Source organism: Rissa tridactyla, chromosome 5, assembly GCF_028500815.1.
Source record: "Rissa tridactyla isolate bRisTri1 chromosome 5, bRisTri1.patW.cur.20221130, whole genome shotgun sequence".
Taxonomy (NCBI): Eukaryota; Metazoa; Chordata; class Aves; order Charadriiformes; family Laridae; genus Rissa; species Rissa tridactyla.
This window is the reverse complement of record NC_071470.1, coordinates 55912847-55983997: the sequence shown is the minus strand read 5'-3', so window position 1 is coordinate 55983997 and position 71151 is coordinate 55912847. Positions and strand designations below refer to the sequence as shown.

Genomic DNA, 71151 nt, shown 5'->3' with positions numbered 1-71151 from the left:
CAGAACAAGACTAATGTACCATTTAACCTGCAAGTTTACATGAGACTTAAATGATAGGCAGTAAGAAGTCTTTCCGAAGAGATACACAGCTCTAAAACTTGTAGTGTGAATTGAATGGTACATGAAGACATTCATATTTTCGAGGTAAACATATTATTGGTGTTCTCAGTACCGTGCTTTTAAAGATGCAAAATCAATATCTATTTTAGGCGACTATTTATTCACTCATACTAGTGCTTTTACAATAACACAGACATTTAAAGAATCGTAAGATAACACCTGCAATTTGTCTAGAAGTACTAAAAGAAAATAATGTATTGTTAAACAAAATGATCAGTGTCTGAGGTCTTTGACAACTGTAAAAACAACACCCTTTCACAGGCAGCACTATTAAATAATTTTTAATTTGCAGTAATAGTGGGGTTCAGGTTCTCTAACAATCCTGTGAAAACATCCACAAAAATGTTGAGAGAACATTTATTTTGTGGCAATACTAATTCTAGGTGACAGACAGTGTTCTCAAGGCTTTTTTTTTTGTTGTTGACAAAGACAACAATAATACTTCCTCATAAATAGCTGTATAATGACTACAATCTGCAAAATCCAAAGTCATTAAAAAAATCTACATTCAGAGAACACAGTCCTCGCTCTTTCTGAAAGACAGTTTCCTTATTATGACTTTTTCCATTTTGATTGAGCCAGATGCCAACAAATTTCTTTTGGGGTCTATTCTTTAAAAACTGAGAGCAAATTATTAGCAGAAGCCAGCAGCAAAATAACAGCAGCGTGCAGTTTGCTGTAACAAACTTGAGAAATAATTACCAGACCCCTTATGCGTCTTTACTTTCTCCATGTTTTTGCTAGTGAAGAGCAGGATCATCATTTCCATGCAGATGCTGGGGCACAGCTCCTTACTCATATCGGGACTTGGTTCAGCACAGGTGTGATGGGGAATGTAGATTCAGCCCATCTTAATATGCCAGCTGGTGATCCCTGGAACTGCAGAAGACTGGCACAGCCTCTGGATTAATCTCGAGTAGCATCATTTTGCCCTCAGGACATCAAAAACTGCTGACCTCTCGTAAGGCTGACCCACGTCTTGTGATCAAGGCCAAGAAACAAACATCCGTCTCAAATTAATATTCTTCAGTGTCACAACCCCATTAGAATTGGCATAAACAAAAGCAAGAAGCGGTACTTTTCCCTTCCCACCCCCTGGCTTCCTCCTGGGATGGCTGTGGCCATAAAAGAAAGATCATTAAAGAGGACTTGTGTATTGATGATTGAGTGTACGTTACAGTAATCAGATAATGGCTATATCAGCTTTCATTAGAGGTCTCAAGAAACCCATCTTTCCTATGCATGATAAACTAATTTCTTCTAAATACTTTGACCGTATTGATGATTAAAGCCTTAATGTTCACTTTATCTATAAGGGCAATTGTTTATTGGTCAGTTTATTACTTTGTGGAACAGCAAACCTGAATATTAAATGGGCTTGAGAGGTGTTAAAGAAAACTCTGCATACCCTAAAGTGTTTGTATAGCTGTTTGGTTGGTTTTTGGTTTGTTTTTTTTAATATACTTATGTACAGTCTGAGTATAAAAGAAATAACCCTATTACTTGATCTCAATTATCAGCTAAAATGTCTTGGGCCATTAAGTACCAAGAGTAATAAAATAATAACATTAATTAACAATGGGCATTTCTGTCATCCCGCTTAGGATAACGCTTTGCAACTTGGAATCAAGCAGATCCAGCAGAGCAGGGATGACAGGCAGAATTTCAACACCGAAGGTATATTGGTCCTTGTTCAATTGCTTGATAATATCTCCTGGTCTGCCTATAGCATGTTTTAACAAGATCTCTCTACTCAGGGCCTTGTTTCTTCTGTTCTGCAGATGCAGCGTAAAGCAGGTGTGCGTTTGCTCAAGGGGGCTAAAGTTACACCCAGAAAGGGTTGAAGCACTAACTGAAACGTAATCGTCATTCCGAGCACGTAGTAAGGTGTGCAGGGAATCGGCTGGCACGCCAGCGAGCGAGCGAGAGGTGAGAGGGCTTTCTCTGGGGGCTCATCTAGGCGGCACAGCACTGGCTGCCGTAATAACAACTCTCTCGCTGGCAGGAGAGAGCAGCTTAAAATATTTGTTTGACTGCACATTTGGACGGGACCCCACACACGAGAGAAAGGATAGCTGTCTTGTTGAAACAAGAAAGTTTGCTTATGTCCCTGATGGTGCCTTCTGTGTTTTGTTCTGCCCTGATTTTCCTGTTAAATCCTCACGATACGGTTTAACCATATTTCTTCCGCTGCTCTTACCAGCTTTTTTTTTTTTGATTGCTTTTCAGTGTGTTTGTTCTTGTCCTTCCCAAGTCCAGTAGCTCACATTTTGTCGCCGTTCTTTGGATGTAATGTATTCTTCTGACCACCCATTGGCGTCTGGGGCGTCTCTTCCCTTTCCCAACATCCTCTTTCTTGAACGTCTGGGGCCATAGTTGTAAGTAGGTGAATATTGAAAAGCATTCAGGGAGCAGGGGTGACAGTCATAAACTGATGGAAGCTGGTATTACCTAAACCTCAGCAGTTACCTTTTCTGTGAGACCATACCTGCTGCATGTCCCACCTTACAAAGGAAGTGCTTAGTTGCAGTCGTCTAGATGACAGACACTGTGCTGTCAGCATCGCATCCAGCTACTTGTAGCATCTTTTAAACCACCTAATGTGTGGAGCAGCTAGCTGGCCTCCACGTACCTGTTTGTCTGTGGATACCTCTGAAATCAGAGAAAGAAACAAGTTCTGGGGACGTCGATAGAGGATGAGCAGTACTCCTCTGGGATCATCCGTCAGTCCTACACTGGTGCAGCATGTGGAGTCCCGTTTTTATGCCTTCTGACAGTAAAGCCGAGGGCTGATTAACATGACCTCAGGGGACAGTAAGGGAAATGACCACCCGCTGCCTGCTGGTGCTTATTGCAAGTCAGAATGATGGCCTGTAGAAGGATACGAGTGCTTCTGGCACTGAGACCATCTTTGAGTCATGATTGATTGTCATTCCTCCCAATGAAGCCTTAACCATAAATAATAGTATTGTGTGAAATCAAGTATTTGAAAAACAGAAGCTTATTTCAGACGAGCCTGAATCTTTAACAGTGAAAACATGACAACAGATGAGGGACACAGAGCATTTACAAAACTGGATAGTGAAATATACATGTGCCTTTTGTCAGAGTGTGAGAACTGAGATAACAGAATCTCTTGTCTATTTCAGTGAGAAGGTGGACAAAGCTATGCAACATCACAACTACAGAGAAAAGACTTTTCTATGGAGAAAAAACCTCACTCAAATTCCCTTCCTGTAGAAATCACCTGAAAGAGATACTATTTTTTCTTTTGTTGTTTTATGAGGTAGTAAAAAAGTCGGGTTTACTTACTATTTTGGTTTAAGATGCCTGGAATAGCTTGATGTAGCTATCCTGGGTGTCCCAGGGCCAAAGTCAGGGCTCAGTCTATAGTGGTATGAATGAGCTTGATTTTTCACTAGTATAAGCTTCCAGAGGTGCTTGATCACAGTGATGTGTACATGATGTGAAATGAAAATCTGGCTCAAGATGACTGTCATTCATCTGAAGCTGGTGTTAGACTGACAAAACACTACTTTCTAATGAAATCCTTACTCTCCGTGATTCATTAAATGTGAAAATGGAACTCCCTCATCAAAAACTTAAGTACAGAGGTAAAGCAAAACCTGTCACTGCCAAGACGAGTACAAAAACTCAGAAAGCAGCTAAGCTGAGGGGGTAGAAAACTCCAGAATCTTTGCAAAGGTCACAAACTGAAGTGCTCAAAAGCTAGGAGATGCCTGGGCTGAGAGTTTATTCACGCAATCTTTACTTCACCAGCTTGATATATGTGCCTGATCAGGCTCTTAATTGCCTGATCGCATACTAGTCTTCCTGCGGGATTGTTTCCTCATTTAATCCGTGGTCCCTTTTCAGGGTAAGTCTTTCCTTCCTTCACAAAGTTACCTCAACTCCACACATCCATGTTCGAAAATTTCTACAGGTTCTCTCTGTGGCACCTGTGTACTTCTCAAACATCAATGAGTCTGTCTCCACACTCTGGAAGTGGGATCATCCTTGTTTTGATAACTTGATAAAAGAGATCACTAAATTTGAATGCTCTGTGGCACATGCCTACCTTTTGCTATTGTCAGATCACTTAGCAATTCCAGTGCAGGGAATGTGTTTAAAGAGGGAATCTTTTTCGAAGATCATCCAAAAAGAGACACTTCAGAGAATTTTTCCCTGCTGCGCTTCTAACAGTTCTCTTGTGTGAACTAAGATTTTTTTTTCTTATATCTCAGAAATTTGCGCAATTTGGTTGAATGAGGTATGTTCACCATGACCAACTGTCAAACTTCTGCTTCTAAGTGCAAAGGCATTAGAGCTCCCTGGAAAAGTAGTTCTTAAATAGCTATTATTTTAGCACAGAAAATGTGTTTGTTAAGAGTGAAGTCTGGAAACCAGCTGAATGGTTTTAGAGACCACATACCTCTCAAACAGGGAACTTTTAGTCCAAAGAGGTGAAACTTGACAAACCGAGAAGTATCTGATAATAGGGCCTGAAAGAAAAGAAAAACTGTCAGGCATCCTGAACTAGCAGCAGTGATACAAGCCTTTCTTACAGTTTTTTTTGGGGACATGCAAGCCCTGAAAGGACAAATACACTTTCTGAGTAGCTGCCCCAGAGGAGCATTTGTGCGATGTCATTTGACAAAAACAGAATACAACCCCCTTAGCACCGAGGAGCCCTAAAGCTGATTAGGTGAACAAGCCCATGCTTGCTGCGTACTGGCCGGGGAGTGCTTATTCTAAACCCCCTTGTTAGCTGCCGGCATGACGTTTCTGGCATGTTGTTTAGATTCATACACAGGGTAAAAGCCACTCCAGCCCCCACCCCAATAAAGGGCAGTTTTTCAAGAACCAGAAAGAAATCAAAGTGTGGCACCGACACGTGGGCCATCATTCGTGGAGGAGAGACATCTGGAGATACTGAGGTAGTCTAAACAAACCCAGGCATTTTTAGTAGCCAGCTCTTTGGACACAGGTTTCAGAGCTCTCGGTTTGTGTGCCATGAGGATCCCAACATCGAGGGTAAGGGGATCACTGTGGGTTGTCTTTTTCCTGGGCACCGCGGTTTCTCAGCTGGCAGCGTCCCATCGAAGGCAGCGCTGCGACATTGACTTGCATCAGCGATGGATCGAGCCCTCTGGGAGTCAGCATAATTGGAAATCAGCAACCTGGACTCCTGCCTAGGAAGCAGCAGGAAAGCGGCTGTACTTGAAGCAGCATCAAACCAGATTCAAAGTAATGGGAATATTTAAGCCGTGACAACTTTTAAAAAAATCACTCTGCTACGTTATTTTAGTAAATATTTGTAGGTGTCTGTAATAGGGGGGTAATCACTGCATTTCCTTTAAACAAAAGCAACGAGAGCAGTTTTCACTAATACTGTATTAAGCAAGCCATTCTAATGCATGGCTTTAACCTTGTTTTTGCTGGCAGATTATGTGTTACAGCAGTTCTCGGATGTCTTTTCTTGCAGCATGCAAAAACTAGTTCCTGCCTGGTCTTTTCCATTACCGATGGAAGAACTCTGCAGTAGCTGGCCAGCTGCGAGGCGTCCCTCTTTGGCGGGGAGTTGGAGTGGGCTGCATGTGTGGAAAGCGGCAGGGACAGGCATGAAGGAGGTGTTCAGGAGGTGCCTGGCCACAGCCATGAGAAGGAGCAATGGTACAGGTGTGCCAGCAGAGAGGTGGGCATCTACAGAGGAAGGAAGGAAGGAGGGTGCTGCTGGGAGTCACAGCGATGAACCGTAGCTCAGAGGGGCTGGGCTCGGTATCACGGCAATGCAAACAGACAGCTTTCGGGTTAGATTAGGGCCCAGGTCCCAGAGACTCCATTGAATAATTTGTGGCTCAAAGGATGATACAGAGTTATGAGGAGTTCCGGGCAACTGGGTGCAGGTGTAGTGTTACTGTTGTGGACGGTGTACAAGACATTGCTATACATTTCTACATGTTTCTTGCACCAGTGAAATAAAAAAGAAATTGGCTTCGGAACTCTGAGAAAGCTCATGCATCTCTTCTTCAGTTTACCCCCTGTGCCAGAAGGGGAGGACAGTACATTCAGAGTGCTCACAAGACACTAGAAGAAAGGCCGTGCCAGAAATGTATCTCTTCTCAAGGGTGGAAAACGGCTGAGCCACCACTTCCCACTTCCATTTCCGTCAAGGGGTGAGGCGCAGAGCTAGGGGCAGGTGAAAGAATGTGATCCTGAATGAAAACCCGCCACTTCCAGTGCAAGGTGGGTGATCTCCCACTGAGAAAGCGAGGGGAGCAGAGGCAGCTGCTTTTCCAGCCCCCATCTGCAGCTCTTCTGTAGCAGAGGCCCGTGCCCCGCAGGTGGCCTGCTCAGGACGCGTGCTGGGAGCACCCAGGGGAGAGACAGAGTCACAGTGCCTGCGGTCAGGGACAGTTTAGAGCTCCTGGCCCCAGCGGGAAGGAACCCAAACGCAGCAGCTGAGCGCGAGTCCAGCCCTGATGGTGGATCTGTAGGCTTTAGAAGCCCTAGGAAAACAGTACACAAAAGGAAAGAGTAATAATATTAGAAAAAAAAGACCCAGTTAGCAGTCTGTAATGAACTACTCCGTTCCCCAAGGGCTTGCTTCACCTCCTTTTTCTAATTCTGGTGCAATGCTTATAATACTGATGGATCAGGGTAGGTTTACCATGGCCGCTTTGCAGATAGATGCTGGAGCCAGTCAGAGAAAGAACAAGAACAGAAAGTAAATTTCAGCTTGTTTCTTTTTTTTTTTTGCAACTTTCTTTCAGAACAATGTTAATATTTACAAAGGCAGGGCAGTTCCCCTGTTCACAATGTTGCAACATACTGCTCTCGCTGCATTCCTGCTAAAAATGAAATAGGAAGGGTTTCTGGATGAAAAACAGAGCCTGTGATTTTTAACTTTCCGTCCCTTCCATCAAAGCACAGATTATGGTGAAAAGGACAATCTGGAATTGCTTTCTTAAGACGTGTCCTGAGAACATTGTAGCTGGAAGGTTGGCCACTTCACCGACAAATAACTGTACATTTTCCACCCTTCCAGTCCTCCTCGGCTCCCAGGCTTGGGCCAGACTGCAGGATAAAACGGATTTGTATCTGAAAACAAAAAAACCCTCTACTGAGCAAAAGGTTTCGGAGGAAACCGATCTGAATTGGATTCCACACTTCTTCCCCAACACCAGGAAAGTGTACAAGTTTCCAGGCTGGAGCAGAAAGGTTATATATAGCACTGCAATTTAATTCACATGACAATTAAAAAATACATGAAACGGTCTTCCTTATGCATGAGAAAAGATTATCAGAGTTTTCCCCTTTTCCTCTTTTAGGTTATTAAAAATGTAAGTCCTTCAAGAGTAATAAATTAACTCGGAAAGGATTGCTTAAGTGAGACCCAGGTTGTGATTAAAGGAAGTTTGGAGTTCAGGAGAAGTCTGTGTTTGAAAAACGTCCTCAGTGTTTGGAGTATCGCATATGGCTTTTGACAACTAATTTGGGAGAAGAGTGGTAGGGAATGAACCTCAACAGGAAAAGCGCTTGTTTTTTGTCACTTTGTGACATTGCTGAAACATCGTTTCCCCTCATTTGTATTTCTCCCCATAAGTTCGTATTAAAATGTATCAAAACAGAGAAGACTTTGAAAAAGGCAGCACAACTGTCATAAGGGATGATGCTAGCTAGTCAGGAGATTATGCTTTATTATGTAAATACATGTTTGGGGGTATTTTAAAATGCATATCATGTGCTTAGAGGCAGATTATTAGTTTGATAAACTGTACCGGTTCCAAATAAAGCATACCAATCCATAGGGTAAATGCTAGTGGTGTGACTTCTCGGAGGTCTGCGAGCTACGCGATCGACTGTAACTGTCCCTCTTCTGTGCCAGTCAGTCTCACTTGTTGGAGTATTAACCACGAGGCTGCTGGTCCTCGCCAAATCCCGCTGCCAAAATCCACCTCTTCTCTCTGCTCCCAGAAAAATGGTCCTGCGACACTTTCCTGTGGGTAATTCCCTAGTGTTGAGCACCCTGAGCTTGAATTCAGATCGGAGCGGAAGGAAATAAAACTTCAGTCTGTGAATAAAGCCTTCAATTACCTACACATAAAGCCAATGAAATGGTACGACTTTCCCTTCTTTTTCTGTAATTTATAAATGGCTAAAATGATTTCTCTGGCAGAGACATCCATTTCTTAACTGCTTCGTGCCCGCGCTGGCTGTACCAGGCTGCTGCACCGTCTCTGTGAGTGCCAGCGCTCGCTCTGGAGGCACCGAGAGGAGCTGGATGAAGAACTTGTGATGCATAATTTATTCAGCCAATATAGGCCCTTTTTTTGTGCTTGTGGGAACTCCGGCGGAAGGCAGGTGGGTTTGGTTGTGGTTTTTTTTTTTTTTTTTACACTTAGTTGTTGAAATTCTTGAAGGAACCGCTGTGTGTTTGCGTGCAGCATCTGTATGTCAGCGGCTTGTCGGGAGTTTCGACTGTTGGCAGCGGAGGTGCGGGGTACGCATGGCCTGCGAGGACAGGTGCCCATGCGCCTCCTGGCCTCTGCCACAAGTGGCCCGGCAGGCCAACGTTCGGAAAGTGCTTCCAGTCGTTACCGAGACACTTCCGTAACATCCTAAATTTCTCCTAAATATGCCTGAAATCTGAAATAATGGGGGTAGTAGCAGCCATTAGGGGTATGCAAGCGCACTTGAAAATGTCACTGTCGCCTGGCCGCGTGCTTAACTTGCCCCCTGACCTCCTGCTCCGAGCCCACCGCCCGCCCGGGCGAGGCGGGGGGACCCCCGCAAACTTCCCGGGGCACAAACTTTCCCCGGCAGTTCCCCAGCGGTGACAGGGCGGGGAGGGTGACAGGGCGAAGCGGGCGGCGGGGCGCATCCTCCCTCCCTCCCTTTTTCCCTTCCCTCCCCTCTGCGGCGCGGTGCAGCGCGGCCCCGCCCCCGCCGGCAGCCCCGCACCGGGGCGGCCGCCGGCCGCAGCGCCCCGCCGAGCCGCGGGAAGGGAAGGGAAAAGAAAAGATGGGAAGGGAAAAGAAGGGGAGGGAAGGGGAGGGAAGAAGGGAGGGGAGGGCGGCCCCCCGCGGTCCGTGCGCGCCGCTCGGCGGCGGCGGGTGTCCGCATCCCTGCGTCCTCCCCGAGCGCTCCCTCACCTCGCCTCGGCGGCGATCGCCCCGCCGCCACCGCCGCCGCCGCCTCCCGCCCGCCCCCGCCCCCGCACTGCCACACGCGCGCACACACACACACACACGCACACACACGCACGCACTGCCGGCGCGGTGTGCGAGGGCGGGCGGCGAGCCGGCGGCGGAGACCACCGCGCGCACACACACACACACACACACACCACACACACTCCCTCCGTGCCCGCTCCTTCCTCGCCCCCCGCCGCCTCCCCTGCTTCCCCCCCCCCCCCCCCTCCTCCTCCTCCTTTCTCTGCAACGAGCGAGAGAGAGGGAGAGGGGGGAAAAAAAGCCACTTACAGGTATTTGTTTAGTGGATCGGCGGCTTCATTTATCCCCCCCCCCCTCGCCCCCCCCTCCCCAACGCCCCTCGCAGTTTGTTTACAAGTATCAAAGTTGTAATTGAGGAGCTGCCAAGGCACATCTGGATATTTTTCTTCTTCTTCTTCTTCTTCTTCTTCTTCTTTGTGTTAGGGACTGATGTGCAACTAATTAAAGGCAGACAGGCTGGTAGTGTCTGCACGCTCAAGCCCCCCCAGATAAAGAGCCTGGTAAGTGACTGGTTTGCTTTTTTATCCCTCTCCTTTCCCTCCTTTTCCGTCGTGGTTTTTATTTTTTTTTTTTTTAAGGGGAGGTGGGTTTCCTTTTTTTTTAATTTTATTTTGTGGTTTTGTCGGTGTAGGGTTTTGTTTTCTTTGGTTTGGGGCTTTTTTTGGTGGGTTTTTTTTTTTTTTTTTTGTTCTTGTCCTCTGGGATCGTAAAAGTAGATTAATGCTAGACTTGGGCAATAAAAGGCGCCGCTATATTAATTTATTAATTAATCTGCACCCGCCCCTCCTCCTGAATGTTAAATATGACCTTTGATCTCTCTGTCTTTGGCAGAGCAGACATGCAATATTGAACATGTACGGTCACATTTGGCTTAAGCAGGGACAGGATCGCGAAGCCCGGCTAGCAATTTCTATTTATTTATTTCATTCGTGGAAATGAGGGCGATAGTTAGGAGGGGGGAGGGGGGCAGAGAAATCAATAACTGCGTCTCGGGTACCCTTTTCATGCTCCGGAGATGCATCGATTAAACAATAATGACCCGGTTGGTGGGCACCATCATTTTCTCGCTCCTGGTGGCAATAAACCCCGAGAGGGGGCTGCGGGCAGAGAAAAGGTAGCCAGAGAGGGAAGCTTTTGTAGAGAGAAGCCACTTTAATGCTGGGGGGAATAGGGCAAGAAAATGCGTATGTTCCTTGACTTCTGGCATAAACGGCTGAACGCTAACGTTTTATCCCTCACCAGATGCGTGGCTTTCCTACACACGGCTGGCAAAACTAGTTTTATCGGGTAGTTGTTATCGGGGACATGCGGCTAGGTTTTCCTTTCTGGAAACGGGAGAGGTTTGGGGTTTGTGTTTGGTTGGTGGTTTGTTTTTTTTTTTTTTTTTTTTTTTTCCTCTCTCTATATGCAAATCCTTCGCATCCCTCCACAAGACGACGCTTAGCCTAGAGCTTTCCGGGGCAGCCTTTGTATTGCCACCAGACCTCTGAAGGCAGCGAGAGTCTGGGTTTTTCCCTGACGTGGAAACACAGCGGTGGCTCCTGCGGGCTCGGGGTCTTTTTTTCCGATGGAAAGTCGCCCGCCAGTCCCTAATGCAGCCGGGAGTGAGGTTTCTTCTGTAGATTTACGCTCCCTTCATCTGGATTTGTTTACATAAAGCCCGCTTTTTAGTGCACGACGTCGGGAAAAGCCGAAGTTTCTTGCACTCGGTAGGTTGGGCTGCAAACGGTTCATTAATCTAATTATGATCGTAATTACCGTAATTGATAACCATTTTGAACTAAACATACCGGAGTCTGGAAACTAGACGTAGCCCCACGACTGTCTCCCAAGTGAACGTTTCTGGCCGATAGCCCTACATCAGAAAAGATGCTGGAAATATCTAAACTATTCAGGTAGAGCATCTGGAAAACAAAGAGGCAGTGTTCATAAACTGAGGGCTTTTTAACTTATGCTTATGTTTTGCTTTAGTTCGCGCAGGCTGCCATAATGCACCTTCCTCATTGCCATGAACTAAAATACCCCCCTTCACCTCCCGGTGCGGGGGGGTGGTGGGGTGGGTGTCCGGTGAGAAATAAACCGAGCACCACGTCCTTACCCCCCCTCCTAAACTTTGCTAACCTTGCAGCAGAAAGCCATCTTCCCCCGCCGAGGGCCAGTTCCGCAGGTACAGGGACGTGCCCTCCCGGTCTTGTCTCTCCCCTGCCCCGCGGCGCCCGACGAGGGGCTGTCCCCGCCTCGGTGTGTGTGTGTGTGTGTGTCCCCAGCCCTCCCCGCGCAGCCCCCGGCGGTGGCGGGGAATCCTCCCGAGAGGCTGGGATAAATGCTTCGTCTTTAGTACAGCTGCAGGCGCCGGGATCACAAGCTGTGAAATTGCCTGCCTTAAGTATTTTATTGTATTATTATTATCATTTTTTTAAAACCTAGCCCCGCTTTCCCCCGCGGCCCGCAGGCAGCCCCCCCCTCCCCCCTGCACCCCCTCCCGCGACGGGGGGGCCCGGTGCCACCGCCACCAGCGCCCGGCGGAGCCAGCTGTGCCGGCAGGCAGCTAATGACCGCCGGGCGCAGAAGGACACCGTGGCAGCTGGCGGCTCCCTCCCCCCGCCTCTCTCTCTTTTTTTTTTTAGTATTTTATTCCTTTTATTTGTTATTTTTCCCCCGGCTTTTCATTTTCCCCGGTGGAGATGGTAGGTGGGCAGCTCCCGCTCCCCGTGCCGTTTTTGTCGTGTCCCCCCCGCCGCCGGCTTGTCCCGGGACCGGGCTCGCTCTGCCCGGGCCGCCCCCCTCTCCAAGCCCTCTGCCCGCGGGTACGGCGCCGTGTGCCCCCCTCCCCCGTGTCCCCGACCCCCGTGTCCGCCCGGGGTGGCCGTCGGCGGCCGTTATCGCCCCCCGCACCCCCTCGGAAATGACTTTCTGTGTTTCAGCTGCGGCGGCTCCCGTGAGGATGCAGGAGGAGCGGCTGCCCGGCCAGGCACGGACCGCGGGAATGCGCCCGGAGGAGGAGGAGGAGGAGAAGGATTAACCGACCCCCCCCCGCCCCGTCCCTCTCCCCCCGTCCCCCCACCACCCCCCCCCGCCCTAGCCCTCCCCCCCCACCCCCCCGGCCACCATGAACACCAACGTGTGCGTGGAGAGCGGCCCCAACCCCGAGGCGCCGGGGCTGCCCAAGGACAGCCACCTGCCCGAGGGGGCCCTCAACAGCCTTGTGGATTACAACTCGGAGATGGAGAGGTACCGCTCCTTCGCCACCTTCTACAAGACCAACGGCGGCGCCTTCCCCCAGGCGGCCAAGATCGCCCGCATCACCACCCCCATCTTCCCCAGCGCCGCCGCCGCCGCCGCCGCCCGCATCGGCATGTCCCCCTGGAACTGCGACACCGCCACGGCCGCCGCCGCCACCGCCATGCTCTGGGGCAGCGGCGGCGGCGGCGGCGGCGGCGCGGCGGGCGGTGCGAGGAAGCCCTCCTCCGCCGCCGCCGCCGCCGCCGCCTCCGCCTCCGCGGCCGCCGCCGCCGCCGCCTCCTCGCTGCACGCCGGCAGGGGCGGCATGCACCACCGGAGCGACTCGCAGCGGCTGGGCAAGCCCGGCTGCCCGCCGGCCGAGCAGCCCGCCCTGCCCATGGCGAACGGCAACTTCCTCTCCACCCTGGCCCCCGAGCACTGCCGGCCGCTGGCCGGCGAGTGCATGAACAAGCTCAAGTGCGGCGCCGCCGAAGCCGAGATCATGAACCTCCCCGAGCGCGTCGGCACCTTCTCGGCCATCCCGGCCTTGGGCGGCCTCTCCCTGCCCCCCGGGGTCATCGTCATGACGGCCCTGCACTCCCCCGCCGCCGCCTCGGCCGCCGTCACAGACAGCGCCTTCCAGATCGCCAACCTGGCGGACTGCCCGCAGAGCCACGCCTCGGCCTCGCCCGCCTCCGCCCTGGGCGCCGCCGCCGGCGCGGGGGGCGGTGGAGGCGGCGGCGGCGGCGGGGGGGGCCGGAGGCGGCGGAGGCGGCGGCGGCAGCGGGGCCGGGTCCGGGGCGGGCAACCCCGCCAAGAAGAAGCGGAAACGGTGCGGGGTGTGCGTGCCCTGCAAGCGGCTCATCAACTGTGGAGTCTGCAGCAGTTGCAGGAACCGCAAAACGGGACACCAGATCTGCAAATTTAGGAAATGTGAAGAGCTTAAGAAAAAACCGGGCACTTCGCTAGAGGTCAGAGGAGATGATTTCTTTTTCCCCAGCCTCCCGCCGTCCCTCCTCAACCCCCTGCCCCCCCCCCCTCCAGTGCTTCTTGTCTAGCTTCAAGATGCAGCACCCCTTTTCCGAGGCCTCCTTCAGGCTCTGAGGCTGACACCCCCCTCCCCACCCCCGCACCCCCCCACCACACGCACCCGCGGCGCTGCCCCGCCGCCCGAGCCCCCCCTTCTCCGCCCCGCAGGGAAGAGAAACGCCGCCCCCCGCGGCGCCCCGCCGAGCTCGGCCCCCGCCGAGGAGGGACGGAGGGCCGCCCCCGCCGGCCCCCCGCCCCGGGCCGGCCGGCCGGGGGCTGCCGGCCCCCTCCCCGCCTGCTTGTGGCCGTTCCGAGACCGCTGCTCGCCTGGTTGACCTGCCGTGCTGTTTGCTATAAGACTGATGGCTGTCTCTGGTTTCTTTTTTTTTTTTTTTTTTCCTTTTTTTTTAAATGGCGATCATGAGGATTTCGGGGCGGTTTGTAGGGACGGGGAGGTGGGAAAGGGAAAGTTTGGGCTGAACGCCGGGCTCCCGCCGTCGGAAGTTCAGGGGAAAAGTAATGGCGAGTTCAACTCCAGGGTGACGGGTGGCAGTTTGTCCCGGACAGATAGACAGGCAACTGGCTGTAGAGCCCGGCAGTGGGTGAAACGTGCCCAGGTTACCTCTTTGGCAATATCTTTTACGAAATAACCCGCTCGTGGTGTATAAAACACGATGGAAAAATAGCACAGGTATGACCGAACTGATGTCTGACTGACCTGTACATACGGCTATTTTGATGATGTGTCCTCGGAACTGATGATGTATTGCGTTTCCCAAAGCTGTAAGGGCAGGTTTTCAGGTTTGCTAGGTGCAGGAGAGGCAGGCAGATCCCATGTCGCAGACATTGTGGTTAATGTATCGGGGACCACAGACAACAGGAACCCAAATACACAACCGGGAGGAAAAAGGCAATTGGTTGATATCGTTAGGTGAAGGAAACAAGCGGGAGGAAAGACTAGTCATCATACTTAATCCCTTGTCATTATTAAAATGCAGTGTTGCTGGTTAGACGCACGTATCAGATGTGTCTGAAGGTGTTGAGGACGATGGATTCAGTACAGAGGAGTAGCGTATGCTGGGTGACACCAAGATTTGTAGTCACAGAAATTAGCAACCAAGTAAGAAATTGTAACTTCCCTCTGTCTGTCTGTGTGTGTGTGCGCACGTGTGTGCAGAGCAGCGTATTCCCCAACTCATTGCTTGCAGGAGTTCTCTCCAAGAAGGGGTGGGATGTGGGATTCCAGGGAAATAGCAACACCAAGAGCCCATTAATTTGTTCTGCATTAAATAAATGGAGATAATGGCATTGGTATTGATGCTGCCATGGGACAAAAGCAACATTTGGGGGTTTAATCGACGTTTGGCTGATACCATTAACTCTTTCCTAACCAGCCTCATCAAACCAACTAATTAATTCCTCCTTGCAAGAGTGAACTGCCCTTGCTGAAAGTTTGATTTGTAGCTCTGCATCCTCTTAGCTCTTTTTTTTGCAAATATACGGTGACCCAGCATCACTAACGCAAAAACCAGGATGGACGTCCCAGCTGCTAGAAAGTAGATTGGGTTTTCAGCTCTTGGTTTTCTCAATGATATGCCTGTATTGGTTTCGTGGCAAAGAAGATACCTGATGCCCCTGGTCTGTTAATGATGGATTATAGCGCTGAGTACAGCCTAAAAGAGGCTTCTCTGAACACAAGAGATGGAGAATCCCCTCTGCACCACCCAGCACCGGGGGTGCCTTTGTGCGCCAGGTTCCCTCATTAGGCTTGCAAACCAGGAGGCTGCTGGGATTTAAAGTTTGTGATAAATGATAGGTTCTGATGGCTTATCGATTTGTGCAGAAAGTGAGCTATCTCTGGAAGAAACGAATTTGTACGTTATCAGATCTTCCTGTGGGTTTGTGTGCATCTCTGAGCGCACATCCAGAACTTCCTCGCTCCTGACAGAGGTGTTCGACAGCCTTAAAAACTACTCAGGCGTGTTATGAGAATGCCGCCCGTTAAAATTGTTTAACCACTGTGACTAGTAAAAACCGTGGTTTTATTAGCCACTTGTGTACTCTCATAACCACCTGCCCTCACTTCTTTTCTTCATTCTCTCTCTTCTCCCCCCCTCTCTCCCCTGGTTGTGCTCCGTCAGATTCGTAAACACAAAAGCTCCTCTGCTGCCATACCACGACTTTAAGGAAACAGGTTTCTCTTCCCAGCTGTGGAGATGTCAGTGAGGCATCGCTTCTCGACAGGTCGTGGCCCATCCCAAAGTTTGTCACGGGACGTGGCTAATTACTTTACAGAAATGGGGTTTGTCAGTAGGAGAGGAAGAGTGCACGAAGTTGTTTTTCTTCTGTCTTCTTTTTTTCCTTCTTATTTTTTAAGTTTAAATTAACTAATAAAGAGTGGCAGCGGGGCTGCCTAAAGCACGTGTGCGGCATCAGTGCTCTGGCTGTTAGGCCACCAGCTGGAAGGGTGTCAGAGAGTGACAGGGCCTACAGGAGGGCACGGCAGCGGTGGCTGTGGTGGCTGCGGGTGGGCGAGGGCAGCCCCCCTCCTGAGTGAGCTTCTGGGGCTCTGTGTGGGTGATTGCCCGTCACCTCCGTGGGCACGGCCCCAAGGAAACATGACAAGGATCGAGGGGCTCGCTACACGCTTGTAAAATTTGTAAATTGCTCTCAACAGTGGCTGCAAGTTGTGGAGATGTTTCAAGGCAGGGGGCGGAACTGTGTTTAAAACCGAAATAAACGAAAAATGAGAATAATAACAATAAACAGTAAACTGGCTGATCCCACGGAAACCATTTCTCTCTTTTTCCTTTAAATCTCTTCCTCTACTGGTGCAATGAAGGCATAGGATATAACTCTCAAGGTTAGTACACGGAGTTGAAGACAGATTCACATGAATGCTTTCCAGTCCCTGACCCTTGCATTTTTAATGGAATGCTTCCCTCCCAGCTTTTTTTTTAAACACTTGAATTATTTTTTCCTATTTTTCTTGTGCTATTTTCACTTTAAAAGTGTCCCGATGCTCTAGAATTTTTCATAGAATGTTATTATTACTAGGAAATTTTATGTACGGTAATAATAAATCTATAAAAATAAGATTGACGTCACGTTGCACGCTGCCTACTTGTATATGTATATTCTGTGTTCATTCAGATTTACAGTCAGTTTAAAGAGACATAATCTTTATTTACCCATAGAGACTACTTATTTTCCTCTGATTGGTATACGCGTCTATAACTCCTGCTGCAGGTTATGAAGACTAGGAGCCCGATGTTACTTTGCATCCCCCTCTCTTTAAAGTAAAGCATCCCAATTCAGCGTAGGAATCTCAGTTGCCCCACTCCCATTTGCATTAGCATGGCGGCATTGCATTGGCAGGGTCTGAAGGGTTGGACCCAAACGTGGAATATCTGCTGTTTGGTCATGCTGTCATCATAGCCGGGTGCCACTTGCCTTATTCCTAACAGCCGCGCTAATTGATATGTGTGCTATTAAAGCAAACGTTTGCATACCGACCCGAAATAGTAAATACCAGCATCCAAATCCGCGGCACCTCGCTGAGTCGCGTTTCAAGCCAGCGGGAGTCTGAGGCGGCCTTCGCCGGGGATAGGCTTGTGATGATTGATTTCAACAGGCACGGCGTCTGATCCTGAAAATCTTAACACCATATGGCATTGCCACGGGGGAGAGGGTCTGCGCTGGCAACCTCCGAACTTGCACTTGGTGTTGTGGCAGCGCGAGCGAGCGCTGTTAAGGGAAGACTGCTGAGCTCTGTGCATAGGGGTCAATTAGCAGGGGCCTCAGAGGAAGCAATTTCCCTGCCGTCTCTCTAGCTTTAAATTACATGCATAAGTTACGCGACGGCACGGTGGAACTGAGTAGCATGAGGGGGAACTGAAAAGCTTGATAAGGAGCAGGCAGCTAACACGATCCCGGTGGCTAACTGGAAGGTGGAAAGAAAGACCACCTCGTAGCCTGCGCTGCCGTTCTTTGCTAAAACGTTGCTGTATGGCAGTGTTTCTCTCCTCCCAGCCGCTGCCTCGTAGCCCTCCATCTGGCTGGGGCTCCCCATGTGTTAAGCACCATGCAAGCCAGAAAAAAAGCAGTCCCTGTCCCCGGGCGTTTACAGCTGGAGTAAGAACCGCAGTCTGTCCCAAGCGGAATTCATGTTGGCTAGCGGCTGCAAAGCCCTGATGGTCCCTGAACGCTGTATTTTCCCTCTCTCCTCCTCGTGCGTGCCCATTGCGCTCTGCCAGGGTGCTCTTGTTTTTCCCTTCCCAGGTGTGACCCGGCAGGGAGGGTGCCTGGTGCTGGAAATGGCTGCGGGCACAGCCCTAGAGCCCTCACCAGGTGATCACCATGCTCTCACTTGGGGCTTCCGACACGGTGCACGATCCTGCGGTGATGGTGTTGGCAGCGAGCAGAAGAGGCAAGAGGCAGATTTGACCTTTGTTGAGCGTTTTGCAACGGTCTTTGTCACTTTCATCCAGATTTTACGTATCGGGCTTAAACATATGTTCGGCAAGGAGTTTTCCTTTTGACCTCTGGAGGTTCTTGGGGACAACACAAGGCCTCCTACTGCCACCTCCAGCAAAGACCAGCACAGCTGCAGGTGTCTTTGCTCACCGGCACCTCATCTCCGCCGCTTGGAAATCTCTTTGAAGCTGTCTGACCTTCTGCATTAGCATCACGTCTTGCAAGGCGGGAATGCATTGCGGTTGGTGGGAGACGTGGGATTGAGAAAGACGATGAGAGCCCTGCGGAGTTGAGCTTCTGGTCTCCTTACAGCTCTGGCAAATTGCTGAGTGCAAGGGGTAGCTGCTGAAAGGGAGTTGGACGTCCTCTGTTGTACTGTTTTTCATATTTTGTTGTTTCCCTTCCCTCATGAGACACTTGCAAAGCAAAGAAAGTGCCCAAACCCCATGACATTAGCGTTCAACTTAGAATATACATTGTATAAACTGCTGGTTTTGATACAGTGTGGTTTGTTAAAGCTGGGCAAAAATGAAGTTTCTCCTGCCTAAGGAAATCTCGTAGTGGTGGGATTTGGTACTGAGCTGAACAGAATTGCAAGGAATTGAGCAAAATTGTAGGCCAGTCAAGGGCTTAACAGCCTCTTTCATAGAAACACTGCTTTCTACTTGCATTGGAAATTGCTTGCTTTAAATCATTGAACTATGCTTGTTTGCCAGTGAAATTGTCTGTATGGTGAGAGAGGTTAACTGGTTGTGGCGGTTACGCGTTTTGATTGCACTGAATAGTTCTTTGCACATTTTCCTAAGTGCTAATATCGGTCATACGCTTGGGGTGTCGGGATTCTGCGCCAGGCTTTGGACTTCAGTGACATGTTGGTTAGTCCAGTTTTTTAAGTTGGCATAATAAAATCGCTGTGTATTGTTTAGGCTGGACAAGTTGCATGTGTTGGGAGAAAGATGATGAACAAAGCCAGGGTTTTTTCTAAAGTAGTAATTAGCATAATGAATCCCTTTTTTCTTCTTTTTTTTTTTTTTCCAAATTATCTAAGTCACTTTGAACTATGTATTTCAGTTAGATGTGCATAGAACCATCATGACTTGGACTCCTATGCTACAGCACTTTTGGAAAATCTCACCAATTCTGTGTTTGTACGAAATGTTGTGGGCTATACACATCATGCCTTACTCATAGAGGGAGACTCATTTAAGCCGGTAGATATGTGAATATCATGTTCAAGGTGGGTAACAATAAGTAACAGTCTCAATTTTTGTCGGTCTGTACACGTATGTGTTCATATTATTGTTTTTTGGGGGCCACTTCTCACACAATTCTGTTTGCTAGGCGGACACCTAACACCTTTAGTGAAGTCAGGGAAGACCTTGCTCACTTGGAGAATGAATTAGGGTGTCAGAAAGTGGTCCGCTTTGAAGAGCAACATCTTGGTACCGCCGTTTTGGTTTTAAAGGAAATGTGTTCTAAAGAGTTAAGTAAAAGGCAGATTTTAATTTCTGTACACTGTGTCATGCATTTGCTGCATAGCAATGACGGAGAACAGTCCTTTCCAAAGATCCTAAAAATGTGTATCTGTAAAAGGAGAACTAGTAGTCTTTCGTGCATGTAGTCGTAACATGCATGTATTTTAAGGGTTAGGCTGGGCGAAATATTTCTAAGCAGACAAACCTAGAATGTACACCTTAAAGTCTCATCAAATACAGCATAATCCTTTCGATCACCAGCTGCAATGGGAAGCGGCTGCCAATTGTGTAGGAAAAGGCTTTAAGATAAGCTTTTTGGATGCACCCAAGTGAGTTAGGTGCAATAAGAAAGTAACTTGTGTCACCGTAACAAAGTCCCTGGGACTTGGCCTTGGTTGCTTGCAGTTCCCAAGTCACCGACTACGTGCTTAAAAATTGCTGTCGGATACCATGTCTTCTGAGGAGTACGACCATCCGAAGAAAGCATTTCTCTGCTTCTGTAGTGTCTGTATTTTTTGATAACTCATCTACTCTGAATGATTGTACTGAACCACAGCGTCTTGAAGCATGCAGTTTCGTTTGACACTTTTTTGCTGTTTGGGAGCCCAGCCTGCTGTGTCTGTCTTCTCTCTTCTTTTGGGTACCTTTATTGTTTCCCACAGTCGTATCTTGTTCAGTCACATGCAAACACCTGTCCTGAAGTTGAATTACTCTGCCGCGTAATCTAAAGTCATCCCCCATTTCAGCATCCTGCGCTTTCTGTTGAGTTATGTTGCACCATACTTTAGATGCGACAGCCATTTAATAATGTTGAAGCCTTAGCTCTGCAGGGGCTAAAAAGATCCCAGCAGGCTTGTTAACTTCTACTCTCAGACATTATGGGAAATATTTTCTCCTCCCTGGAACTCCTAGGCATCCTCTTAATTAGCACTATAAAAATCCATAGCCAGGTATGCGTGAAGCCTGTTGAATTTTTTTGCAGTTTTCCAGAGTTTCTCCGTTCCTTCTTATTAACCAGACACTCCAGTGCCAAGTGAGATATAAGAACCTAAAAGGAATGAAGGCAGCCTGGGTCATGCTGGATACTGCGTTCTTGGCGGGCAGCAAACTCATCAAATGCGTTTCCCATGCTTGCCATAGGGTTTTATTCTTTCCTCTGCTCTACTCGGTATTTTCCTACATCTCAGTCTCCGAAGTGTTGGGCATTTTAAAGCTTTGAGCCTCTCCTGTCTCAGGACAGTGTTCCTTTCAGTTCCAGACTGCTGTGGCCATGGTCTCTGTTGTACTTCTATATAGGATCACCATTAGCTGGTATTGGACTTCATTTGGAGTTATTCGTACAGAGATGACAGAGATTGGTCAGTGGTTTAGGAAGTGGAGAGGCAGTATTAGAATTTGGGGTGGAGGGAGGAAAACCACATAAACATGGGAAAACGATGTGAAATCTCAAGGAGTTCAGGATGGATATCACTTAAGATGAGGACAGAAGAGGAGGAAAGAAGACCTGCAGAGTTCTCAAACAGAGAAGGGCGCAAAAGTGATTGAGGGTTGGTCATAACGTGCAAAGCCTTGGTGAGGGGGTGCCTGCTCCTCCATAGGAGTGACTCAGTTACCATGGGGAAGACCGACCCAGCGCTGGAGGTGATCTGCTGAGAGGACAGGACGGTGGTAGTGCTGAAGATGGCAGTGTCCTGGTGAGAAGAGAGTGGAATATCTCCGCTGCTGTGCAGGAGGTTTGCCGTTAGTCATTCAGGTGAGGCAGATGAAGAGCTCATCAGTAACTGTCCTCCCAGCGCCTCTCCAGGGGAAGGCCAAGACTTCATACAGCAGGGTTTTCCATGTGCCCTTGTTGATAGGTAATCCAATTTCTTTAATTTTTTTAACTGACAATAATTTATGGAGAGAATCTGGGTATCAGGGTGAGCATGTGGTATGGGAGGAAGCCCATGATCTGAACAAGTTGTTCAAGAGCTAAGGAAATGATAAAGGCATCCATACAGACAAGCTGACAAATGTGAAAGAGGGAGGGGATGCTTGCAAATGAAAGGCTGAAACTGATGATTTGTTGCATGAGGACTGCTTGGGTGTAGAGGTTTCTTTCGTGGTGTGTCCTGTGTGTCCCAGGGAAGCTGGAGCGAGTTGACGGCACGCACATCAGTCTGCACTATGTTAATGCAAAGAATTTGCTTCATCGTCACGAAAGAAATACCCCAAAACAACTATGGTTCAGTAACATCCATCCATCTGCACATGCTAACTGCTGGGTGGGGATGCAGAGGTGGTGCAGTGACCTGGGCAGTCAGAGGCTTGGAAGAGAGCTGAAGAGCTCTGGCCATCTGTGTTGAAGGTAACAAGGAGGGCAGGGCGTGATTATCGTGGTGCAAATCAAAGGGTTAGAAATGGAAAAGGAGAAGCAGGGAGTAGATGTTGTTAAACGTGATCTCCAAAGTGAGTGGTATCAGTCAAACAAAGGCCATTGGGTTTAGATGTGAGGAGGAAAGAGGCAAAAGAGGAGAAAATATATTTGGAAAGGTGGTGGGTTTGAATAGGTAGCCTCCAGGGAGTGGGTGGGAGAGGACTCGGTGACACAAGCTTAGTAATGATGTAAAACCTGTTCCCTCTAAATCACCAGTTCATCTGAGCTCTGGGAGGCAGTGATCACAGTTGGATGGTTGCTTGGAAGCTGATGTAAAATAAATTGGAGGTCAAAGTCCAGCTGAGGTGACAGTGTCATGAAAATAATCACTGAGATGGGTCTTAATTGTCATCCTTGAAAGTTTCAGAGGACATACCCGGGAACAAATGGGGTTCAGAGCCATTTACAATCTTTTAATGTTTCCCCCTCCAGTCAGGAATTGTGGTGACCTGCTGTATCAGAGTTCGCGTTGCTGCTCCTCTCCCTGCATCTGGTGGGACAATACACGGTGCTCACCGGCTGTGGGAGCGCCAAGCTGGCACCTGCGGTGGGTCTTAGGCATTGGCTGAAAATACTCCCTCAGCCCGGGGAACTGGCTGAGTACTGCATTTGAGTGAATGTATTTTTTCGTCTTCTTTTTTTTTTTTTTTGCAAGTCTTGCAGAAAAAGAAACAAGCAAGCAGAGGCCAGCATTTAATGGATATATATTTCACCGTCTCTTTTATCAACAGCGTATGAAAAATCCCAAAGGACAGAAGCAGTTAGCTAACCAATGAGGCGTCATAGCTGATTTTAGGTTCCACGCAGGAGAAAAAGATGCTGAAGCCCCAGCAGCTCTAGGGGAAAGAGATTTAAATTTAGGTTTGGTACTGAGAAACGTGCCTCCCCTCTGCTTGGAGACCAGTCCGTAAGAGATTACTGTACCCCAGAGCAGCAGTTTGGAGGATGATAGAGATGTCAGCCTGTGAGTGCAAAGACTTGTACCACTGGATGACGAACCAGCAGGGATTTATCATTAATGGAATGAATGTTAACAAGAATAATTCTGTTTTGTGAGCTTGTGTGTGTGGGAAGGATAAATGATAGGGACTGATGGATGGTCTTCCCAGGGATTTGATTAGGGAGAAGGTGAATGGCAGCGTGTGTGTGAGAGAGGGGGAGGTGTGTGCACGTGGTGCGTCCACTGCAGAAGGCAGGCACGCTTCTAGTTGATAATGTCTGACAGAGGAGAGTCAGCAGAAGTAACCAGGCGGGTCCTGGGTGAAAGCAGAAGCTGAGCAGTGGTGTGGATATTTTGGTTTTGGTGTCTTTTGCATTGTAGGGTCTTGGATTTTACGTTGCATGGTGGTAATAAAACCTGTATCCAAGAATTTCTCTATAAAACTTTTCTCAGTGACAGAGGTTTCTGCTTTATGCTAATAAAAGGTTTGGCTATTTGATACTAATCCTCACAGTCAGTATGGGAGCACTGAGTGACAGCTTTTCTGACCTGCTTAGCATCAGTCTTGTCTCTGAAGTACCACTGTGTTACAGCTTGTACGAGCCCTTCTCCATCCCTGAAAAAGCAGGAGACAGGCCAGACCTACTGGTTGAGAGGCTGGGCAGGCAGAACCAACAAAAACAAATCCTCATGCTGCCTGAGGCCTTCAGATGCCGCTGGAATGCAAATAATAAATAAAAAAATTGCAAAATAGTGACATAAGCTGAATAGGCACTCTAGCGGGCTTAGCAGCTCCATCCTCAGGTACAAGGATAGCTGAAAAACTGAAGGAACCACAAGAACTGCTCGAGAGGGATGTAGAAATAGGGAAAGAAATGTGAATCCCTTTGGCAGTGAGATTATGAGAGATCCCTAACCTGAAAACCCAAACCTCTGATGCCTTCCCCGCTGCCTTTGCCAGAAAGCCATTAGGAGCCCCCGTCCGAGGCCGGAGCGTGGCCAGCTGGAAGGCGGCTGTAGGGTAGCAGACAGCAGGAGGAGTTCCCGGCCCTGGCTTGCCCGTCACTGCCAGCCCCGCGCGCCGGGTGCCAGGCATGGGGAAGCCGGCGGCCAAGCCGGCTGCTCCCCTTGGGAGCCAGCGGGACGACAGAGGTGGAGACTTGGCTCCGTCCCTCGGCTTGGCTGGCCAAAAGAGCTGCGCTGGCACAAGGGAGGGAGTGTGCTGGAAGGCGACCGCAGCCAATTACTCCCAGCCTGGGAGGGAAGGGGGAGAGGAGATGTGTTCCTTTCCAGGGCTCTGCCTGCATCCTGGGGTGACGCTCGTGCCTGCCAGCCTCTGTACGAGTGATGCTTAGTGGCTCGACCTGGCCCCCGGGGCATTTCAAGGCCGATGGTGGAACGTGTGAGCCGCTGCGCTGAAGGTTAGCGTGGCTGCTCCTAGCTGTAGGTGCTCACCGGCACGGAGAGGGGCTCCATCACTAACATTTCCTGGGTCTGAGCTGTTGTTCCTTTGACAGCATTAGTCTGGATTCCTTATGATTTCTGATCTGTATTTGCCATCTGTTTTCCCCAATGGTGTTACGCGTTTTTTCAGATCAAGAAAGTGAAATTGTTTACCCATTCCCCAAATTTAATCTCGTGTATAAAGTGAAAAAAAATTAATATATAAAATAAACTATGGCGTGTACTGAATGCAAATGAGGGACACGTTTGCTCATTCTTTCTCCTGTGGAGAAACACATCGTTCCTCAGACTAATCCTATTGATTTAGTTGGGGAGCTACTGCCTGCTGCTGATGCCGAGTCCAAGTGGCAGGATCCAGCCCAACATTGGCAGGTCTCTAGCTCTCCCATGACCATGGGCACAAACCATTTGTTCCCCAGCTGCCCTGCTGAAATCTCCTGAGGTTACCTCTGAGTGAGCTATTCGAGGGGAGCTGGGTTTTCAAGACACAGCCCCGATTTAGGAGTACATTTTTAAAATTTCTATTTGCAATGTCCCGTGGCGCAGGTTTACTTTTCACTTGGTGGAGCTGGCGGCAGAGAAAGTCAAATGAGTTTCCTAATCTGGTATGTTCGAAATCTGGTTTGTCTCAAATACGGCCTGAGAGATATGCAGCGCAAGTGGAAAAATAACTGCCAGCACGCAGATGCGTGTCCTCTCAGAGCAAATAAAGCTGACTTTTAAAATAAATGTTAAATCTCATCCTTGGTGTGAAGGGAGACAGGCCCGTAGCTCAGGTATGGGGAGAGATATTTTAAGGTGGGCTGCGGAAGCAAACTCACCACCAAGCTTCTGACCCAGCGTACGTGTCCCTTTTTATCTGCTAAGTCCAATAATAAGCTTGTTATTAGAGGACATCTGTTACCGCCTGATAACACGTACAGCGAGCAGGAGCGCAGCGTCGGTGGGCAGACAGGGATTTTGGCAGCTGTGGGGAGCAGCAGCTTCGTGGACTGCTTCCCACCTCATCCAGCGCCGGTGCGTCCCTCCCGTGGGCCTGCGGCTGGGTGGGAAGATGCCAGGAGGAGAGGCGCGGGCTGTTCCCGCTCACGGCTCTCCCGTGCTGGCCGCCATCCATGCACGCCGACGCCATGGCCAGGCGCCTCATCCCCCCGCAGCCGCTGGTGTCCTCTCGGTGCCGATGGTGTCCCCTCAGTGCTGGCATGGTGGGACTCTGGGTGTACCTCCAGGGTAGGAAGCAGAGTGGCTGGGAGACAGGCGCCGGGCACCGGGCTCTGTCTTTCCCTTCCTTCCGCATTTCCAGGAGATGCAGTTCACACACTGGTTTCTTGCCCCCAAGCCTCCTCGCCTGAAGCCAAACATTCAAGGAGACTCTGTGTGAGCTGAATCTGAGCGTCTTTGGGAGGTTTTCCCCAAAGTCGTTGCTGTAGGTAATGTATATTTATGAGCAGAACAAAGTGGGCCATAGATACTTTCAAAGGCTGCTTTCCTCCCAGGGTGGCTCAGTATTTAGGCAAGTAAGGAGATGCCGGCCAGACCACATTCAGCGGTGGCAGAGCAGGCCGGCACATGAGAGGCGGCAGCGTCCTTCACCCACCGGCCGTGGGCCATGGGCTGCCTCTGCCTGAGGGTCAGGAGATGTCTGGGTGCTGGCACGTCTTGGTGGGACGCACAGCCCTGTTCCAGCCACGCGTGTCCTGCATCCCAGCGCTTGTCTGGGGAAGGGTCTTTCCAGAGGGAAATTGGGGATGGAAAGTAGTTTTGGAGCACATGCATTTGCACCGGATTCTGCACTGTTTATGCGTGAGCAACACAGTGTGTATATTTGATGTCTTTTCCAGCATGATCAAGCTGACACCTAAATTAGCTTGCAGCGCTGGAAATACAAGGTGTGGCTTGGAGAAAAGGCCAGTTTGCTTCCTCACTGGGATTTGTCTCACTGTCCTGGTGCTCTGCTCTTCTCAGGCAGCCGTGCGTGTTTTGTGGGACTGGTTAGGTCTCTAGCCCACATTCACACAGGTGTAAGAGAAGCATACAGTCACTGGTTTGTGGCCAGTGGTGGCCAGTGTTTGCCAGGCTGGGCTGATGATCGATTGATCCAAATTGCATTTTGTGCAGGGGCCATGACTTCCCAGGTGAACTTTTTGTCCATCACGTAGCACTGTATTTCTCTATCTCCAATCATATATATATATATATCATAGAATCATAGAATGGTCTGGGTTGGAAGGGACCTTAAAGATCATCTAGTTCCCGCCCCCCTGCCATGGGCAGGGACACCTCCCACTAGACCACGTTGCTCAAAGCTTCATCCAGCCTGGCCTTGAACACTTGCAGGTATATATATATACACATATATGTGTATATTGAGTTATATACACACATGCACACACACACACACATATATATATAGCTTAGTGGGCCAAATTTCATGCTATACATCCACTGGCCTAAGTGCCAAACTGCTTCTCTTGTGGAAGGGATTTTCAAGAAGGGGTTGTCCTCCAGGGTGAGAAGCTCTCATGGAGTTCTGTGCAGACCTGTGCAGGTCATTTTTCCCTGTGTGGCCGGCATCAGTCCCACTGCTTTGGAAAATACAAGAACGTCCACTAGTTTTGTTTGTCTTGCCATGTGAATTTGAGATTTGTTAGGGACAAAGTTCCTTCATGCTGTCTATTTCTGTGGTTGTGTAGGTCTTTGTAAAGACTGTCAGGCAGCCCAGATCTTGTTGAACATACCTCAGCTGCAGCATCCTTCCCAAAGGGCCTCTGTTGAGCTGGATCATTCCAGCCAGGGCTCCTCAAGAGGAACGAGGAGTGCCACATTTGGCCAATAGTTTGCTGTAGCCAACGTGTACGTTTGCTTCAATGAGAGTGGGATTTTTGCTCATGGATCAAACATCAAAGGATTCTTACATAATGCAACATCTTTTAACATCGGTAATGTATTAGGTCATAATCATGTAGTGCCCTGATATATTTTATTATTCTATTTTATTTCTGAATGTGGTTCAGATGACTTACAGTGAGCCTTAGTTATGCAGCTGTGAATTTGGGCTGCACCCCAAGCAACAGCATCCCAAGCAGAAGCGGCTGGCTTTCCCAATTCCTGATCTCCATACCGAATCTTTCAGGCATCTGTGAGCTGCGGGACCCAGAGAATCGAGGAGAGGGGCATCTTCGGCAGGTTTTGTAGGCATGAAGTTGCCAAAGGATGGGGCTGGGCTGGGCTGGGTGAGCAGAGCCCGCCGTCTGGCACCCCGTGCCTTGCCAGCCTGGCCCCGTGGGCTCCATCCGTCGGTTGGTCACCCCAGGGGGCTGTGGGAGGCATCATTCTTTAGTGAATACTTTTGTTGGGAAAATACAGAGCTCAGCTGTCGAAAAGGGGTCTCTGGAGAGGAATTCCCAGCACCTGCCAGCGTGCTGTTTTCATGCGTTGGCAGCACGTGCAGCACATGCACGTAGCAAGGGTCCGCTTTTATGTTTCTGCGTGGGGCAGCCAGGACAGATACATAGGTATCGTTTTTCCATTACTGCATAATTGAAGGGATTTTCACCCTTCTCTTGGTTTCGGTTGCCTTTTTTACTTCCTTCTCCAAAAATGTAGTGTGCTTGGTTCCCTATGTGAAGCTGCTTTTTCAATGCAGCAATTAAAATTTCAAATTTCACATGTTTGAGCTGCTTCTTTTGCGGTGAAACCTGGCAAGAAGGGAACGGAATAGAGGGTTTGAAAGCGTGGAGGTAATTTTGTCCCGGCTTTGAGCAGGCATAAATTCTCTCCAGCGCCAGGCTTTATGGCATTACCCTCTTGGAGGAGCCGGGGCTGCGGGTTTCTGAGCATCCTCCGGGGAGCGAGGCTGCCGTTTGTCAGCATTTGCAGCGGGGCGAGCGGTGAAGGCTTTTACAGCAAAACCACGCTGATGGGCTCCCGTTCTGCTCCTCGCCACCCCTCCCCTGCCTTCCAGGGGGATCTGTCTTTCCTGTCACTCAGGATAACGATCCCCCGCCGGCAGCAGGGAGATCCAGAAACGCGCCGTAATCTTGCCGAGAGTTTGATTCCCCAGCTGGGACTCCTGGATTTATGCAGCCGGGCAGTAGATGGTCATTGCACTTAAGCTCGTGCGTTGGCGTGCTGAACCACCACACGGGCTGAAGGGTCTCTTTTTGTCTGGGAATAACCTTGATTCTCGGAGTGGTAAAATCTATGGATTTCATCACAATAAATTGGTTTAGATTTATCTCGATCCACCTGTTCAATTTTAAAGGCTTTCTTTTTTGTTTAAGCGTGGATTATTAATTCATTCCCAAACCGGGGATTAGCGCAATGGATATTTAACTGTAAATGTGTATCTTTAATCAGAACTTGGTACGCAGCTGCAAAATTCCTTATCTTGTAGTTTTTCAAAAGCACACATACTAAACCACAGCATTGCCCTTCAAAAATGTTATTCCGTGTATTTAAAGGTCTGAATGACCTTTTAATCAGACATTGCACCTTTACTTCCAGCTGATATGACAACATCTGACAGTAACTCAACCTGATGCTGCAAGAAAATAAATAAAGGCCATCTCAGTCACTATGTCTTTAAATCTCTCTGTCTAGCTGTGGTTTTGTGTTTAGGCAGATGGACCCACAGCGGAGTATTACGTTTAGCTTTCAGGTGGAGGCAATCTATTGGGTTTAATACATTTGCATGTTTGACTGTTCTTTTGAGGTCAGCTCAGTCGTATGATTGTTTCCTGTCATTCCGACCTCCAGCCTCTTCTGCAGTCAACCTCTTTATAAATTATAAATCTGTATACCTCGCGCTCAGCAGCCATCTTACAGCCCACACAGACCGGTGCGGATGGTCTAGCAGTTGCATTAGCTCTCCTCGGCGTACCTTGGGAGGAGGGCTGCTGTGCTTTGTCACTTCTGGTGCTTACGCCAGGCACGCGGAACGGGGCAGGACAGGGACTGGCAAACGATGGGTATGAGCAATTCCCACTTTTGGACCACCAACACAAAGAAAGCTCGTACTGGTCAGGGTGATTGTATTCAGCAAACCAGCTCATTGTCTTTGGAAGTTAATTTTCGGATGATTTATTAAAGCGTAACATTTGCGGAGGGGGGAGTGGGTATCGAATTAACCACAGGTCAGAATTCTGGTGACACAGCAGAAGTACTTTTGGCTCTGGTATTTCCATGGGCGCCAGCGATAAACATAACAATAAGAGCTCCCCTTTCATACCACTTTTACAAAAAGAGGAGCCTTTTACTGCTTGAGCCTGACTATCACAAAATGGGCTAATTATTCAACACAAAATCCTTGCCATACTAACGAGCAGTTCCCTGGAATTCAGTGAGAAATATCCTGCCGTCAAGTACCGTGTACGCTGTATGCTGTAGGGTCCATGGTTTATTGGATTTTTATGGAAAAAACTAGGAAAACACTTAAAAGATCCTCCCTGAAACAAAAATGAAAGAATTCCTTCAAAAAGAGACATGGTGTTTCCATATGACACCAGCAAAATCAGTGAGAACTCTTTCATTGTGCATATTTATGTGCAGTTTTCCAGAGTTTTGCTTTTAGGAGAATTTCATCAGGTGTGATGCTAATATTTGTGGGCAGCTCTTAATGAAATCAAGTACTTGTGAGCTGGGACTGACTGATACAAAGTCATCTCAGGGCTTGCTCTTGCCCCCCTGGTCAGTGCCTCATCGTCGCTTCTGGAGGAGAGACGTGTGTCTGGGTGCGTGGGTTCAAGGGCACTTTCATCATCTTGGGACCTTGAAGGAAACTGAGGGCAGGACGTACCTTGCAGATATGACACAGCCCTTACAGGCTCAGTGCCTCAGTCTGTCATGGATTTTGTACTTTAAAGCAGCGAAGGGAAGTTGCCTGCACTCAAATGGGTATGGAGGCACCTAAATGCAAGGGGGTATCATTTTCGAGGGGACAACAGGGGAAGGAGGGGGGATAGCAACTCTGCAAGCAGATTATTCCTGTGTAAGCCAAGGTCCAGCACGTGCGTGCAAAAGAAAGTACATGGGGCAGCCTGGGCAGCCCCCCACCCCAAGTCAGTGAGATGTTTCCCTCACTGGAACGAAGTCAAGGACGTGCCGAAGTGCTTTCTGCATTGCAACCTAAGCGTGGAACGAGTTGATCAGCCTGAGGTTTGAAAGTGCCGACCTCTGCTCCCAAGGCGTCTGTGGACGCAGCACGCTTCCTGAATGACAGATAAATGCCTTCGTTATTCCCCTAGCAAAAGAAGTGTTCTTGCCAAAGCGCGCGTCTAACCTGCAAACCCACCAAGCCGTAACTGCGCATCCAATATGGCAAGGCACAGGCAGAAACCGTTGGACAACTGTGTGGTTATTCTAAAAGCACAGTCTGTTTTCCGGGGGATTTTTTTTCTAGCAATGTTTGCATTTCCATGAGTACCTTGTTTAGCTAACTGAGGAGCAGTCAGCACGTTAGGTGTGTTATATACCGAGTACCACGTATCACGTGTGATCCTGAAATGGTGTGTGTTTGGAGAAAGGATGTTTCTATTAATTGTTAAGCAATGATGTCAGGCATCGTGTTGTTCCTAGATAACTGAAAGTATGCCTAAAATGTAAAGGGAAAGAACAACTAGAAGATCTCGAGTATGCCAATGCCGCAAAAGAAAGCTTAACTTGTTTTCTTGCTTTTTTTTTAGAGAACACCTGTTCCCAGCGCTGAAGCATTCCGATGGTTCTTTTAAGCAGTAGTGTATCTTATTTTCAAGGCAGTCCGAAGTGAATGGCAAGCTAAAGTCTTGTTTTAAGAAACTGCTTAGTCCACCATTGAAGAATATACTCAGATACTATTTTCATTTATGTATAGGGGTTTCCTCAAAAGCAAAAGACAAAAATCTGGGAGCCTGGGGAATTGGCCAGCTTCTTCACATTCAGTACACTGATTCTTTCTTTGATGTAACTTAGCTATACTAGTGAAGTTGTTGTCTATTTTTAAAGTGGCTGTAAAAAAAAAAAAAAAAAGTTTGGGTAAACCCCTGCTATAAAGTCATGTATCTTTGAAAAGTAACATATCTATACTTCATTTTCGAATATATGTGTTTCAGTACTGTAAACTGTACAGATAGCCGCTTGTATTTTGTGTGTTTAGACACAAGGAGACAATCATGTCTGAGCATCTATGGAGATTAACGGTTTGTACACAACGGTGTGGTTCTGCGAGTTAAATCCGGAGCAATAAATTCTAGCTTTAACTATTATTTTGCTAGTTGTTTAGCAGCAGCAGCAACAGCAGCACTGTTTTACCATGCATCCTTCCGTAGAGACTTGATGCCAAGTTTTCCAAGATAAAAAAGATTGTGACACATCTAGCAATTGCCTTCTGTCGCGGTGGTGTAAGAGGGGAAGACAAAACATTTGAAATTAATCTTTCAAGCACTATATTAGAGTAGTGGTTTGTGCACTTGCATTGCTTCCAAAGGAGCTGTACAGAGGGGTATCTCTCCAAAAATGCTGTCTGATGTCTGACTCGCTTTTCACTGCGCTCTGAGGTGGAGTGCTCAGCATAGGCGGATGTGCAAAACCAGTCGTCTATATAAAGGTTGTTCAAAACAAATGGGTACGAGACCTTAGAAAAAATGATGACTCAGCCTAATTACCCTTCGCCTACAAGTTGTTATGTAACGTTTTTCAGTCAATGGAGTAAATATTTTATAAAGTGGAATGCCATATTTTTGGTCCGAGTGGAGCTCGTCACAGTTAAGTGAGTTCTGACAGTTGGACTGGTTTCGGTCTCACTTGCACTGGTGTTCATGTGAGAGCCTGGATATTTTTGCGGTATAAAAATGGATTTTTTAAAAAAAAAAATGTTTCAAAAAAAGTCCGCTTCTCCCCACACGTTTCTTGGTCCACTGATCTCGGCTTTGCTGAACGGCCGGTCCCTTAGGCCCCCCAGAAGAATGCTCCGCCGTTCTTCTTCCTGCTGTAGCTGCGTGGAGGAAATGTCTGCTCCTCGAAATGGCAGCGCTCGGAGGGATATAACTCACATGTCATAAAAAATATGGAGGATACTGAACTTAGGGATACTTATTATCAGCTGATCATCACTTTTTATTGCTTGGCTTCGTCATACCACCCATGAGTGAGAAGGCCATCCCATCAAAGTAAGCGAATGCTGTTGTGCCATGTATTTGATAGATTTATCCTTTTATACAAGATAGGACTACCAGCAGTTTCACAGACATGGTGCTGGGCATGTAAATTACCAGTTAATGATGCACAGCACGTTTAAATCTCATTGTTTCAGCACTTTCTCCATTTTTTTGCTAAGTACTTCAGCCTTTGGCCCCTGGTCACTCACACTCACTTGGTGAAGCACATGGGATGGTTGGGAACGCTGCGGTCTGGGACCTGTGCAGGCACGGGAGATGCTGACTTTGGCTGGGGAGGGAGCTCGCAGAACTGTTGGGTGTTGGGAATGGCCCAGAAAGCCAAGACCGAGGGATGGAGGAGGAGAAGCCTCCTGAGGTCACACGTGTGTGTCAGCAGGACCGGGCAGAGCGTGGGTGACCTGGGGTAACTGGAGGAGCGTGGGAGGGCTGGGCTTACACCTGTGTCCTCAATTTAGGGTCAATCCACGTGTCTACGTTTTTGCGTTGTATGACGTCACATACGTGGCTTCAGAGATGGAATGTCACACTTGAAATGCTTCTGTCACGGTGCCCTTCTTACAGTTTGTAAGAGATCCTCAGTTGAATACTCATCCAATACCCATTCAATGAGCTTTACATCTGTTCGTACGGCAGCTGTGTATGGATTTTTTTTTTGCGTTGAAGACTTTTTGGTTAGGGCCTCTGTTACTGACCACTAGACCAATACAAGCTCTGCAAGGTCGTCTTCTCTACCAAAACGCTGATTGATTAACAAACTGAAGCCTTATTTGCACATCTGGCTGGTAAGCTTGCCTTGCTTTTTGGAAAATTGTGATTGCTCTTACAGAAGCAGAGACAAAATTAAGTTCAGGCTACATTAGGTGTACAAAGATATTCATAGCAATGTACTTACTGTCTAACACCCTAATGTTGCATGTCTTGATGTGGTTTCTTTTTTTGTTTTGTCGTTTTGTTTTAAAGAACTGATGGATCTGTATATTGTAATTGTGATGTTTTACATGTCAATTCAAAATTGTTAAAACAAACAAACAAACAAACAAGCAAACCTGTTAACTATTGAAAATGAACAAGAGTTGATTTTTCGTTGGTTTACCCATATGGTTTTCATTTTGGATGTTGTTCCTTTGCACCACCAGACTTTAGATTTTGCTGAAACAGTATTTATATGATGTAGTGCGCATAGAGCATTTTAATTAGTGATGTTTGAAGAAGGAAATCCCTTTTCTGGCCTGTCTCTCTCCACCGCAGCCCTACCCCCGCCATTTATACACCTATTTGTCAATCGGATTATTGTCAAGTTCTAATTATCAAATTTGTGCTTTTCACAAGGTCCAATACCATTTTCCAGTGTGAAAATTTGTATTCCTCTCTGTCTTTCATTCTCCCAACATGAAAACAAATAAAAAGGGGGGCAAAAAAAAAAGCAGAACATACTTTTGCCATCTTCTAGGTGTGAGCACTAAGCCTAATGGAAGCATTTTTGGCATACCCCAGATAAACTTATGAAAAATGGTAAGGCTGAAAGGGAGGCACACGTACCCATTCTGTTAATTAATGACAGACCGTCCCTATGAGGGAAAATACTCCCTTTTGTACAGAACCCCTGGTATGTAAGTCCTACAATTAATGTTAAAGAATATAAAGTATTTAAATGGGCTATATCTGTAATCAAATAATGAAGAAAGAAAGTAGTTAAATGAACGTACCATTCAGGGTCGAATGCATTCAGCAAAAAGCAGTAGTGGGTCTTTGATCATGGTTAGATGCATAGTGATATCAAACAGTGGGTTCTCATGTAACAGCTAAATGTTTCAGATTTTGTTTTTATTAAATTTGGCAGTTTCACGCTGAGCTCTACTGTATTCTTAGTGAATAAAAGACAGCTCCTATGTTAGAAAGTACTCCATTTTCACAATTGCAGGGAACTAGGAGGGTTTTTTCAGAAACACGGGCCACAGAAATGTACTCCTTTCACAGTGTTCTCCTATTTCTGAACTGTGCAGTTATCTATTAAATTTTCTAATAGATATTTGTGTAAGGTGTATGTATGCTTGTGCAATTATGGAAAAAAAACAGTTTTGGAAAACAGTGTATTTATGAAAAAAATAATCACTTATGGGGCATGTACAAAACTGTATAAAAACATTCAATTTGCCCAGTAAAGTTGTTTTTGTGATATTTCTGTGTTGTTGAATAAAGGACTTTAGTATTCAAAATATCTCTCTTTTTCCATAAACAGGTTTTGTTTGTGGGATCTTAAACAAAGAAAACCTTTTTAAAAAAAGAATCCTCAAAATGAGCGAGAAGGTTCAAATGCTGACCTGTCTTGTGTATGGGAATGAATGCTTATGAAGTGACAGTACAATAGCTACAAAACTAATTCCTTCTCAATGGGCAGTTGATGGAAACCCCATAAGTTGTATACCTGAAGGTAACATTGTGCGCTGGATTTTTAAAAAAAGCAGAAAACAATACCGCCTTTTTAAGGCTAGGAATGATACGCTGAGATTTTGAGGCTACCAAAAGGTTAGTGAAGTAAGAGCAAGGTGGATTGCAGAAAAGCCTTCAACCCTTTAATGCAGACCTCTGTTTTGTGAGAAGAGTGGACTAGTGAGGGTGATGTGATTAAATTAGCAGTTAGCTTCATAGGGGAAAGCATACGAAGCTGAAATCTCATCTGTAACTCTTGCCACAACCAAGAGTCCTGCAATTAGATCATCCTGTTGCTGTTGGAGTATTTGGGATTACGAATATGGTTTGTGAGAGGATGACAATAATATCTTCCTTTTTGTTTTACCGCTTCTCAGTTCTAAGTTCTGTTCTTTACCTGCCTCATAAACTATACATAGCAAAGGAAACAGTTTCCTCTTGCCATTTTATTTCCCCAATCTACTTGCCGACATTAAAGCAACTTCAGATAGGTGGGAAAGTTCGTGACTGTGCTGGCAGCACGTCACCTGATCTTAGTGAAATTTGGATTGTCATTTTGCTGTAAATATTCCTTTAATAAACAGAATGTCTGCTCTTAGGTGCCAAACCAGGATTTTGAAAGGGTTTGAAACATGAGGTAGGTCCTTTGGTCTGTGAGATTCCTTCAATGCCAACTGATTTTCCAGGGGGAGCCTCAGTGTATCCTTTTGTTTTTTAAAGAAAGCAACCAAAGTGAAAGGAATAGAGGTGGATTTTCCACTGATCCTGTCTGCTCTCATCAAAATCCAGGAGGATATAGGTTCTTGGGAGACGTAGACCGCTCATTAGACAATGCCAGGAGTGAATCTTGAGGTCTGTTTGAAGAGGAGGAAAAGGGCTGCCAGGTTGCTCAGGCATAGTCAGTGATCTCTCTGGATTAAATATAGAATTCACAGGGAGGAAATACACTCATTTCATGAGATGGTCGATTTGGAAGCGGGAAGAGGTCTCTGAGTTCCTATTCCTTTAATGCTTTCTCTTTCAACTTTTTTTCCCCCTCGAGTATTGTTTTATACTAGTCTGAATGAAAAACGTCCCTCAGCTCCAGAGAAATACTCGCCCTAGATATGAACCTTGCAGTTTAAAACTACCTCTAGCTTTTGATAGCTTTTATTTTTTAATTAAAAAAAAAATCTGAAAAAAAAACCCCAGACAACAAGCAGGTAATTCTTCAAAGCCCAAACTGACAAACTCATTACTGAGCCTGTTAAAAGGAGGGAAAATACCCTTTTGTGTGGAAGCTCAATTCTTCTCAGCTGTGTTGGACTCAATTTGGTTTTGCCACTAGCCATTTCAGTGCTCTCTTATATTTCTCCAAGGAACAAGTCTGAAATTATGAATGGTCTAGTGATATGGGGCAACGTGCCTTCTGGGAGGCTCTAGTCCTCCCCAGATTCCCATGGGCTTTACTAGATAGCTCGTGAAATTGGAGGATATTATATAGGTGACTTAGTTATACGTTCTACCTTACTTCGCTGTAAGGATCTACTCAGTCACCAGCGTGAGCACGGATAGATGGCCCCAAAAGCTATAAAGGTAAGAAATACATCTTCTTGGTAATAACCGCAGAACATAACAATAAAGTTTGAGACCTCTGGAACTATCTGAGGAAAGAAAGGTGAAGTTCAGCATCAGCAAAGATGTCAGAATCTGCTCCCAATGTATCTTTGTTTCTGTGTGCCATTTGGTTTTTAGGATGGACATGCTCGACTGGGTGGCTGGGACCGTCAGCAAGGCAGTTTTGCCTAATCTAGGCAGAATGAAGGAAATGCGGGTAGCAAATTGTAATCTTGCAAGACAAAGAACTAGAGTGCCTAAAGAAGCTGTGATGTTTGGGAAGTATTTCCATTGCTCTTCTAAGTTTTCAAGCGATATTAAAGGATTGTCACGTTAGTCTTAATTTAATAAGCAGGACTAGTTTGTTGTGCTACTGCCCATTCCCTGGAAAAGGGGTTTTAGAAATTAGCCTTAACGGGCTAATTTCCCAATAAACTTTGAAGGTAGTCTAATATGACTTCCCCATAAGAGAAGATGCTGTAAACATGGGTTCCTTGGCCTCTGTAAGGCCCCTTTGACTTGCTGAGTTAAGGATCTTTGCTAAAAAATAATTCATCAGAATTCTTGTAGAAAGATCTGCAGGTGTCATGATGTCAGACAGAGCCTGGATTAATTATTCAGTGCAGCTCTCTCCAGCTGGGTTTATGATGTCTATAAGCATCCTACGTCAGAGAAGAAAACACTTCTTCCTTTACTTCTTTAAATCTGCTCTCTTACAGAGTTAATTACACTAACCTTCTGCACTTCTTCAGGAAAACACAAAACATTGGAAGAAAAACATCTCTTTTTTGGCTAGATATTCTCCTTTGGAGAGAGAGAGAAGAGTTAGCCCAGGTCAGAAACCCCTGTTGCTTGCCCAAATCTCCTAACACGGGTGCTCTCTGCATTGGATATAGCTTGTGAGCAAAGTCCATACCTCGTCTTGGCAATCAGATGCAACCCTACAGAAGACTCAACACCAAAGCAAACAAGACCCAGTGTGGGACGTTCCCACGGCCGCCTCCCTTGTACATGCGACCCACACAAGTTGGTGCCAGATGTCCAACACCTGTTTTCCCCTCCCAGGGAATCAGGTTTGCTATGCCCAGGAGAGTGGCAAACCTCCCCGAATCTGATGAGCAGATAGCACGCTGGAGGATTTTTAAGAGGAGAGAAGGTTTACACGTCTAGACAGTGACTAGAGTATCTCGACCCACATGTCTCACTTTAGCTTCTGATTTTGAGCTGTGAGTGTCTGAGGCCACCAGGCTTTAGGAGAAGTAGCTGGACTGTTGGGTGTACCTAGTCTCTTATGTGCCTACGTTTTAATAGTCATACCTAGAGATTGACAGTGAATTTGACTAGCCGATACGTTGACTGAGAATGTACTCTTTAATGCAAAATTATAACAACCGGCTTTCAACCTGTTTTTGGAGAATTAGTGGGTAAATAACCTGATCTAAAGAAATCTGTCACCCACGTTAGGAACTGTGAACTAATTATTGCTTTCTGATATTCCGCTCTTGCTTGTTTTACCTTTTTATCCTGATTGTTTGCATTCCTAGGACTGATTTGCCTTTTTGATGCAATGCCATGTGATCTGCTGATTAATTTTTGTGAGCAATCATAAACTCCAACCTATGGCTGACTCAGTATATTTTTATGCTACGCTCCATAAACATTCATTCATTTCTTATGATTACTGTGTGGAAACAGACTTTTACAGGCTAATAAACTTGGATTTGAACTGGATGAAGAGTTTCCATGTGCCACTTCTTTCCTGTTTTTAAGAAAAAAATAATAAATGGAGACATAAAGGTGCAAACCTTGACTTGATTTAACCAGGTCTCCATAGCTATCTCCACAGGTGCTATCAGTAGTAAACTTGGAAATACCAATAGCAAAACCTTAATCTTGAGTTGATTTCATTGGCAGTGAGAAACGCTCCTCATTTGAAATGAAACTTTCAGGGTTTAGGGCTGGGAGAGAGGGGGAAGGGAAATCAGGGGTTTTCTCTAATTGGTTACACTGGTGTCTCCTCTGCCGTAGACCTGCTTCCTTAAACACGCTGACATGCATGGAGCTGCTTCCAGCTGAGACCAATTAAGCAGAGCATTTGGCTCCAGTATGGCTCACTTGCTCTAGTCGGGCGATGCTGGTGTCAGTCTGCGTGTCGGTGCAGGGGACAGACAGGGCACACGCGGGCAGGCGACCTCTCAGCAGGCAGCGCTCCAGGGCCAACATCCTCCTGTGCTCCTGGGCTCTGATGCTCCCCGACCTGCGGTGCATGGCAAAAGTCTGGTCAGAAATGGCTCTGCAGGCGGCGGCGGTGTTTTCTCTCTTAGATGGTGAGTTCAAACTCAAAACTTGGAAGTGCTGATAGTGAGTGTAGTAAACAGAAGGAATGTGAATTCTCATGTCATAGCTGTTCAAGGCATCTTGATAGATGAGTAAGCTGGCAGTAATTGGTAACCCTTTAAATGGTCTCTTCAAGGAGACCATTGGGATGGGATTGTATTTCTGCAGTGAGAGGGTGCAAGGTGAGAAATAGGTTGGCCTGATGCCTGCACACAGCTACATGTAGTCCTCTGATGTAAAGAAGTCAGCATCCTTTCCATATGTCAATCTGAAGCGTGTCACAAACATCATGCATAAAAATTGTATTTTTCAGACCGTTCAGGCCACCACTGGAGATCCAGGGCACACACGTGATCTTTATCTCACCATGCAGGAATTTGATAGCAGAAGGAGGGCTAATGCTTTGTCAACTTTCAGGCCTTGTACGCAAGCAGTGAGATCGAGTATCACTGAACTGCGCAGCTGGGCCGGACAGGACCCAGCCTTCGTATCCACTGAGCCTGCCCGAGGCGCAGCCACCCTAGCCAGGGGTCTTTGGGGGGCACCGGTCTGGCCCCTGCCTTTCATTTCCTAGTTCTGCGAGAAAAAATATTACTTTTATAAGATGGGTATGATCCCGAGGCAATCTCACCACAAAGAGCAGAATCGCCTGCATGAGCAGGATTATTAGCTGATCATTTTTTTTCCCCGTAGTGACCCAGCCCGTCTTACTCCAGTAACATAAGCCAGAATTGCAGCAGCTGGAAAAAAAAGAGAAGCCAGGGAAAACTGCAGCTCCCCTAAGTCAGGCAGAGGAAAAAGCTCACTTGTTCACTCTTTCTTTTTTTTTTGCCCCTTCCCCTGTATTTCCTTCCTCTAACTCCTCCCTTCCCTAGAGGAAGGCAGCTGTGGCAGCTGCCCTGGCTCCAGCCATCAGGTCCCCATCTGCGTGGTTGGTGTCCTGGGAAGGCTGTGGCTGCGCTGAGGACTGAGCTCCGGGGGGCTGGAGCACCCACAAGGTAGGTAGGGTGCTCGGGTTGCGGAGCGGCCCCCCCCCGGCAAGTGTCCAGGGTGGGAAGGTAGCAGTGCTCTGGGGCTGCTGCTCTTTTGCCTGCCTCAGCAGTTTCCATGGGGAAATGGTGGGGAATGTTGGCCTGAAGCAGTCAATGCTGAACTTTTCACACCCCCAGCGTGGCAGGGGCAGGAAGCCAATGCAGATTGCAATGGCAGCAGTAAATACGTGGGCTACTCCTGCCCTAAAATGCTGGTGCTCACCAAACCTAGGGGGACTTTCAAGGGGCAGAGAGTAAGATGTGTGCTTGATCCATCACTGGCATGTCCTAAACTGCCAGAGCTGAGGGCTCTGCAGGGTTAAAATAAGCCAGGCCCTAGCTAGGTTTTTCCCTAATTATTTTCTTGGAAAGAGCTGAGTTGGTTTTGCTAGGACTTTGAAAGCACACCGAGCTCAAGGCGAGCACCGAGCTCCAGGCAGACGCCTCGCCTGGAAGCTTTCAGCTCACAGAATTAAAGGTCTGAACAAAGCTACAAACTGGGACCTTGTAATAGGCACTATAGGTGACGTGACTTGCAGGTGTTGCCACCGGCTTTGCTGGGTGTAAAGGAGGGAGCGAGAAGGGCATTAATTCTGCAGCCCTGCATGGGGAGACCCAGGCTGGCTCTCTGCCAGCAAGGCTGGAGGCAGCCGAGGTGGGTTAGCGCTTTTTTGGTGTAGGCGTCCCCTTAGCATCAAGCACTGCCTGTAGGATGGAAAGCACGGCCGCCGGCCATGCCAAGCAGGCCGCTGTGGCTCCCGCCAAACAGCTCCCCACGGCTGCTGAATCGTGCCCCAGGGAGCAGGCGGGCGAGATGCCCGGGCTTTTGCCACGGTTTCTGCTTCTGGCTCATCTGAAAAAAGCCAGGCGCGCAGTTCATCACCTTCCCGCCCATGACCCCGCACAGAGGTAGGTCATATCCAGGATGGTTGTTTAAAGAAACCTCCCTGGGGGGGGTGATGGTGATGCCCCGGCAGAGCCGTGCCGGAGCCTCCTCCCTGCTGCCCACCGCTCGGGCACCCACCAGCCCCGCGTTTTGATGAGACGCTCCACGCTCCTGTTCTGACACATCGCCGCTCCCACCGCAGTCGCTGCATTTCTCTTCTGCTTCATGTTAAAACAAGGAAGGTGTTTAAATATTTATTATCGCTAGAAACTCCAGAAGCCAAGTTTCATTTGTATAAATGGCTGGGATTTTTTTTTTTTCCAATTGTCAGTAATAATTCATTAATTATTATTTTAAAGTAGCTGTTGTTCTCCCTGTGATGTGTCACCTTCCCACCGACTTGGCAGCAATCTGCACGAGATGTGGGATGTACAGTGCTCCTGTGGGTTGTTGCTGCTCCTTCAAATATCTTCCGCTTAAACAAAGTGGGCGGTGGAGTTCCCCATGTCTGTTGTACCAAAGGGAGATTTTTCTTTTCTTCCTCTTCCCCCCAGTTATTTTTTTTTGTATCTGAGTGCCTGCTGCTGCCATTACCGTGCCTGCAGCATTGGGGTCTGCTCCTGCCCCTCTGCAGATGCAGGAGGTGAAGTTCCTGCGGCTTTCGGCACCCAGGGATGCTGCATTTGGCCATTGCTGGACGAGCACTTCTGCTCGCCATGGCGGGTGCACCGAGCTGTGCCAAGCCTCGGTGGTCCTTAATGCAGGCTCTAAGCATCGAAGCGGCATAGCCTGGAATACAGAGCTGTGCAAAAGCAATCTTGGCGGCTGTGGCAGGTTGGCATTTTTCTTAGATTACTCTAAAGGCAGAACGCTGCTTGCTTCCCCCTGCTTCTGCCTGCAGACGAGGAAGGAGGCGGCTGGGGAGCTGAAGGCTGCACCTGCGGGAACTGGGAATGGGAAACTTGCACTGGCAAATGCTTCTTGTTTGCTTTTTTAGCCCAGAACATGAAGTTTGTCTCTTGAATTCCCTTTTTCCAGTGGCTTTCCCTTGAATGCTGTCATTAACCACTTGTGCTTTTGTCACTTTCACTGGAGAGGACTGTCCCAGGGAGCAAAGCTCCTGCCTATCTGACCCTACCAGGGACATGCCTGTGCCTGATGCCACCACTGCCGTATTCCCATAGACTGCGTCTGAGCTGGATACCAGAGCCAGCCATGGAAACCAGGTGGCAGGCTGCTCAGGGCTGTGCCCTAACTGGGGTGTCTGAAACTTCTGCCAGCAGCTGGGAAGGAGACAGGGAAGGAGCCACTGGGTTGGGTGAATCTCTTGCCTGTGGTAACCACAGGAGTTGAGCATCTCAGTGCAGCCCGCAGGGCTGAGAGAAGAAACTGCTCCTCTGGCCTGACCCATGCCGATGAGGACTGCCTTACGGTCACTGAATGTGGCTGGCTGGCTCTCGGCTCGCTTGGGACGGGCAGCAGCTGCCAAGCCAGGAGGTACAGGGCTGTCCTGGTCTGGGGGCTTCTCTGCTCAGGCAGCATGGGGCCAGGGACACCTCCAGGCAGAGGAGCAGGGGCAGAAAGAGATACCAGTGTGGGCACGTGCTGATGCACACACTTACAGGTATGTCTGCAGCCGCTTCTGTGCTCGTCCCAGCCATCCCGAGCGCAATGGGCACAGCCCAAAGACCATCTCTGATGTCGAACCCACCGGCGCCACCATGTCCCAGAGCATTTGCACTTGCTTGTCAGTGCTGGGCTGGGGATTAGGTTTGTTATTCTGATTGTTCCCACCTCTTCCCTTCCTCTTCCTCTCCCTCCCTTCCCCTTCCCCTCCTGCCCTTGCTACCGAGTAGCCCCATAACCCCCATTTCCTTATGGGGAGAAAATGAGGGATGACCAAGAAAAAGTTAGACCTTGATTAGCGCAGCCGAGCAGTCCCATCAGGGACTTGCTCTCCCTGGAAACCCATGCAGTGATATTGCAGCAAGACAGGGAGCTCCCCCCTGGGGTACTTCTGGAGTGGCCGGGACTGCACTGGAGTAAATGTGCAGCAGCTGTGCTCATAATTTTTTTGGGGAGGTGGGGAGATGTAAAATTTTGCCTTCTTTCCATGGGACGGAGCTTCGCCTTTGCAGCGGTAACAGCTGGTGGGGGATGCTTTCTGGGAGGCCGGGCGAGCGGCGGGAGCCGGGGTGAGCTGCCAGGGCTCTGCGGGATTCACCGCCTGGATAATACATGGCCAGGGTTCAGCCTGAATGGCCAGCTCGCCTTGTGTGGTCGCAGGAGTGATTTGCCGAGAAGAGCTGAGATGAATTGCTTCGCCTCCCGAGAGGCCCAGAAGCGGGGGAAGCCCGGCCCCAGCCCAGCGGTGCCTGTGGCTTCCGTCCCCCCATCACTGGGGGGGTTCTGCCCCATAGGAGTGCTGCTCCCAGGAGGTTTTTAATGGGGAGCCCAGCTGTGGGTCAGGATTGTGAGCGCTGCCGGGGCCCAGGTAGTGAAGGAGAGCTTGTGGTGAGGATGCTTTAACCAGGGAAGGAGCGCTGAAATGCTGCTTAAAACACACCGCCCACCCCCACCCCCACCCCCCCCCCCGAAATAAAGGCACGGCAGCTTTGAGGGTAACCAGGTACTAAAAAAACCGCAGAGCGCAGCCCTAACCAAATGCACGTGAGCATCACTTGCCGTGCTGGGAAATGTGTCGTCAGTCTGTCCCCCCATCCACATCCACTCATCAGAGGAAGGTGAGAGCGCTGCGAGGAGAGGCAATAGGAGAGGAAAACAGCCCAACGAGCGCTGCCCGGGTGGGTATAGAGGAGGTGAGCGTGGGGTGCTTGGGCACATGGCTGTGCCCCTGTGGGTGTACATGGGCTCCTGACCCTGCCCGCGGCCCTGCCTGGGCTCTCCTCCCTTGTCACAGCCACCCCAGCCCAGCACCCGCCTCTCCCTGGCCACTCGAGAGGTGAGGTTGCTCCTGGTAGCCCTTCCCAGCATCTAAGGAGCCCAGTGGGGTGTAAGGGATATGGCCACATCGCCGGGAAAGGCCCTGCAGGACTGGCATGGGAGAGCTGTGGTGTGACACAATGCCCGTGCTGGCTCTGAGGCTCTGCGTGACGTGATGCTGCTCTGGGCTCTCTGTTTCAGGTTTCAATGACCTTTTTTTGCCCGTTTCTGCTCTCATGGACACCCATTGCAACTAGCACCTGAACCCGTTTTCATTTTGACTCTTACTTGGCCTGGAGAGATGTTTGCAGCACCTAGGCAGGACACCAGAGGAGGAATCTGGAGAGCTGCAGTGGTGTCCAGGTGGTGTGGTGAGGACCCCCTGGGGCAGAGTGGAAAAAGAGGACCTCCACCTCCCCAGGCAGTGGCAACCTCTTTCCCCACAGCATGCAAACAAAGCCCAAAGCTGTGCAGCAATGGGGGGTGATGGCTGCCTCCCACGCTGGTGCTTCTTCTGCACCCTGGGGCTCTGAAACACCGTTGACCTCCATCTTCATTGCCCTTATATCGATCCAAAAAAGTATTGCTGTCTTTGCACGGGCTATCGCAGACCAGCATCCCTCTCCCGCTCCCGTCCCAGGTCCTTGGGGCACTGGGCTGTGGGCAGCAGCATGTCTGTGCCCACTCGTGCAGGGGAAGGGGCCACCAACCCCTCCCGGTGTTGAACCATCAGCCTGTGCTGAGCAGCACAGAGAGGCAGCATGAGTGGGTTGGTCCACACCAGCCCTTACAGCCACCAGCCGGTTTCTAGTAAGGCGATTTAACTGTGTTGTCCTTAACAACGTGGCTGTATAATGCCCACCTTCGGAAAGGTCATGCTTACTGGAAAAGTGATTTTTCTATTCGCGTGCCGATGGTATCTACGTTGCACATGAGTATTGCAGGGTGGGACTTGTAGCCTGGGCTTACTTCTGGTTCTGCCTTCATCCAGCAGCGTCTCTGAGTCATCCAAGTATCAGATACTGGCAGCAACTGGGGTAGGAGTAATTTGCTGGGCTGGGGTGTCGCTCAGCAATGAGCAGCGTGTGACAGCCGTGATCGAAAGGGATGTTTATTTGCCTTTAGGATGGAAGGGACCTGACACCTCTTGTCAAATCCCATCTTTGCAGATGTGGACCGTGAGGCGATAAGGCAGAGGTTGTGGCAAAAGGTCAGACGAAGGCAGAGCTCTGCCCAGGCGGGCATTTGCCCGGGTGCTGTGGTGGCACGAACACGGCATGTGGCAGCAGCCAGCCTGAGGAGCGGCTGCTTCACCTTCTGCAGGCTGTTCCCCGTAACAGCTCAAGTGGTTTTGCCAGTAATAGCTTATACGCCATTTTCAACGTGCACACTTGATTTTACACCTTGGTGATGTTTTACACCATGAGAGTTACTCAGAAGGCCAAGGGATGCTTCAAGTGTTGCACTGTCTGGTTTGATGGTGCCCCATGTGTGTTGTCGCTGCTTTGGAGGCCTCTGAGAACCATAGGTGTGCATCCTCTCTGAAATACAAGTACAAGTACAGATTTTAAAAATGGATGTAAACATGGCTTTGTTTAAATTTGAATGCAGGTCAGTTTGAGTAGCTGAGCTCTGGTGGTCAACGTGGATGGAAGCAATTCAAACTAAAAATGACCACCCTCTATGGGCCATAAGGGACTCCCATGACCTCCTGTGCTGCCATAAACATAGAGTTAAGGCAGGAGACTAAACGGATCAGAAAAACACAGGTGAGGGACTTCCATCCCTGGGGAGGTGAATAGTGCTGGGCTGCAGCCCAGTGCCCGCCCCATCCCTGGTGGGGGGGGTCAGGCTTGAGTCCTGGGTCTCATTCCCACCTCTCCCACTGACAGTGACACTGCGGCCACCCCACAAGGCAGTGGTGCTTGTGCAAGCCCTTCCCCTGTCCTTTCCGTCTCCGGCCCTGCCTGTGCTGCTGAAAGCTGCTCTTTTTCAGCATTCGTGGAAAAACCAAGCCTGCAGTTTACAAAGACCCGCTCAGCTCCTCTTTTCCCATCAGTAAACGCGTATAACCAGCACTTCGCACCATTACACCTCCTTAGAGATGCAGAAAACACATAGGTTGTTTGTTTTCACATATACCTACCTAATTGATGGGTTGAGAAAGGGGAGGCGGGAAGAGAACTTCAGCCCTATTAAACTGTTGGGAATTGCGTGTGTTAGATTAGAAGTGTTTGTATTATAAATACTGCGAGGAGCTGAGGCGGCGAGCGAGCTGGCTCTCAGCATCCAGGATAAAACCGCTGGCGGTGGTGGAGCCCTTTATAAACATTAGCATTTTTCAGGATGCAGGGGATAGCTAATCCAAAATACACGCCTGGAATTTAGCTCCCGTGGCAGGCGGTGGCGTTGTCTCTGTGCTGGGATCGGGACCTCAGGCAACAGGGCCGGGATGTGCACGCATCCCTTCCTTGCCTGCCCGGTCCTGTTTTCCAGAGGAGCTGCTGGCAAGCTTCTCCCTGGCCGTAAATGCCTGCAATCTTTGCAGGTGGGTTTTTAAATCTAGAATTGAGCTTTGCAGCTCCATCTATTTATATACAGTGTGTGGGGCAGAAGTATATTCAGGTGAAATTTTTCAGGGACCAGAGAAATTTGTGGCTTTATTTATAGATGAGCATAAGGAAAAAGAAAAACAGAAACAAAAGAGACCCATTCTTTAATTTTTTCCCCCCAATTTATGGCTGCACACCATGCTAATTCTTAACCAGACCAGAAGGCTGAAGCAGACCAAAGCAAGTGGCTGAAAAGCCATGTTCTTATTTCTCAGGTATCACTGATGGGTTTTTGTTTCTGGGATTGGGGCTGCATCCTGCAGGGTTGTGGCACCTGTGGAGAAAAGCTCAGTTATTACGGAAAAGAGGACCAAACAGATCCCACTCCATCTCCTCCTCATTTCAGGGGGTTGCAGTGAAATTTGGATGGGCAAAACCTCCTTTTGGAGCCTTTTGCTTTCATCCTGACAGACAGGCCCGACACTACGCGAGCTCTCCTGGGATGGACATTTCTCCCCGTGCTCCTTCCCAGACCCACGTCCTTAATTGTGGGCTGCTGCCCCCCAGCCCCCCATCTCCAGCTCAGGCCAGACAAGCAGTCGAGGGCATTTCGGAGGGTTGTCAGGTGGATTGGGCCGTGCTAAGTGAAGTGTGCAGGGAGGAGAGCGGGGGAAAGAAAAATACCAGGGCTGCGTGCCAGTTCTTCAACCTCTGGTAGGGTGAAAACCTCGCAAGGGCGGCGGAGCTAAACGTGGCTAAATCGTATCCTCTGGGGTGGTGACTCTCCACTTGTCATCCCCAGCACAGAGCTGAACTCGGCCTGGCCGCCTGCAAAGCCGGAGGAGCGTGTGCGTGGATTAGTGATTACCTTTCCCCTAATAAAAAAGGAAAAAAAAGAAGAAAAAGAAAAAAAAAAAAAAAAAAAGGGAGAGCGAGAGGTCCTTTAGCAAGTTATTGCTTTTATACGCCGCACCTCTGTGCACTGAGCTGAGACAGCTTCCTCTGTGCATTCAACTGAAAACAAAGAGTGAGGAGGAGAATGAAAGAGCAGGACGCAGCCTTCCCAGCAGCCGGCTCTCAAACCTGAGCCTCGCTCCGCTGCCTGCCTGCTTGGGCAGGGGGGGGGACACGCTGCCCTGGGTGTGGGGGCGGGGGTCTGCAGGGGGGCACCCATCAACCTACGCTCTCCTGCCCACCTTCAGCACCTCCGGAAGAGGAAGGGTAGAGGATGACCTGGTGTAATTATGCAATAAGTACACACACACACACAAAAAAAAGGCCTCCCCCCACCCTCAAAAATAGTAATAATAGTAATTAATACAAAACCCACACTCGGGATCACTCGGGCAATAATTTCAATGTGCACAAAACGGTGTAAAATGGAGAGCGTTGCAGAACTGCGGTCTGGTGTCTCTTAGGTAAAATGGGTGCGTTATCTGCAGTAATATAGCGATCTCGCTCTTTCACCTCCATCGCTCCACCGGCATGGAGTCGATTGCACAGACAATGTGTCATCCTTCGCTCCCTCCACTTTTAATTCCCTCCCCCCCGCTCCCCCCCCCCACCGTGAATCTATGCAATTTTCCGTTAATAAAAAAATAAGAAAGGAACTAAGCTCTTCCTCAGAAATCTAGACATTAGCATACTCGCCCTAATACTTTAATCCCCATCATTGTTTATGATTGGGCTACACACAAGGTTACACGCAGTGCTGACTGATTTATGAATATATATATATATATGTTTTTGTTTTAATTGAAACGGCAACATTTAGGTTCCACCTTAACAGTGCACCTTAAAAGATTATCTCGGTTATTTCACAGGCACCGAGCCGGCACTAATAGTCCAAGGCAGATATTGAAAAGCAGCACAGGGCCAGGCAGATCTATTAGAAATTCCCATCCACGCGCCTCATACATATTGATTTCTGACACCAAGCAGCAGTGAAAGCCCCCGTGGGAATAATATATTTAGCAGGGTTCGCTGCGAGGAGGTCACAGAGTGCATACAGATTAGCTACAGAGGACCAAGGCACTAGTGTTGGAGCCAAATGCTAGATTTTATATCATTTTAATCTGAACTTTTATAATCCTTTTAGTTCTTCTTTCTCTGGATGGCAGAGGAAAGGCTCCTCCGCATGTATCATGCATCTTTTTTTTTTTTTCTCTTTATTCCTCCTATAAATGTGCAAATGCTGTTGTAATGGGGAGGAATGTACCCTTAGCATAAGCAGCAAGAGGCACAAACAGATTTTGGGTTTATATATAGGTACGTGTGCTTGTGTATATATGCGTTTTATATATATATATAAGTGCCTGCGTGTGGATAATAACGGTCATTTCAGCTGGAGACATCTTTATTTGAACGTTTCCTTCCATGGGGGGTGGGAGGGGGGTGTCTGTAAATCTCAGGCTCCCACTTTAATGTGCAGAAATAAAGAACCGCCGTAAGACCTTCTTTTATTTTTATCCCGGTGCTTAATTGAGCAGAAGTTGCATTTATGCTGTTGAGCCTCGGAAAGAAAAACAACAACAACAACAACAACAACAAAAATACCTAAACAGTTTTAATTACCTTTCTGCATATGCTGATGGGGAGGAAATGCCTGCTCATTATGCAGCGGGGTGTTGTGGCTGGCTGAGCCAGCCTTGCCGGGCAGGGGCGGGGGGACAAGGGAGGGGATGCTGGGGGCTGGAGGGGTGCCAGCAGTGCAGAGGGAAAGGTTAGAGTTGACACACTTTGACACGAGAGTGAAATGCGCTCCCACAACAAAGAAAACCCGGAGGTTGCAGCTAAACAGACACAAAAGCTTACGGGCATCTTGCGGGCCAGCGAAACACAGGGACTCCCGGGTTTTATTTTTCCTTTATCTTTTTTTTTTTTTTTAAGGAAAAGTTCTCCAATCTTCCCCATAGCCGGTCAATATTCCCACACTGCTCAAACACGTCTAAACGAGGGGCAGATTTTTTCCCTCATCGCCTCAAATAATTAAAACCCCAGCGCTGCCACCCGCGCCCATACGTGCGGGAAAGTCACACCTAAAGCCATGCGATGCGCAGAGACAGCTCAGCCACGGCCCCCGCTCATGCGTGGGGCGCTGAGGGCCACCCACCCGCCAGGAGCCCTGCCTGCCTGGCCTCCCCTACCCCAAAAAGTCTCACCCCTGAAGCGCGACCACCAGGTCCTCCCCGGCACAGGTTGAGCTGGGGCTTTCTTGACGGCCAGGTTGCTGGATGTGGAGGAGCGCGATGGGCACCCAGCTCCTCTCCGGCTTCATCTGCCTCCCCCAGCCACGTCTGCCCCCTGCAACGACTCAGGAGGGTGGGCCGGGACCCACCTTTCACTCCCCACTTTGCCCACGGCTGGGAGCCGGGGGGACCTTCCCCATCCCAGGGTGGTGTGACCCCTGGTACTGGTCACCCCGGCCCTGGCTGTCCCCAGCCTCCCAGCTGCCTGTGGAGTACCCTGGGGACCACCTGGAAGCGAGATGGGTGGCAGCAAGTGGGCTGCCCTGGGTCCCACCCACCTATCTGGCATGACATCAAGGTGTGGGGGCTGTGGCGGCACAGCCAGGGTGTCCCTGGGACATCCTGGATGAGGAGGGAGATGTTTCATGCCGAGCAGAGGGCCCGCATGCAGGTTTGATGTGGGGTCAGTGTTGTGGTTTGACCTGTCACAACAGTTCACTCGCTCTTCCCCCAGTAGGATGGGGGAGAGAATCAGAAAGAAAGGTAAAAACTCATGGGTTGAGATAAAGACAGTTTAATAGGACAGAAAAGGAAAGGAATCAAAATCATAGAATCATAGAATGGTCTGGGTTGGAAGGGACCTCAAAGATCATCTAGCATGGGCAGGGACACCTCCCACTAGACCAGTTTGCTCGAAGCCCCATCCAGCCTGGCCTTGAACACTTCCAGGGATGGGGACTCCACAACTTCCCTATCCTCATAGTCAAAGTGTCTCACTGCCCTCATAGTAAAAAATTTCTTCCTAATATCTAATCTAAATCTCCCCTCTTCCAGTTTGAAGCCATTACCCCTCGTCCTATCACTACATGCCCTTGTAAAAACTTCCTCTCCAGCTTTCTTGTAGGCCACCTTCAGTACTGGAAGGCTGCTGTAAGGTCTACCTAGAGAAAATAATAATAATAATTATAACAGAATATAGAAAACAGCTGACGCACAATGCAGTTGCTTACCACTTTCTGACCGATGCCCAGCCAATCCCCCAGCAGCAGCCGACATTCCCCAGCCAACTGCCCTCAATTTTATAGTTCAGCATGAGGTCCTATGGTATGGAATAGCCCTTTGGCCAACTTGGGTCATCTGTCCTGGCTGTGTCCCTCCCAACTTCTTGTGCATCCCCACCCGACTTGCTGGCAGGGTGGTGTAAGAAGCTGAAAAGTCCTTGACTTAGTGTAAGCACTGCTCAGCAATAACTGAGACATCAGTGTGTTGTCAACGTTATGCTCATCCTAAATCCAAACCACAGCACTATACCTGCTCCTAGGAAGAAAATTAACTACCCCAGCTGAAACCAGGACAGTCGGGTACCACTTTTCCAATTTGTGTGCTGTCCTCATCTACACCGAGTGCTGCTTGCATCGTCATGGCCAACCATTTGGTCACAACTCTGGTGTTATTGGCCGGAGCTGGCTGAGGGTCCTCACAAGCAGAAGCACAAAGAGCAGCTCAGCCCTTCCCATCCCAAAACTGCATTTATATCCTCTTCAGTCCTTACGTGCATCTTGAAGCTGTTTGGAAGGCATTTCTGCCTTGAATAGCAGGCTGCAGTAAAGTCCTATGTACCTTCCCAGTTGACTATTTGAATGCAGGATGTATTTCCAAGAGTGCTCCATTCTTGATACTTAAAAAGTCCCAGACTAGATCATCACAGGATGGGTGATGTTAATCACCCCTTTCCTGCCCACCTCCCCTCTCCATGGGCACCCAGTTGCAAGCTCTTTGGCAGCGGGTGCTCTTGATCCCATGGGTGCTACATGACAGCCACCATGGGCTCCTTACAGACTTACTTACTGTTGGTCTTGTCTTTGGATGCCTCCTGAGAGCAAAGATAAACCTGCTTCTTCCTGTGTTTCTGCAGTCAGGAAAAAGACTCATAAGCTATGAGGAAAGTGCAAACCAGCCGTGCTGTGTCACTAGAGAGAACAGAGCTCTTTTCTTGTGCTTCAAAAGTGCAATGGTTATGAGCACTTCAGCATCATGCTTTTGTCTTGTTCCCTGCTAAACGAGGCATCCCAGGCATCTGCCTTGATGGGCCCCCTGAGGACTGCTGGCTAGCACCCATCTCTGTTAGCACAAACACCCATTTCTGTGGGCTTGGCTTTCATCAGTGGTCGGAAACCGCAGTGGCACACATCTCCCAGCTTGCACAGGTGCACTCCCTTGAAAAACCTCTTTGCAATCACCTCTGTGCTTTCCAGGGGCACCCAGTCACAAACTCTGTGGCAATGGGTGCTCCCAGTCCCAAGGGTGCTGCACCCACCTGTCCTAAAGGCGAGCTTTAAAAAAATGGCACCAATGGTCAGGTCCCTACAAGACCAAGAAGGTTGTCCTCTGAATCCTCAAGTTACAAACCCAGTGGCAAACAGACCCAGTGTACTGATGTGAGGTCATTTCTGGCCCTTGGCCAGTCTCTTCTACACAAGTGCCCCGTTTCCTTCTGTGTCTGGAGGAAACGACTTTGCTTGTTCCTATGTTGTGGTTGTCAAACTTTGTGCTTTATCCTCCAGCCTTGGTGGTCCCCTGGAGCACTCTTTGTTGTTCTTTAGTGAGAACTGTGCAAATCCTTGAAGGTGGCAGCTGTTTCATTTGAAAGCTTTCTGCCTCTCTGATGGCACAAGCCCTCTGCATTACTTCCCTGGCGCCACTCTTGAACTAGAAGCACACCTGGAGAGGTGATGCCACAGGAGAGCAAAAGCTGATGGTGGTGGGTATGGTCAGGAAGCTCCTGGTACTCTACCCGGAAACAGGTTCTTGTCAGTAATGAGGAAATCTGTGTTCAGCCTCGTTACCAGCTGCTGTGTGGGAACTGAACTCTGTCAAGGCCAAGAGAATGCTGAGGTCAAAGTGAGGTGGGAAGGCTGGGGGCATGCAGGGCCGGCTGGAGAGCAGGTGGTGGCAGCTTGGCCAGTATTTGTGCTTGTGAGGTCACTTTTGCCTGCGCAGGTGGTTAGCCAGTAGCAGGCACTGGCTTTGGTATGTGCTGGTGAGGTCACTTCTGTGGCAGGAGCTGGTCAATAATCAGAAGACCCAGAACCGGAGTGTGGTTCTGAGGTCTTTTCTGTCAGCAGCCTTCACAAGACTGGGGCATGTGCTGCCGAGGTTACTCTTCCCTGAGCAACTGACTGGCCAGCAGCAGATCCAGGACCAGAATATGTGGTTTTGAGGTACCTTCTGTCAGAGCAACTCGTAGGACAGCTGATGGCAGGGGACTGGGGTATGAGGTTGTGAGGTCACTCTTCACCGAGCAACTGATTGGCTAATGGCAAGCACATTCCTGGTGTGTGCGGTTGTGATGTCATTCCTGACAGGAGTAGCAGGTGACAGGCCAGCAACAGGACTATGGCCCTGCCCTGTGTCCCCACCAGCTGCCTGTGGTGGCTGAGGGCTCTTTCTGGCATTGGGGTGGCTCCCGACACCAGGAGGGCCAGTTTGGGCGGCCCTCTCACGGCTGTGGTGGCTGGTGCCCTGCCGTGCACCCAGACACACTAACAATGAAGAGGTCTCTCCAAAATTCACGTCTTTCTGTGCTGTTGAGCTTGGAGTGTGTCCACATGCTGCCATGCATGTTTTTTCCCCTCTTTTGTTTCCCCCTCCTCCCCCCAAACTGTTAAAACCTAGAGGTCTGCGGGCTGCGCTGAGTGAGGGAATGGTTACGGGTTACATGCCGTGACACAGTGACCAGACTTGGCATTGCCCCTTGGAGAGCAAGGCCAAGGAAAAATGGCAATAAGTAGGGTAATGCAAACTAAACTTATGCTCTCGGAGTTCTCGTCCCAGTGAAGCAGAAATAAATTCTTCTTTGTCTTTTCTGATGTGGTGGGAGTTTCACGGCTGCTTCCTTAGACCAGTCCTTGGGTGACTGGTTTTTACTAAAATGGACAAAATTCCCTCAACACTTGTACCGTGGCAACATTTATTTCCTATCCAGTACTGGAATTAATTTCAGATACAAGTGGCCTGGGCTTGAGAGATCGTACGGATATTATCTCTTAAGCACCACATTCCTGAAAGATGCTTTTAATTGTCAGGGATAGTCAACATCATTATCTAACAAAACTGGTCTAGTCACAGCTCCCCACAAGTCTATTACGGTCTTTGAGGGGCTGCATGTTCTTTTGTGAGAGTTTTGTGGGGTTTGGCTTGGCTTCTTTTTTATTCTTAATTTTTATAGTGCAGACCTGAATCCTGTTTGCATCATTCCCAATTAAACAAACATTTTTTATTTTTTAAGAAGTAGTCTCCGCTCGGGATTTCTTCCCCTTGAAGAGGGAGCTCCCAGCAGATACCATCAAAATCCCCCAGAGAGACTTTTAATTTCAAGGTCTTGGGATAATCTAGAGATGTTCCTCCTTGATGGAGACCATTGTGTTGGTCAACACGAATGCAATAGCCTAAGTTTCTGCATGGGGGAGGAGAGCAGGCACTGGGACAGATGGGGCTGTGCAGGCCCCTGCTCCTCATCCCCTGGCTTTGGAAGGGGTGCACCATGGCTGGATTCACATCTGGCTTACGCTTAAAAGCATCTACACACACGCCAGCTTCCTACTGTTTGTACAGCTGGGTTTTAACACACCAAGCTTGTTCTGGGCTTTTGTCTCATCATGTGGTAAAAATCTGAGGCTTGTTGGTATTTCTTTTGGCGCGCTACCTCACAGGTTGGGACATCTGAAAATGAGCAGCGTTGGTACTGGAGGAATACCCTGGCCACATAGGCATTCCACCCCTTCTGGTTTCAAAGTACCAGCTTGTTTTATACCCATATATTTATATTTGTTATATATTTATACGCATCCATACAGTTATATACATCCATATATATATGTATATACATATACACATGTTTTATTGAGCAGTTCTAAGAGAGGAAAAGGAAACGTCTTATTCCAGTGCAGACATGCACATCATCTTGTCTGCATCAACTAGAACTCTACCCTGTGTGTAGTTTCAGCTCAGCTTTCGGAAAGTAATGGAAAATGGTAGAAAGTTAACAGCTGAAGTATGGACCCCTCCTTCTGTCGGAAAGGGAACACAGTATGATGCAATCTGTCCAAGGTGGCCTTGGGAGTGCTGGAAGGACGTGTCTGAGACAGCAAGTAAGGAAAACAAGTGGGTTTCATCAACAGGAAATACTATGTTGAAAATGTGAAGCTAGAAGTTAGGTTAAGAGAGTCAAAGCATAAAATTACATGGTTCATAATTTGTAGAAAGAAAAAGAACAATGATGGACATCAATAAACTGAAATATTTGGTAGAGGAAACCCTATGAGGAGTAGGGCTGAGGGAAAACAAAGTTCAAGTAAGTTAGCGTTTCCTTTGAAGAAATGATCATGAAATCCTAAGTATAAGCTATTTCACTAGGAGAGGATGGATGGGAACTGTCGCGCCAGACCAAGTAAACATAAAGTGGAAGCATCCAGAGAGCGAAAAGTCGATCATGATGCATATGGTAGTCAGGGAGTAGGAAAGAAATACCATGGAGCTGCAGGGGCAAAATGAGAAGGTCCAAGACATAAAATGAGATACAACCTGCAAGTGACATACATAAAGAAAAAAAAAGTTCCGTGAGTATTTTAGCTACTTCTCATGATGACCAGGAAAGGGTGGCCTGCTGGTAGATGAGCCACTGGGAAGCCAGCAATAGGGGATGTCAATAAGACAAAAACACTCTGTATCTTTGAAGATTTTTTGCTGCAGCCTTACCCATGTCACCACTGATGAACACTTTTTAGGTTGACAGTGTTCATCTTGGCAACCAGGAGGTCGAATTTAGGGTGGAAGAAGAAGACAGCAGGATATTTTCTGCTAGACTGGATCTGAGGGAGCTCACAGAAGCAGGCATTTAGCTGTTGGCAATGTTTTTTTGAGAACTGGTGGTGACTGGGTGAGGTTCCTGAAGGATGGGAGAAGATAACCAGAGAGCCTGTATTTGAAAAAAGGCAAACCAAGGGGGCCAAAGAGCTGTAGACCAGTCAGTCTACTTAGCACATGGAAAAATGCTGGAAGAAATAATCAAGCAAATTATTTATGAGCCTCTAGAATATAGCACAGAGATAAGTAACAGCCAACAGGGATTTGTCAAGAACAAATCATGTCAAACTCACCTTATTTCCTCCTATGACAGGGCAATAAGCCTTGTGGAGAGGCAATGAATATCATATATCTTCACTCAGCGAGGCTTCTGACGCCGTCTCACGCCACTCATTCCTGAAGATGCCATGGGAATGCAGACTGGGAGAGGGACAAAGCTGCCCACCATGAGCTGTTACCCCTGGCATCCTATCCCCATGCTGGGAGACACTGAGTGCCTGCCAGCGTTTTCGTGAATCCCTTTGGGATGGCCGAGAGAGGGCAGAGGGGTAAAGGGGAGGAGAGGTGGGAAGGCAGGGGTTCAACACGCTTGTGGCAGGTGGTGGGGAGAGCTGCAGAAAAGACGATGTGTTTCAATAAGGACAAGCGCAAAGGACTGACTTCCTTTAGGTAGGAGTAAATGACGCATGTCCATTGAGGAACTTTTAGCGAAATAGCAGATCAACGGGAAAAAAGGGTCTGCTGGGATCCAAGGGCGTCGCAAGCTGAATATGAAGCAGAGCTGTGGGAAAAGCAAACCCCTCACCAGGTGAAGCGGTGGGGGGGAATCACAGGCGAGTGAGGCTTTCTGTGCCGCTCAGCGCTTGCATGGACTTGGCTGGCAGTGCCTGCTCCGGTTTGAGCACTGCTGTTCAAGAAGAATATGGGTTAATTGGGGAGAGTTCCGCAGAGAGCAGTGAGGGTGATGTGAGGTCTGGGGACCACTTCCTGCACGGCAGGGTGGAAAGAGCGGGGTTTATTTCGGCTGAGGCTCCCCAAATGGTGGATGCGGGAAGGCAGGGGGTGAGGTGATGCTCTTCCTGCTGCGGACAGGACCAGAAGCCATGGCTGCGTGGTAGGAAGGGACCAGGAGGTTGGAAATGAGGGAGATGGGTGGTGAAGGTGCAAGGTGCTGGAAGAAAGAGTGTGACCTGGAGGGGTGGTGGGCTGGCCGCTGCGGGGAAGAGTTTGGGCAGAGCTGATCCTGCCGGGTGAGCAGACAGGGTGGTCCCCGAGGCTCCTTCACGCCCTTGTTTTGGGGGGGCAGAGTTGGGGGGGGGTGCGTGTTTTTGTTTCCCTAAATTTTTCCCTTCAGCCTGGGCTTTGTGCCGCACAGGAATGCTCTCCTGAAATCAGAGGAGGCTGCTGCTGCCTCGTCAGCGTTCGGGATACTCTTCTGTCAACGTGCCGAAACAAGACCTGCGTTAATCAGCACAACAGGGAGATAATTAATTATTCCCAGCACCTTCTCAATAGAAATGTTAGAAAGGAGGGATAAACCATCCCTGCTGCCCCCCTGTAATCCTGTGCCACGGCTGGCTTTATTGGCTCTAAGGGGAAAAGAGGCCCATTTGCTTTCCCGCTGATACGGCGTTAAGCATGCTCACTTCACAGGCGTGTGCAGATGAAAGTGTAATTGCATGGAAGGTGAATTGATTGCAATTAACCTCAGGACTTGGCCTCGGGCTGGGGTGTCCCACCTTCCTCCCCGGGAAAGTGCCATCAGGGGCATAACGCGCGGCTGATGAATACGGATATCATGGCATGAAACACATACGTTACGGGAGAAAGTACATAAATCATCTAGGAAAACACATATTATACCGAAATGATCAAATTATAAATGAAGCACATAAATCATGAGATTACACCATTGGATTGTATCAGGGACCATAAATTATATAGTGAAGCCTGAGGTTCACCGAGAGGTTCACGGAATAATGAAATGGGACTCGTATGACTTAAGGAAAATGCCGTTATCTCCGTGAAATGCAAACGCAAATATCCAGCCCGACCCGCATGTATTTTTGCAACATCTTCCATCAGAAAGGCTCACAACAATAGGGCCAGTTAAGCACAATAAGCCCCAAGGAAGCCTCCCCTGCCGAAGCAAACAACGATTACACATTAAAAAGCATGTTTGAAAGATAAGTTTGTAAGGAAGATAAAAAGTCTCCAGCAGGGCTGACAGTTGGACGGTGAAGCTGCTCCGAAGGTTGGTGACACGCGAGCAAGCTGAAAAAGCCTGGCTGCTAAGTGCGAAAAGTAGGAAGAGTTATTCTGTGAGCAGCCGCTTGATTTCCTATTGATGGAGAGCGCGGGGTGCTGGGGCTGGTGGGGCGCTCGGGAAATGGTAGCTGGAAATGGGCTCAGCAAGGCGCTGCCTTGCAGCTGCAGCAAGGCAATTAAAAGTTAACATGAAAAAAATTCAAATCAATACGCTCTACAATTGGAAGCCAATGGAGTTCAGGGGGAAAAAGAAGGGGAAAGGGATATTGAGTGCAGTCATTTTGTACCTGATCTTCTGCCACTCTTTGCTTTTGTTGGTCTATTTTCCCGTCTTTTCTCACTCCCAAAAGTAATTTGCTTTCTGACCCCCTCCCCTAGGTTGGCTGTTCAAACAGATACAATTCAGCAGAAGAAAGGCCAGTCCTATAAAATACACACTCCTCATTTATTTTTTTTTTCAAAATACAGCTTTGCCGTCAATGAAACAAGCGGCTGTGAAAGAGGCCAGCTGTCCTTCGGCTGCTGCCGGGATCCCACCTAATAGGACGAGTCAGGGTGATGGGCTTTTTTCCCCTGTTCGGTCAGCGTGTGTGAGTGATGTTGGTGCTACAGCATATCTCCAGGATTTACACCCGTTCCCAGCATTGCTGAGCTGGGGTTACGGTTGGTACGTGTGTACCAGAGGATTCCTTAGTCGTAAACAAAGTGTTTGACCCGTTTCATTCCTCAGGGCAAGTGCGAGCTGGAGCCGACTGGGAACGGCTGGTTTATGGCTGACCCTGGAGGGGCACTGACTCAACCTATTTCTGGCTGAAGATGCTAATAAGGATGCAGATGTCTCAGGTGGGCAGCAAAACGAACATTTAAGGGAGAGTGCCTAAAATGTTTCATAGTACATAGACATCATTTTTAATTAGCAAGTATACCAGATGCATCACCCACCAATACACAGTAGCAAAATCCATCTTCTATAGCAAAACTGGCATCAAGTCGGACGCTCAGCTCCTATAAGAGAGGGCTCCCCGCTAATTTATTCTTAGTGAGCTTGGGATGGGAACCTGGGTTTGTATCATGGGAAAATAGATACACTTTCGAGGAAAGAACGGGTTTTGGACTGCTAATCCCTGGGAGGGGGAGGGCTGCGCTCAGCCTCCTAACCAAAATAAGTTGGTTAAAAATAAATAAATGGTTGAGCCTGCTAGGTACGAGCATAATCATTTTACTATATGATCTATGCGTTTCATTAGTTGAGGTACACATTTCGCTATAATAAATGTGCTCCAGCAAATGATCTATGCATTTCTTTCTGGAATGTATGTGTTTCACTGGAAAAGGTATGTGTTCATCAGCTATGAGTAATGCTCCTAACGGCACCGCATTATATTGCTCAGCTGGTATCAGCGCGGCATTGCACATCCATTCCCTCATGGCCGCGGAGACGCCAATTCGGCAAGACAGCACATATCAGGCCCTGTCACTCCCGTACGGCGATGCTGCACAGGCCAGAGGGCTGCGGCACCGAGGGAGATGGAATGGCGGAGGGGAAGCGGGAGGGCTGCTGTGCAATGCCTGCCCGCCGGGCATGCATTCGAGGTGCGAAAAGCAGAGGAGGTGGTTGCGGCGGGCGGGCTGGGCTTTGGCAGCACACACGAGGGGAGAGCCCGCTGGGGATGAGCAGGGGATGCAGCCAGAGGTTCACCCACACTCTCTGTCCTTGAGTGCTTGGTGGTCCTTTGTGGTCACCCGGCAGAGTATGGTGACTTCTTTTGCTTCCCAGGCTCACTCAATGCAGTAGCATCCCCTGCAGCTCCAGCGGCCAGCCCCTGCTGGAGTCCCTGCAGAGGAATCCCCATCACCGCTCCAAACTTTGAATTTCCTTCTCGCGTTCCTTAGCATCACTGCTGCCTTTTGGAAACGGCCTCTGCCAGCACCCAAGGCAACTAAAACTATGCGAATAATTGAGAAAAGGTTTCCTAACTAACTGCTAGATAATCAATCCCCTCCCCCAGCGAGGCTCCTCGCCCATTACAGCATTGTTATTCACTTGTAATGACATCGCTTAGTACAGCAGAATACATATTAGTCTTGGCTATAGGACTAATGATTTGTATCTGAGCCTTCATTTTAAAATCACTTTTCATCAATACATTCATTTTTATAGATACAGCTTTATATAATTCATTACACATATTTCCCTTTACTGACCTATTTTGCTGTACCCTGCATCTATCGCCATAGACGCTATTCTGCTCTTCCGAAAAAATCCTGCCTCTTCTACTTTTGTGTTCATTAATATGCTCAGAAGCTGTGGTTACATGTATTTTTGTATTATCTTGTAGTTTTTTCCCCTCCATCTGAAAAGAAATGTTGATTCTGGAGAGGATTGTAAAATCTGAATGAATCTGAATTAATTAGGAGCTCTATTGCTGTTACGTAATGCCCGTTTTGGTTTACCCAGTATATGTTTTCTGATTAGTTCCACTGTTTTTTTCTCTTTCTCTCTCTCTCTTTCTCTCTCTCTCTCAAAATTAAACATTTCTTAGCGTGTCATTCGGTAGCAGCAGTTTTAAAGGAAACCATTTCTGATGGAACTAGTTCAGCGCTGAAATAGGGCTGAGTGTAGCTCACGCTCCAAATTGGGTCAGCCGGGAACACTGGAGACCATTAGGAAACCTGGAGTGGCTGTTTTCCATGAGGGAATAAATATTTTGGGTCAGGTCCTCAGCAAGTATAAGTTAGAATAGGTCACCAATTTATAAGCAGCTCTGGATATATGTTGTTATATGCCCCTCTCGGTAATGCGCCAGCCACCGAACAACAGGATCATCATTAAGGGCCTCGTTAAGAGTGGTAATGATAGTCCCTTTCGCCTGTGAGTTTGGGAAGCTGCAGTGTCACGGGTGAGCCTGACACTCTGGATGCTTTCATCACTCCTTGGCGTCTGCGTTGGTGTGGTACCCGCGGGCTCAAGGGAGGGAGAGACCCCCCTGTGCCAGGCTCTGTATGTGGTTGCAGCCCAAAGGACCCAAACCAGGGAGGAGAAGGGGGTAGGAATGTGCCCCCACAGCTGGATCGACAAGCTTGGGCCCAGAGCAAGGGTCTCATGGGGTCTCCCATCGCTTTTGCCCACCTCCCGGTGTTGGTGCAGCTACCCCTGGAAGGACCTTCTCTGTGATCTCCAGCTCCATGCTGGTCTCCCTGGTGGAGGGGACCTGGCTGGAGCAGAGCAGGCTCCTTGGAGCCGAACCTCAGGTCCCACCCTGGTACGGGTGGGCACGGCATGGACATGCCTAAGGGTGTCTCCAGGCCCTGCGTGACAGCTTTGGGGCCGTGGCTGTAGAGCTCAATATGGGCTGTGAGGGGAGAGCGGGACTGAGGGTGCTGTTGCTGGTGAATGTTGCAGCCGCCGTCGTTGATGGACATACCATGGGTCCGCTGCTGGTCTGCAGCACCCTCCTTCGCTCTTGAAAAGACGATGGAAGATGATCTTTCTTCTTCCCCAAACGGCACAGCTCCTGGCTTATCTCCTCCTTCAGCTTTTTTCCCTGTCCTATTTCATTCTGGCTTTGCGGGGCACGTCAGGATACCTGCCAAATATTGCTGAATCAGGACTATGATTTGTGTGCTGCCTTCTCCATGCTCATTTGCTGACTATAAATTTTTATGTAGACTCTGGGACATGCTTTTTTAATTTGCTGCGAATTGCTGTATCCTTTTCAGATGTTTTTGCTACTATAGCATTATGGTTATGAAATGAAGTTCAAAGAACACTGGTGGGAAGAAGATAGGCTGAAGCATTACTTTGGCTTGTAAAAAGTCTATAGGTTTCGAAAATAAAAGAGTAAGGGGCAGGGGCGGGGTGGGGGGGATCAGATTATACAGACGACCACAAATCCTAAATTACTCTGGTGTTTTGGTCATCAGCTGCAACCCCAATGGGGAGATAAATCAGTTTGCAGGAGCTGCAGACATCTATCTGAGTCAGGGCCAGAGCAGCGTGACTGGCGAGGCACGGTAAAAGTTAAGTGGCTGCTATCACAGGAGGTTTCCTGAAGGTGCGGAGGGATGGGGGAAGGACAGGGAGGAAATGAATCCATAAAACAAGGTTCCAAGTTGACCTGCCATTTTTATGAATTCAAGCATATATGTGGTGCCTGACATTTGCAAACTTGTTGTTCTCCCGCCTGTTTCCAATCTCTAAAAGTAACGCGGAGTGAAGGAGGCTGCAGTTGTCCGAACCCGCTTTGTTTGTTGCAGTCAGCTGCTTCTTATTAGAACGTGATTTAATGTGCGTGGCAGCAGTAAAACCATTAGCTTTATGTTCTTTTAATCTCAAATGGAAGCTAAACTTGGTTTTCCAAAATGCTAAAACCAGCTGTGATCTAATACAAGATTCTTGAAGGCTGTAACGCTGGGCTTTTGTGAGGGTAGAAAATCTTTAGTAATGGTGTCCCAGATCATCGCAATAAAGTATTTACAACATTTATTTTTATTTTTTTTTAAACCATGTAAATCATACTGTGTAAGCTATAGTTGGGCTGCCTCTTGCTGCAGTTTCCTTTACTGGCTTACTTCATACGCAGTTAATTTTGGAATATATCTTCAGAGATTCTCAAAGCAGCCTAAATTGGTAGTGCATTCCTCTTATCTTTTTTTGCTGTGAGTCTACAAGGAACGGCCTCAACTGGTTAATGATTGTCTAATATTTGTCATAGGCCATCTTTTCTGCAAATCCATTTTCCATGTGTGATAATCACACCCTATTGTAGACCTACGGTGGCAAAGGGGTTGGGCAACATACTCGACGCATCCGTGTAATGGGTGGCATTCTCATGCCAAATGATTTCAGAGTACTATCAGTGCCAAATATATTCCTGGCTTTAAATGCCATTTTTCCCCTCACTGTGCATACAAGATCTGCTTTCCTTGCCATAACTCAGTGTTTGGAGTGGCTGATGATGGCTGCTGCTGATGCATTTTAATACGTCTAGTGGGCCAATACATGTCTAAGATGCTACCGGCGTTCTATTCTTCCCTCCATGTCAAACAGTGGGTAAACAAAGGCAGACAAGAATTTTTGTTTTTCTTCTCAGGATTGGTGATGCAATACCAAATGTTGGTGGGATTAAGGCAGAAACCCATGGGGAGAAATTGGTTCTTGTAGAAATGTCCGCAGACATTTCCTACTCCAGGCGCTCCCCGTGGCAGAAGTTTGGATTTTGAAGACTTTAAAGCACAAACCTAGAGAAAAGCTTGGAAACGGCACCAGCTGTATGGCAATTTCCAAGAGGTATTTTTGAAACTTAAGTACAGCCCAACCTTCCTACCCTTCAGGCATTCAGAGGGTGAGTGAATGGAGAAAGAGAGAGAAAGAGAGCATGGCATGATCACCAGTCAAATCAACCATTTCCCTGCTGATGCCACTGGTTTCTCTAATTTCTTTTACACTTAACATTATGGAAAGGATAAAGTGTTTCAGAACTCCTCTGCGAACTACTCTAATACATCATTTGCAAGGACTGCTTAGTAAAACCTTATTGATTGCACCTCAAACCTTCATAGACTAATATCACAGCTGCAAACTGTGATTTATGAAAATTTTTGAGTAGTAAGTAATACTAATAGGGCAGGGTTTTATGGGACAAGTCCACAGAAGCGTGAAAAAAATAGGATTTTCCCTGCCTGAACCAAGAGTATGTAGGAAAAGATACCATTGACATCTTTGTCACTAGAAAAGATTTGACAGTGCACGAGTGTACTGTCTAGGACTTCTACAGGTGTTGTACAGGATTCTCCACCATTATAGGAAAAAACCTCCGTGTTCGAAGCTCGCCTCTTGCTGCCTGAGCAAGACGATGTGTGACCAAGGAAGTACCCGTAAGAGGAAACCGCACCATTTCAGACCTCAGAGATGGTTGCTGTTGGAAACCAGCCCATGCCTTCTCCTGGTTGGCTTCCCAAAGGAAAAATGGCCAGAGGATCACACATATTTGGGGGTGAATGCCTGAAAACAGGTCATCCTGACAAAGGGATTTCCAGAACTTCAGGGTCTCTTGAGGGTGGTGGTTATTCCAGAAGGGTGAAGTGGGGAAGCTGAAGGGCTTCAGAGAGCAGCAGCTATGTCTTCACAGCTAGAAGTTTCACCATGATCCTAGTTACCACCACTGATGGATTACTCAAGCTAAACTTCCTTTATGTATTACATTATCAGTATTAGTATTAGTATTAATCATCACCATAATAATAATTAATTTTGAGGAAGTAACTGTAGAGGTCACATGCATGTACCCCACAACTAGGATTTTAACAAGATTTAAGCCCTCAACATGAGGACAAAGCAGAGAAGTTTGTTGGGCTGCTCTTTTATAAAGCCATTGAGGCCTGATATCAAAAGCTCTCTTGCATGTGAAGAGCAAGAACAAGGCTTCAATTCCACGGACCTTTCTAAGAGTGGAAAACCCCCCACCAACAGTCCTCAGGGTCTGTTCATAACCTTTGGGCTGCATGTTCATGGCAAGACTGCAGAGCTCTTGTAACACCCCATTTGGTGTCTGAAATACCATTCAGAGCATGAAGCTGCTCCGAAAACATACGGTTACATCACAGTAATCAAGTACAATCAAATCCAAGCTTCCACCTGCAATTTGCAGTTGCATTTGGATGGGGTTTTTGTATAAGCAACCGTGTCATACCAGTAATGCAGGTTGATTAATTCAGGGGATAACATGATGCTACGTTAGCCTTCCAGTACAGTTGCTGCCTGGGTTTCCTCCAAGAGGAACCCCACATAATTAACATGACTCTCACCCTTTCACTTTTAACATGCTTCCTAATTAAGCTCTCCAGGATCTGAACTTCACTTTCTGGCTGCAGTGGCTGCAAAATGATTTATCCCCTGATGGTGGTCACTAGCGCCAACCTCGCTGTCAGGGAAGCACGCTGATCCATTTAACTCTTTGAATTATTTTATCCCTTCTCCTCTCCCGTTTAAGTACAGAGGTCTGGCACAAAAACTTACATTTCGAAGCCGGAACGTCAATGTGCAAATGTTATCTGTAGGATCTCTCTTACCCATTTATGTATAATGGACGTATATATAAGAAACGATAAGGATGTGTACGAGAAGACTTTGACCTGTAATTAGCCTATCTTGCTTTTTAAAAAAATCTTTATGTCACTCCATTTGCAGATTAATTAAACCTAATAGATGTAATGAAATGCAAAGAGAGCCGATCACTTTGTAGAGATTTAATATTGATTTGTATGCTAAACTGGCTTGAGTGGATTTTAAATAATTATTGTCAACAGATAAATTTCTGCAATAACTGTTTTATATATGAACAGATCATATTGAGGTACAAAGTCTACCTATGTATATAGTGGGTAATTAAAAATCCCCACCTCATTTGTATTTACAGAGCACCTCCAGATCTTTGGTGCTCTTTACAGAATATTATTTTAATTTCACATGACAAATGTACTACCACGAAGCTAAACATTCGTCATTATCCGGGCGCACTTTCCCCCTTCTGTGGGGAGAAGCGCCATCAACTACTAACACGGGCTCTCCGCAGATAACACCGGCTGCGGAATCGCAGTACTGGAGAAATCCCATTTCCAAAAAAACCCCCTCGCCACAGACGTGCCCAGGGGCTAGAGGGACCCCGGGTACCCTGACCCCCGAATTAGGCTGGGCTGCCGCCTTCCGAAGCTGTGATTCCCTGGCTGGTTTGAAAGGCGGCCGAGCGGGCTGCGAGGGCAGGCAGCCCCGCCTGCCTCCATCCACCGCGGCTGCCGAAATGGGAAGGACGTGGAGCCGGCGATGATGAGGAGGGTTCGCATGAATCCCCTGAGCCAGCGAGCAGGGTTTCCTGATTGTCAGCTGCGCTGCGCTGGGCTTGTTTAAAATAATTAGAGTGCGGCGGCTTAAACAGACTGGGGGGGGAGAGGTGGGGTGGGCTGCTTCTTTTTTTTTAATCCCTCCGCATGGGTTTTTATCGGTTGCTATCAGCTCCCTGCTCATTTCTGACACCGTCACTCTGCCAGGCGGGGGGATGGGGAGGGGGGAGGGGGAAGAAAGGTATTATATTTTAAGTACACGAACGCAGTCAGAAAGAAACAGGATGAACCAGCCCCAACGTACGCGATGGATGGAAACAATACACCCAATACATCCAAACTATATTATTTACAAAAAAAAAAAAGGGGGGGGGAAGAGAAAAATCTGCTTTCTCCTCTTCCTCCTCTTTTTCCTCCAAGAGGGCTAGCTGAAATCTTTCTTAATTACCGCTTATTTCAATGACAGAATTGTAATTTATCATTTAGTTGTAATTTGACATATGTTCACACCTTTGCCATTTCCAATTTCCTCCTTCACTCTAATTGTCTGCCTGGCTCGCCTGTCACGCGCGCCTCCTGGGATTAATTCGAGCTGTCTGTCTGCAGCGGGCTGCCGGCGCGCTCGGGGCTGCCGGGAGCGTGACAGTGTCACTGCGCACACCGTTTAGCCAAGGCATTACCCGGCCGTCACGCTCCCGCCCCTCCACAGCCCCCCCAGTGTTTATTGTTTAGCCCTTTTTTTTTTTTTTTTTTTTGCATTTGTGGCTTTTCGGGGTTTTATTAGACTCTAATTACGCTCCCCGGCTGTCAGCTGAAAGGAGAGGAAACCTTGGCGTAATTAGTGGGAGGGGGCCCTGGCAGCAGGGATGCAGGGACCGGTAGATGTCTCTCGCTCTGCCTCGAAAATACACACCAGCTTTAAATGCTCTGCCTTCATTTTCTTCCGCGGCTGTTTATGCTCCTCTCTCCTGCAGACGTGGCCTCGATGAGAGCTATTGCACCCTCCTTCCCTGGCTTTTGGTTCCCCTTGTCCCGCTCTCCCTCTTTAACACACTGCATCCCGCTTTGGCATCCTCTGAAAACAACCTTTCCATGGCCAGGTCCTGCTCCAACCCGGTGCAACTCCGCTCGCTGGGGATGAATTTGTCCCAGGGTATGTTTATGTTTGCTTGCTGAGGACGGTAATATAGCAGGGTAGGGCACTGTAGGCCCAGCATACGAGTATACACCGTGGTTAAAAATTAACCTGCCAGCAGCTGCTTTGGTCACCAAGGAGGTGCGGGCGCACCTTTCCCCATGGCTGATCCCACTGTGCTTGTGCTGAGCTGGTGTCCTCCTCCATAAAGGACAGGTAGACGTAGTGCTTAGAGATATGGTTTAGCGGTGGTTTTTGTCAGAGTTAGGTTGATGGTTGGACTAGATGTTCTGAGAGGTCCCTTCCAACCTAGGCAGTTTTATGATCCTATGATTCTAAATCTGCAACGTGCGAGGCTGCAGCTGCTGGTCCAGAGAGGCTGCTTTTTTTCATCCAGGGAAGTGATATTTCACCAAAAAGTGTTGCAAAATAATACCAAAAATTAGATTCGCAGCCACACTTTTCATGGGCAACAGCTCACACCGTGACTCGTGACCCAGCCCTCTATTCTCCATCTCATCCCGATTTCTCCCAGCGGCTCCCCTGCGGGCCTCTGAAGGATGTATGGATGCTATACACCTCTCCCCGTCAGGGCAACCGGTGTGATGGCAGCATCTTGCTTCCCCCATAGGGGACCACCCTCAGAACTCCTCTTATGGATAAAAACAACCGGAAAAAGCTGTTTGGTGTGGCTGCTGCTATATGGGTTTTTGATTTATCTTTCAATCTTTGCCTGAAAGGACAGAAAACATCCATTCTTTTCCGAGTTTTCCTGGGGGATTTTTTCCGCAAGGGTAGGTACGTGAGCCAGGGCTATTTGCAGATGTTTCAGAAGAGCGGGTCCGGCCCCAGCCACCAAAAAGGAACTTTTTCCCCCCAGGAGAAACCTGGCTCAACCAACCAGCTGAAGAGATGCTTTGGACATCCTAAAGGCAGAAAGCAGGCCTCCCCCTCTAACTTGATTATCAACATCTTTTATTGTGTGTCGCCCCAAAACCCTCATGCCTTCCACTGTTTCCCCTACGTTTCTTTTGATACCAAAGTAAAGCGATGTTAAGTAAGGAAAAGAGATAAACTACCTACTCCAGCTGTTAAGTGAAGCCTGAAAATGCTGAACAAAAAGGTTAAAAAAACCCCCAAACCCCAAATATTTATTAATTTTCCAGTGATTTTAAATGTCCCATCCATCAGTACCTACAGGCACAAAGGAGAAACTCGCAGAAGCCAGAACAAATTGGCCAATGTTGCTCCCTGCACTGGGGAGGCGGATGCTGGGGCAGGTGAATTTGGGAGCGGGCACATACACACACGGGTACTGCGTGCCCAGTCCCCACCCGTAACCTCTATGAACAGTGAGCTCCAACCGTCGCCTTTATTTTTACCTGCTCTTCTCAATGGCGTAGCCTCAGGTAGGTGCTTTAAGGCCAGCCTTGATGGCTCAGAGTGCCCTGATAGATGCCTTAAGCATATAAAATGAAGACAATAACTTAAAGCCATATCCAATTGACATAATATCACCCCCACACCCCAAATTAGCCTGAACCCCTCGCTCTGGGCCATTTCCGGCATCACCTTGGCAACACACCGCAAAAACAGCCTGACCAGAGAGTGCAAACTAGACATCAGCACATCTTGGCACTTTCAAAAACTGAAGAAATTCATTTCGGAGCCAAGGGACCCTGGAAGGGGGGGAACCTAACCCCAAACCACCACTCCGGTTTGCCTGGGGACAAAGAAGCAGTGGTTGGCGGCGCTGTGAGAGGTTGGCGAGATGCTGCCTTTCAGAAGCCCCTGGCTGCTGGCGGCGACGCTGGCTCGGAGCCATTTGCTGTCGCACCGCGGCCACCGTGTGAGCAGGCAGAAACGCTCTTCGGAGCCCAGGTACAGAAAGCAGCTAACGCAGAGCTGCTGGAAAATATTTAATGTCTTGTAGGAGGCAAGACTGAATGGATTTACATTTATTTAGATTTTTTCTGCCTTTCGGTGTCTGCTTCCTACACCACTGACCTTTTAAAATTATTTCGGTACCTACTTTGTTTTCTGTGTGTTGCTGTTGAGCGGGATTTTTATCTGCAGCTTTCTGCCTTTTGCCATCTAGGACGTCCAGCCTTCTCAGGCAGTTTTGTTTGAACACCAGGATTTTTGCAAAGTGTCTACGAACTTTTAGGAGCTGGCATTTCTGGCCGCTGTAGCTGCCAAATTATGAGCAACTTGTGAAAAACGCAAAATGCCTCAAGCTGAGTCCTAAAAAAGAAGGTCCTCCAAATACTTAGTCACATGCTCCAGCCTTGGTCTAAAGACAGCGGTGTGAGGTGCTTATGATTTAGTATTAGATCTTCGCTATATTTATGGCCTATTTCATATATTGGAGCTATTTCACTGGAAATGGTGTTGGAAATCAATGTGCTCATTAGAAGTCGATGCTAAGTGCTTTTGAAAATTCACTTTCTTTTTCATTTCTCCTAGCTATCAATTTTGGTTTTGTTTTAAACTTGGCTTCCTGAGGCCTTATTCATTAATAGATAAGCAGTAATAAGTAGGTTATGAGAATACAGTAGGCTCATCTTCCACACCGGCATACCCAGTGCACTTCCTACCTAGAAATAAATCTGATTTTTCAAAGATGTGGAACTTCTTCGGCTCACAAAGAGTCTCTGAAAACCACACATTGACAAACTCCAAATGGGAAGGAAGAAGTCAGTCTGGACCCCAGCTGGAAAACGATCTTACGGGTAGTTGTCCTCTACTACCAGCTGCAGAGCTCCATACTGTCAATGAGGAGGGTAAAGGGGGTAAAATAGATGGGCTGAAACCTGAAATTCTGGGGGAGCAGAAGGAGGTGCTGACTTTTGCAGAAGGCTTTTTTCTTTTTTTAATTACCCTACTTTTTGGGCATTTGTTGTCTCAGCAGTGCTATTCATTCACTTGTGTCACAGGAACACATAGATGCTTCGACAGTGTCTCATCCTAAATGGTCTGTAACATAAATTTAGGAGGAAAAACCTTCTCACAAGTAACCCAAACCCCTCAGCCCTTGGTAGTCATTCCCAGCTCCTGTATGGATAAATGGTCGGCATGGTTACACCCGCTACACCCCACAAAGGTGCCCAGAGCTGGCAGGAGCAGGCGCTGCCTGAGCAGGGCATCCCGAGACCATGGGACGGGCACCGGGTCCCCCAGTCTCTTGGGAGAAGTTCAGGTGTCAGTTGAAGGACTTTCCCAGAGCCGTGCAAGAAGATAGCAGTGGAGTGCTGCTGAAACAGTCATGGGTGGCTTTTCTTTGGCGCTCTCTCAATCCTCTCTTTAGATTTCAACAAAAAACTGTTAATCCTGTTGCTGCTGGTGAAACAAAAGAAAGGGGAGGAGACCCCCCCAGTAACGCTTGACTGAGAGGCCTTACAAGCCCTTTGCTCTACACTTTCTGAGCTTGTAGTCGTTTAGTATTGCTCTAGCTCCTACTTGAACGTGGTACAGTGCTCTTAGAGATGCTTGCTCAAGAACAGATGAAGAAAACTCCTTAGTGTATCCTCAGTATGCAAGTTTAACTTGTTGCATCCCTGTAAGTCAAAAATAAGTCAAAAAAGAAAATCCCAACCCAACCTAGCAGCTGTCCATATGAATATGAAATACTTATAAATAGCGGAGGAAAAAGCCGCTTTCATTCCAGTACGGAAAAAGAGAGCTGAAATAATTTTGCTTTGAAGAAAGCACTCTCCTCTGTCCCTTAACCTTCACATAGAGAACAAGTGCCAACGTCTTGATCCCTAAAAGTAATGTTCTGGGAAACTGTGGGAAGGCAAAATCAAGGCGGTGTCCTCATGGAAATTGGCTTTGTGCACTAAAATATAGTGGTCGCCACTGGTGCCCGCTATAAAATTTTTATATGTAGAAAGTGGCAGGCTATCACATTTTTTATATATGCATATATAAAAGTGACAGGCAGAGGAATAGGATGCCTGAAGCTGTAGGATATGAGTGTTACAGACCGCAGTCCTTTTATTTTTTATTTTTATTTCATCTCAATGGGAAAAGTTTTCTGTCATTAGCTCAAAAACGCAATGCAAATGTTTTCTTCTTTCGAGGCCTGAACACACAGAGAGACCTCCCTGCTTCCATCCAGGTATTTAGCGCTGCTGCTCTCTGCCTGTGAGCATCTCAGGGTGAATTATGGCAAGTTGTGGGGCCGGTTCTGGATGCCAGGACCGTGCGTACCTGCTGTATGGCTCAAGCACCCTGGGCATGGCCAGGGCGAGCACGGGCAGGAGGGTGGTCACCAAAACCTGCCAGGCAAAGCCTCACAATATTTGAGAGCTGACTGAAACACTGTTTCTAGCCTTGTGGTTTCCATCCCTAGGCATGTTAAAAAACTTAGAGCCTGAATGCAGAAATAGAGGAAGTAAAAGGAGTGGGATATACCAATGGAAATGGAAGCACCACCCGGAAGCCCACCTAGTCCAGAGCGTTGTCTCTGGCAGCAGTGGCATTGGAGGCTTCCGGAGAATAAACAGGAATCCCTTACATAGGGAAACCGGCTGTACGAACTCACCACC

General features: G+C 48.2%; 1 protein-coding gene across 1 annotated transcript; it reads left to right on the top strand.

Annotated features, from left to right (window-relative positions):
- Positions 1 to 12465: 12465 nt before the first annotated feature.
- On the top strand, positions 12466 to 33354 carry CXXC4 (CXXC finger protein 4). The gene is made up of 3 exons (XM_054204094.1): positions 12466 to 13277; positions 13366 to 13549; positions 31062 to 33354. Exons 1-3 carry the CDS (start codon positions 12466 to 12468, stop codon positions 31104 to 31106), a joined length of 1041 nt encoding a protein of 346 aa, XP_054060069.1. The 3' UTR covers positions 31107 to 33354.
- The last annotated feature ends 37797 nt before the right edge of the window (positions 33355 to 71151 follow it).

What these genes read in the sequence shown, in the direction of transcription:
- CXXC4 (XM_054204094.1), top strand. Translation starts at nt 12,466, where the DNA reads ATGAACACCAACGTGTGCGTGGAGAGCGGCCCCAACCCCGAGGCGCCG. An exon ending in TCGGCCTCGCCCGCCTCCGC is followed by an intron (nt 13,278 to 13,365) that starts CCTGGGCGCCGC and finishes CGGCGGCAGCGG; the next exon opens with GGCCGGGTCCGGGGCGGGCA. An exon ending in AACCGGGCACTTCGCTAGAG is followed by an intron (nt 13,550 to 31,061) that starts GTCAGAGGAGAT and finishes CTTTTTTTTTAG; the next exon opens with AGAACACCTGTTCCCAGCGC.